This window comes from Emydura macquarii, unplaced genomic scaffold, assembly GCF_026122565.2.
Source record: "Emydura macquarii macquarii isolate MOO-44397 ecotype Brisbane River unplaced genomic scaffold, CSIRO-AGI_Emac_v2 contig_3219, whole genome shotgun sequence".
In the NCBI taxonomy this organism is placed as follows: Eukaryota; Metazoa; Chordata; order Testudines; family Chelidae; genus Emydura; species Emydura macquarii.
In genome coordinates, this window is record NW_027133356.1 from 55,107 (window position 1) to 116,054 (window position 60,948).

General features: G+C 61.2%; 5 protein-coding genes across 11 annotated transcripts; 3 read left to right on the forward strand and 2 right to left on the reverse strand.

Moving 5' to 3' along the window:
- The first annotated feature begins 1,129 nt into the window (after positions 1-1,129).
- On the forward strand, positions 1,130-8,413 carry TYMP (thymidine phosphorylase). 5 transcript variants are annotated; one of them, XM_067531393.1, is made up of 10 exons: positions 1,130-1,680; positions 2,387-2,539; positions 3,157-3,359; positions 3,763-3,861; positions 4,252-4,381; positions 4,933-5,051; positions 5,537-5,699; positions 6,184-6,414; positions 6,769-6,909; positions 7,480-8,413. In XM_067531393.1, the coding sequence occupies exons 1-10, from the start codon at positions 1,512-1,514 to the stop codon at positions 7,692-7,694; spliced, it is 1,623 nt and encodes a 540-aa protein (XP_067387494.1). In that variant the 5' UTR covers positions 1,130-1,511; the 3' UTR covers positions 7,695-8,413. The 5 variants fall into 5 exon arrangements, with proteins under 5 accessions (XP_067387494.1, XP_067387495.1, XP_067387498.1 ...); XM_067531395.1 differs by having other exon boundaries at positions 1,602-1,787; XM_067531396.1 differs by having other exon boundaries at positions 1,603-1,924.
- A 536-nt stretch (positions 8,414-8,949) lies between these two features.
- SCO2 (synthesis of cytochrome C oxidase 2) lies at positions 8,950-10,452 on the forward strand. Its single transcript, XM_067531400.1, has 2 exons — positions 8,950-9,010; positions 9,201-10,452. Exon 2 carries the CDS (start codon positions 9,212-9,214, stop codon positions 9,950-9,952), a length of 741 nt encoding a protein of 246 aa, XP_067387501.1. The 5' UTR covers positions 8,950-9,010; positions 9,201-9,211; the 3' UTR covers positions 9,953-10,452.
- A 151-nt stretch (positions 10,453-10,603) lies between these two features.
- On the reverse strand, positions 10,604-26,958 carry NCAPH2 (non-SMC condensin II complex subunit H2). Its single transcript, XM_067531398.1, has 21 exons — positions 26,812-26,958; positions 25,474-25,593; positions 24,840-24,941; positions 24,294-24,349; positions 22,608-22,689; positions 21,396-21,467; positions 20,820-20,899; positions 19,828-19,982; positions 19,187-19,282; positions 18,688-18,812; positions 18,469-18,540; positions 18,080-18,146; positions 17,249-17,356; positions 15,829-15,882; positions 14,971-15,041; positions 14,535-14,652; positions 13,984-14,049; positions 13,407-13,462; positions 12,656-12,757; positions 12,056-12,205; positions 10,604-11,804 (listed from the first exon to the last, which is right to left on the reverse strand). Exons 2-21 carry the CDS (start codon positions 25,579-25,581, stop codon positions 11,667-11,669), a joined length of 1,878 nt encoding a protein of 625 aa, XP_067387499.1. The 5' UTR covers positions 25,582-25,593; positions 26,812-26,958; the 3' UTR covers positions 10,604-11,666.
- Positions 26,959-27,110: 152 nt separating this feature from the next.
- Positions 27,111-45,150, forward strand: LMF2 (lipase maturation factor 2). Its single transcript, XM_067531412.1, has 14 exons — positions 27,111-27,253; positions 29,426-29,679; positions 32,530-32,558; positions 33,745-33,941; positions 34,408-34,586; positions 35,343-35,481; positions 37,271-37,405; positions 37,836-37,941; positions 39,025-39,121; positions 40,053-40,235; positions 40,753-40,921; positions 41,839-41,950; positions 42,618-42,726; positions 43,077-45,150. The coding sequence occupies exons 1-14, from the start codon at positions 27,157-27,159 to the stop codon at positions 43,428-43,430; spliced, it is 2,160 nt and encodes a 719-aa protein (XP_067387513.1). The 5' UTR covers positions 27,111-27,156; the 3' UTR covers positions 43,431-45,150.
- Positions 45,151-45,186: 36 nt separating this feature from the next.
- On the reverse strand, positions 45,187-56,806 carry MIOX (myo-inositol oxygenase). 3 transcript variants are annotated; one of them, XM_067531414.1, is made up of 10 exons: positions 56,733-56,806; positions 51,140-51,220; positions 50,769-50,849; positions 50,248-50,410; positions 49,959-50,026; positions 49,480-49,589; positions 49,001-49,068; positions 47,787-47,836; positions 47,196-47,308; positions 45,187-46,378 (listed from the first exon to the last, which is right to left on the reverse strand). In XM_067531414.1, the coding sequence occupies exons 1-10, from the start codon at positions 56,748-56,750 to the stop codon at positions 46,270-46,272; spliced, it is 861 nt and encodes a 286-aa protein (XP_067387515.1). In that variant the 5' UTR covers positions 56,751-56,806; the 3' UTR covers positions 45,187-46,269. The 3 variants fall into 3 exon arrangements, with proteins under 3 accessions (XP_067387515.1, XP_067387514.1, XP_067387516.1); XM_067531413.1 differs by lacking the exon at positions 56,733-56,806 and adding an exon at positions 55,129-56,287; XM_067531415.1 differs by lacking the exon at positions 56,733-56,806 and adding an exon at positions 53,858-55,115.
- Between the last annotated feature and the right edge of the window lie 4,142 nt (positions 56,807-60,948).

Here is a 60,948-nt window from a genome sequence, read left to right on the forward strand (position 1 = left end):
AATGTTAAAGGGTTAAAGCAAATCAGATACATACAAATGATTGAAAGTCCACATACATCCAGTTTCTGGGAGAATTGTGGAGTTGCAGCTTGTACAGTTCCTCTGGTTCACATCCAACACCGGGATGGGTCTAAGCCCTTCGGTTCAGTTGCACAATGAATAGACCCAGAGGTAGGTGTGTGTCTGTAGCTGGACAGGAACAAAGACAAGATGGATTCTATGGCTTGGTCTTATCTACCCCCTGGTCCTGGCCATGCTGTCTTGTGGGATGTTACAAGAACTAAAATGGAATCCAGAGTCACATGAGCCAATCCTGGGAACTCTTCAGGTCTGCCTTTAGTTTCTTCCTGCGCCCCTTGCATCTGTAAGAGTCTTAATGAGCCATCGAGCAGGCTATTGTTCTGCCGCCATCCTGTCTGGGGTGTGTCCCAGCCAGCCCAAATTGGCATACAGAAATATCAAACACATCCATAACTTCCATTTCACATATAATACATGAACAGGAGTATTAGTATCTTACTCAGCACGATACATCCCTTCTAACAGTACCTGACATGGTATAGCTCACAGGAATTATCATGATTCTAACATTCTGATGTCACACAATTACTAAATGCCCCCCCACTGATCCAGCCAGCGTGACAGGCCCCAGTTGTCCAGAGCTTGGGAAGGAAGGTCTTCTGGCTAAGGCACTGACTCAGGAGATCTAAGCTGACTTCCTGACTTCTACGGACTCCTTGGATGACCTTGGCCACCTCCTTTTGTCTCCTGGTGCCTCAGTTCCCCGCACTGCTCTCCCTCGCAGGAGCATTGGGGCCATGCATCTGTTCATGACGGTGAGGAGCACAGAGGCTATGGTGACTGGGCTATACAAGTACCTGTATACGTATTTATAAGTGTATAAGGAGAGAGATGGAAGGTCTGCAGCTGAGTGCTGGGGACAGACGGTCCAGGCTGGGGTATTTCTGGCCCACTCAGCACCGCTGATAGTGTTCAGCTTATTTCTATCCTTGCATGCATCAGAGAGGCCCGTGGGCTGCACTGATGGCAGGCGCTGTCCAGATGGGCCCCTCAAGGTGAGTTATGGGTCACCTGACCAGCTTGGAGCCCAGAGAGAGAGAAAAAATTAACTTCTAACGCACCCTTGGACTTCAGACACCGCTCAGCCGACCTCCCGTGCCCAACAAACAAGGACAGCTCCCCTGGGCTGGGCGGGGAGCCAGGAGTCCTGAGTTAACTCACACAGCCACCCTTCCTCCCAAACCGGGCCCACCCACCAGCCGAGAGGGCCCAGCACCTGGCACCATACCAAGGGCAAGGGGCGCTCTGGCCCAGGGCATGTGTGCAAACCAGGCCTCTGACAGAGAGGGTCTCCTTGTGCCCTGGGATTTGAACCAAAGTTGCAAGGGGCCCTGGTGCCCCGGCCCGGTTGTTTTAGGCACTAGCCTTGAACACCGGGCCCTGGCAGTCACCGAGGGAGAGGAATGAGCGCTGCCCTTTAAACCTCCCCAATGACAGGTCTCAGGAGCAGCAAGTCCAGCTCCTCTCCCCTCATCCCCCGGTTGGATCTTTCCCAAGTTGAACCTAAACCCGGATTGGCCGAGCCACATGGGTGTTTCCCAACACACCTCTCCGAGCCACCGAGCACTCCGCTGAGTCGCCGCCGGGCGCCGGGCCACGGTCAGCCAGGGTGAAATCCAGCCGCAGCGGGCAGAGCAGGCCGGTTCCCCGGGAGTCCCGGGGATGGACCATGAGCTGCCCGGGGCAGAGCGCAGAGACCAGCCCCGGTAACAAGCGGGGCTGGAGGGAGAAGAGCGCTGCCCAGCGGGCTGGAGTCCCTTGGGTCCGCTGCTCCTCGGCGGCAGCCTGGCGGTAGAGCCCCGGTGGTTGCCGGAGGGACCGTGCCCGCCGCTGGGGCGCACGGGTGCGCGGGCCGGTGGAGAGGGGCGCACGGGGCTGGTGCAGGGCGGTGGAGAGGGGCGCACGGGGCTGGCGCGGGGGTGCGGTGGGCGAGGGGCGCACGGGGCTGGTGCAGGGCGGTGGAGAGGGGCGCGCGGGGCTGGCGCGGGGGTGCGGTGGAGAGGGGCGCACGGGGCTGGCGCGGGAGGGCGGCGGAGAGGGGCGCACGGGGCTGACTCCGGGTGCTCTGCCGCCTGTGGCCCGGGGCGCTGCGGGAAAGGGCCCGGCGCTGGAGCGGCAGGTAGCCAGGAGCTGCGCCCCTCTCCGGGCTGTGTGTTCCCCGCTCCTTGCCCCACGGAAGGGCGGCGGGCTCCCGGCTGCGGGGAAGGAGCCGCTCCGGGGGGATCTGGGTCGCTGCCCGGGGTCTCTCCAAGGAGCCCGCCGCGGGGCTCTTGCCTGTTCCCAATGCCCGGGTTTGCCCCCGCAGCGCCCGGCCCCATGGACCAGCCCGGCCCCGACTCGGCGAGCAGCTTCCCGGCGCTGATCCGCAAGAAGCGGGACGGGGAGAAGCTGCGGGATGAGGAGATTCGCCGCTTCGTCCGGGCCGTGACCCAGGGGGGCCTCCAGGAGGGCCAGATGGGTGAGATGGGCCGGGCACCCCGAGAGCAGACGGGGGCGGGGGGCGAGCGAGTCCCGGGGGGTGGGGGACCCAGAGGGTAGGTGGGTCTCTGGGGAATGGGGAACTCAGTAGTCAGGGGGTGCGGGGTTAGAGGACCCAGGAGGCAGGAGGGTCTGGAGGGATGGGGGACCAGGGGAGCAGATGGGTCCCCGGCAGATGGGGGTTAGGTCTGGGGGGATGGAGGACGGGGGGGGGGGCACACCGGGCAGTGACACTACCTGCCCTGTTTCCCTGGGAGGTGACAAACTCCCAGGATCTCTGTACGGAGCTGAGAAACGGGTCCCTGGCCGGGCTGGGCATGGATCCTAGGGGAGCCCCTCTGCTTTGGCCCCAACTCAGCTACAAGCTGGTTCTGTCCAGAGTAGGAGGCCCCAGAGTGCCCTGGGTTAATTGCTCCCCACCCCAGGGGCTGCGGCTCCCGCACACACCCGCTGCCCACTCCCAGAGCTGTGGGACCCCGGGCCCCATCACTCCCTGCCCATCAGTGTTGGCTCAGCCTGATCCTGTCCACCCTGTCCCCCATCCTCCCCGAGCTCTGCCTCCATCCCCTGGCACTAACCGCTGGCTCTGTCCCCCAGGGGCCATGCTGATGGCTATCTGGCTGCAGGGCATGGATCCCGACGAGACGCTAACGCTGACCCGGGAGATGGCGGTGTCGGGAAAGGTGCTGGAGTGGCCCGAGAGCTGGCAAAGGCTCCTGGTTGACAAACACTCTACAGGAGGTGTAGGGGACAAGGTCAGCCTGCCCCTGGCCCCAGCCCTGGCTGTCTGCGGCTGTAAGGTGAGTGCCAGGGCCTGGCAATCTCTGCTCCCTGGGCAGAGATCTGAGAGGGGCCTGGGTGTCCACGGCGACCCTAAGCGCCTGCCCAGGTCCCCATAGCCTGGCCGTGTCCGTGCCTGGAAGGGCAGAGATGAAGGCGGGGGGGCTGGGAGTCAGGAGAGGTCGGTATCTCCCCGGCGGGCAGGGCTGGCAGCGTGGTATCAGAACGCCCAGTGCCCTGCAGCCAGCCCAGGTCTCCCATCGCACGGCTGCTGGCAGAGATGTGTGTCCAGGCTGAGTTTCTGCCTGGTGTGTGTGGGTTCACTTTGGCGCCCCAGCTCCCAAGGGGAAGGGCTCGTCCTTCCATAGCCCTCCTGCCTGGCTGCCTCTCACCAGGGCCTGTGGCCTTCTCCTCCCTCACCAGGTGCCCATGATCAGCGGCCACGGGCTGGGCCACACCGGGGGCACGCTGGACAAACTGGAATCTGTCCCGGGGTTCAACGTCTCCCAGAGCCCTGAGCAGGTGAGGGGGCTGCTGCAGGGGCTGGGTCGCTGCCAGGAAAGGGAGAGCCGAGGGCCTGCCCGGGACTGTGCTGGGCCCAATCCGGTGCCAGTGCCCCCTGCCTCTGGGACAAGGGGAGGGGGCACAGAGTGAGCGTCCATACGGCCTCAGCCCATGAAAGCGGCTTCTGATGGAGGCCGGGGGCATCGGCGTAGGGGAGACCTGAGCCGGGGAGTGCCAGTCAGCGAGCTGGGCATCCTGCTTCCAGCGCTGAGGGTGGGCATCCTGGCTTTGCCCACTTCCAGGCAGAGGCCAGCAGCGGCTTCGCACCTGGCTGTTGTCCAGGAAGGCCCTGGCTTGGGGGGGGGGCTCATGGGGTCCTTCGCTGATGGCTTCTCCCCCATGCCGCAGATGAGGCGCATCCTAGAGCGGGTAGGCTGCTGCATCGTGGGGCAGACCGAGGAGCTGGTCCCAGCAGACAAAGTGCTGTATGGCCTGCGGGACGTCACGGCCACGGTTGACAGCCTGCCCCTCATCACAGGTACCCCGGCAGCTCCCCTCGCGCAGACACCTGGCGGGTCCCTCCCCCCCCCCCCCCGGCCTTTGCAGTGGGTGGAGGAAAGTAGGGTAGGAGGCTGGCACCGCTGGGGCAGGCGTCCCTGGGATCTGCACCAAGGCTGCCCCCCAACCGCACCCCACAAGGCGCAGTGGCAGCCTCTGCACCTGGCCAGTGATGTCCGAGATCTGGACGGGGATGGGGAGGGCTGGGAATGGCGAAGACCTTGGGAGACTCACGTTTGGAGAGCAGGAGGCTGACCCCCCTCCCCGAAGTGCCAGCCCCTCCCCTTGAGGCTGGCTCAGAGCAAAGATCCCTCGACGCCTTGGCTCAGCCAGCGGCGTGCGCCAGGGACTCAGGGGGAGGGGAGCATCAGAAATCCAGGCAGGACGTTGCAGCGGTCCCCAGTGCAGCAGGCTCCTAGCCCAGGCCCCAGCCCTGCCCGCAGGAAGGATCCCTCCAACAGGGGCTGAGCCCAGGCCCTGTGCCCGGCTCGCCCCAGGCTGAGCCTGAGCCAGCTCTCCCTGGCTCTGCAGCGTCCATTCTGAGCAAGAAGGCAGCCGAGAAGGTCTCGAACCTGGTGCTGGATGTGAAGTTTGGCAGCGCCGCCCTTTATACCAGCCTGGAGAGCGCCCGGAGCCTGGCCCACAGCCTGGTGAGTGGGGTGGGGGTGAAGCCATCCCCACCCATGCTAATAGTCTGGCCCCTCTTCCAGCAGAGGCCCCCCATCCCTGTGCTGACTGGCCCCTCCTGCCCTCTCCCCATGGGGCTAGGGGCCTCCTGTAGGTCGCTAACCCTGTGCCACCCAGGCGGGCAGCCCTGGTATGAAGGGAGCTGGGACGTGCCTGGGATTCCATGCCACCCCCAGGAGGAAGGTCTGCACCCTTCCCGGGGAGCTGAGTCTGCCACGAGCCCTGTGTGCAGCAGGCTGGCACCCCGTCTCCACAGGAGGAAGCCGGGCTGGAGCGGGCAGGGGGGCGGTGCTGGGACCACGAGCCAGCAGCCCCATCTGCAACCACCGTGAGGTGGTGACGAAGGGCGGGAGCTGCCCCTTGTTCCCTGCCCAGGGGGCTGGGTGGGTGCCGGGCTCCCCTCCCCCAGGCCCAGCTGTCCCCACACTGGCTGCCCCGCTCCCCGCAGGTGTCGGTGGGCAGCCAGCTGGGCATCTGCACGGTGGCCGTGCTCAGCAGGATGGACGGGCCCCTGGGGCAGCGCGTGGGTCACACCCTGGAGGTGCTGGAGGCTCTGCAGTGCCTGGAGGGCCGAGGGCCGTCGGATCTGCGCCAGCTGGTCACCACGCTAGGTGCGGGGAGGCGGGCGGCTTCAGGGGTGGGGGGGGAAGAAAAGGGGGCACGTGCCTGGTTTGCCCACGGCCAAGCGTCAATGCCATCCCTGGAGAGCAGTGAACAGCCACCTCCTAGCGCCAGCTCTTTGTCCCCTCCTACTTCAGCCCAGCTACAGGCGTATTTCCCCTGCCCCCTTGGAGTTGGGGGCGTGAGAAGTGGGGGGCGGTGGCCAGGCCGGGCCGGTAGCTGGGAACAGCGAGTGGCCTTTGGGCTCCCCAGGGTGACCGGGTGGAACAGGGTCCATGGGCAATCCTGGGGGCAGGGCGGTTACCACAGGCCAGGCCTGCTGGGGGTGGGGGCTCCCTGGGCGGGGGCGGTGTTGGGGCCGATGGGCCGGGCAGGAGACCACCTTGGGGCAGACGGGTGGGAGGGGGGGAGCTGCACAGGGGAGGGGGTCTCTGTTTGCAGGAGCGAGCCCCCAGCCCTTCTCTGCCTGCACAGGGGGCTGTCTGCTGTGGCAGTGTGGGGAGGCTGGCTCCGTGGGGCAGGGCGCCGCCCGCATCGCAGCCGCTCTGGACGACGGCTCGGCCCTGGGGAGGTTCCAGGCCATGCTGCAGGCCCAGGGGGTGGCGGCCGGCGTGGCTCAGGCCCTGTGCACAGGAACCGAGGAGCAGCGCGGCCAGGTGCTCAGCCGGGCCCGGGCCCAGGAGGAACTGCCCGCGGTCCAGGACGGTAAGCGGGGGGTGGGGAATGAGGCGGGGGGCAGCCCCAGCCTGCAGCTCCCCAGCCTGCCCCCAGGAGGAGCCGCTCTCTGCCCCTCACCACAATAGGCGCCAAGGTTGCTGGTGCTGGGGAGGGGCACCGAAGGGCCCTGGCCCAGGGGAACGCCCTCGGGCGAGAGGGGAGGCCAGGCCAGGCCAGTGGGGGGTTGGACTGCCACCTGCATCTCAACGTCTCCAGGTTCCCCACCCCACCATCCCCACCTCTGGGCTCCCTGTGACCCCAGCCCCCCTCTGTGGCTACCCCGGCCAGCGGGCGGGTCTGCTGCCTCTGTCATCGCTGGCCCATCTCCGCCCTTCTCCCCAGGCACGGTGCAGGGTGTCGAGGCCCTGCCCATCGCCCAGGTGCTACACAAGCTGGGAGCCGGCCGCACCCAGAAGGGGCAGCCCATCAACCACCGCGTGGGGGCCGAGCTGCTGGTGACGGTGGGGCAGCGCGTGGCTAAAGGTAAGAGCCTAGCGGCCCCCTCTTCCTCCCCCCCGCCGGGGCCGCTGCACGCAGGGGTCTCCGAGCACCCTCCTGCTCTGGGCTGCCTGCCCTGGGGTCTGCTCCAGGGGCCAGGATAAGGGGCAGAGCCAGCCAGTCCCTCAGACCTCCTGCCTCTCTTAGGGTTTTGTTCTGCTGCCCGTCACCGCCGTATCCGACCTGCTCTGGGGCACCCATCCCCCGCTGAGCCCAAGTGCCCTTTGCCGGGAATGATATGGTGACCCCGTGGCTGGCACTGCCAGGTCAGTGCAGAGGCCATATCAGCCCTTGGCTTCCCTTTGCCATTGCACGGGGCACTTCCGGGCTGAGAATCCCCGGGCTGGAATCTGCACGGGAGTGGGGAGGATTAGGAACCAGCTGGTTCTATTTTGGCTCCTGTTTTGATGCCGTCTCCGCCCGGGAACCCAGGCCCGCGCTGCTTGTCCCAGCCGCAGCAGAGCCCCGCTCTCTCTCGCCCCGTGCTGGCCTTCTTCATGCCCCGCTGGGGCAGGGGGGAAGTGTCTCAGCCTCTGTCCCCGCCCGTCTCCGTAGGTTCGCCCTGGATCCGCATTCACCACGAGATGCCGGAGCTGAGCGAGGAGCATAGACGCACCCTGCAAGGAGCGCTGGTCCTGGCGGACTCGGAGCCCTTCGTGCCCAGCTGCAAGATCGCAGAGATCATCCTGCCACGGGGCAGCCGGACCCTGGAGGAGCTGATGGGGGAGCCGGGCTTGGGGGGCAGCCGGGCACTGCTCAGCTCCGCCTGAAGGGAGGGGTCCCCCTGCCAGCTGGCTCCCCACCGTTCCACGCAGAACCTGCCCCCATGGACCCTCTGCTTCCTGGACAATGCAACGTACCACACCAGCCAGCGCTAACGACTGGGCAATAAAGTGTCTCATTTTGCTAGCCCCTCGTGGCAGTTCGGGGTCATAGCCAGCCCCTCGCCCTCTGCTGCACTCTAGCCAGGTGGGGCGAGCTGGGCCGGAGGTGTGGCTCTAGGGGTTCTGCCCCCTAGAGCAACCCAGCCCGCCCGTCCTCTGTCCTTGCTGGCAGGGAGCACGGCATCCCCGGGCCTCTGCCAGGCCGCCGCATTGCAAGCGGGACGCTCACGTCGGGCAGCCGCTCGCTGCCCCAGCCGGGCCCCCCGCCCGCCCCTCGTGGGGACAAAGCCGTTCTGAGCTTCCACGGGCGGCTCTATTTGACGCCTTCCTCTGCCGCCGCCGGCCTCTGCCGGGATGTTCAACCAGCCGCTCCTGGCCAGACAGGGGGCGTGAGCCCCGGGAGGGCCAGCGCCTGGGTCTGCAGGTGCGGCCCTCCCACTGGGGTTCCCACGGTGGGGCTGGGGCCGGATCCCCGCTGCAGACAGTCCCGCTGTGATGGGGACCCTTCTGCTCCGGCGCAGGGAGTCCCGTCCCGCCTGTTCTTCCTGCCCGCAGGACACAGCTGCCTTGGGCGAGGGGCATCCCCAGGGCAGGGCTCTGCAGGGGAGGGGCCCACCCCCAGCGGGGGGGCTATGGGGCAGGAGGGCATCCCCAGTGTGGGGGCTATAGGAGAGGGGGCTGTAGGGGATAGGGGACAACCCCAGCTGGGGGGCTATGGGGGAGGGGAGACACCCCCAGCTGATGTGGGATGGGGACACCCCCGGTGGGGGGGTTCCTTTGGGGGAGGGGGGACACCCCAGCTGATGGGGGAGGGGGACACCCCCGGTGGGGGGGTTCCTTTGGGAGAGGGGGGACACCCCAACTGATGGGGGAGGGGGACACCCCGGGGGGGGGGCTTCCTGCGCTTTAGACGGGGGCCTGGCTCCGCAGTTCCGCCCCGCCGGCAGGTGGCAGCCACGTGCGCACCAGCGCCGAGCGGGGCAGCGCCCGCTGCTGCCGGCAAAGTGGAGAAACCACGCCGCGGGGGCGCAGAGCGCAGGCGCGGAGCCGAGGCGGGGCCGCGCGAGGGCGCCTGCGTGGGGAAGGGGGGGCGGGGCGGGTGTGTGTTTTTTTGCGCGTCGGCGGATTCGTCACTAGCCGCGCTTCCGGGTCCTGGGCGGAGCGTATCTGCTGACGGGAAGAGAGCGCGGCGCCGGCGCCAGGTGAGCAGGTCGGGAGTGAGGGGCTCGGGCGGGGCAGGGGCTGAGCCGGGTGGGGGAGGGGAAGCGCAGGGCTGCGGCCGGGGGGCGTGGCCGGAGGGCGTGGCCGGGTCCATGGGGGCCGCGCGGCGGGGGGGGGAGAAGGTCACTCCATGCCCGGCCCGGCCGCTCAGGCTCCGCTCTCCCCCCGCAGCTGTGCCCGGCATGTTCCCGCCCCGCCTGCTGCGGCGCCTGGCTGCGCTCGCCGGACCGGCCGGCAGCCTGGCCCGGAGGCGGCCGCTCTCCGGCGGCGGCTCGGCCCCCGGCCTCCCGCTGCGGACGCGGCTGCTGGTGGCCGGGCTGGCGGGCGGGGCGGCGCTGGCGGGCTGGCTCTACCTGCGGGCGGAGAAGGGGCGGCGGCGGAGGCTGCAGCGGCTGCAGGAGCTGAGGACGCTGGCCCTCGGGCAGGGCGACTTCCAGCTGCGGGACCACACGGGCCGGCCCCGCGCCAAGGCCGACTTCGGCGGGCAGTGGGTGCTGCTCTACTTCGGCTTCACGCACTGCCCGGACATCTGCCCCGAGGAGCTGGAGAAGATGAGCCGGGCCGTGCGGCTGCTGGACCGGGAGCCGCACCTGCCCCGGGTGCAGCCCGTCTTCGTCTCGGTCGACCCGGCCCGGGACGACGTGGCGGCCGTGGCCAAGTACGTGGCCGAGTTCCACCCCCGGCTGCTGGGCCTGACCGGCACCCCCGAGCAAGTGCGGGAGGCCGGCCGGGCCTACCGCGTCTACTACAGCGCCGGGCCCCCGGACGAGGACGACGACTACGTCGTGGACCACACGGTCATCATCTACCTGCTGGGCCCCGACGGGCTCTTCCTGGACTACTACACCCGGGGCAAGAGCGAGGAGCAGATCGCCCAGAGCGTCAAGAGGCACATGGAGACCTACCGCACGCTGCTGAGCTGAGCAGGGCGCAGCCCAGCGCCTCGCGCAATAAACGCCCCGCTTGTCACCAGGGCAGAGCGCCACGGCCGCCTCCGTCTCAGTCTGTGCGCCGGCCTGGCTGCAGCCACGGGGGATCCTCTCCTAGGCCCCGGGAGCAGGATCCCCCCCTGCCGCTCGCTGTAGGGGCTGGGCCCAGCCTGTCCCCTCAGACCCAGCTGCTGCTTTGCGGCTCCCCTTAACCCTTAGCACGGGCAAGGCCCAGCCCTGCTGCGTCTCCTAGGAACGAGGGTACACGTGGGGCTGGCTCAGCTTGCTGCACCCGGCCGCAGGGACGCTGCCCTGTGCCTTAAGGATTATTCACAGCCATCCCTGTTGGGTACTTAACTGGGGGGACGGGATTTCCCCACCACGGCTCCTGGGAGGAGCTGGCTGGTCTGAGGGGCTCAGCCCAACCCTGGGAGCGGGGGGATTCCTGTTGCTCCCTCCCCCAGCTCCACTTGCATGGATTCTCTGGGGCCCCTTCAACCAGCACAAGGCCGCCAAGGGCTGCAGGTGCCAGGCCAGGCCAGGCCAGGCCAGCAGTTCCCCTATGCAGACAAGGCAGCATATTGCCACCTGCAGGGCTATAGGCACGCGTGGAGCTGGGCCATCACGCATGGAGCTGGGGAGAGGGGTGAGGCAGAGCAGCCTGGGCCATTATAACTCCAGGGTGTGCACAGCCAGGGGCCAGAGGGGACAGCTCTGGTCACCCCATCTCAAAAGCCACAGTAAAAGTGAAAGGGCAACAAATGACAGAACAGCTTCCCTGGGGGAGAGATTAGAAAGACGGGGACAGCAGCCTGGAAGAGATTACAGGAGTGGCAGCGGGGAGGGGGAATGAGGGTCTGTCAAATCACGACTGGGAGGGAGGTGTTATTTACCCCTTCGCATAACACACAAACCCGAGCTCACCCCCTGAAATGAATAGGCAGCAGGGTTAAGACAAACACCAGGCAGTATTTTGTCACCCGGCACCCGGGCAGCTTGTGGGACTTGCTGCCGGGGGCTGTTGTGAAGGCCAGCAGTGTAACTGGGGTCCCAGAGGATAAATCCATTCCTGGAGGATAGATCCATCAACAGGGATTAGCCGGTATAGTCAGGGACACAGCCCCATGCTCTGGGGGTCCCCAGCTTCTGAGTGCTCACAGCTGGGTGTAGATGACAGGAGGATGATCGCTCCATCCCCCACTTCTCTTCATTCCCGCTGAAACAGGCTACAGGGCTCGCCGGACCATGGGTCTGATCCAGTACAGCCACTCATGGCTGCCATGGGGGGGGGAGGGGAGGGCAGGTCCCTGTGGCCCCACGGCTGCCCCTGCTGGCAGCTGAGAGGAAGGAATTGCCTGGGGCTGCTCCAGCAAGGTCTGTTTTGAACAGTTGCACGCCTGGCGGGGAGGGTAGAAAGCTGGGCCCAGCTCCAGGACAGGGAAGACATCGCTCGTTTATACCCCATGGAGCCTGCCCGCCTTGCCTTCCTCCATTCAGAGGGGAAAACCAATTCACACCCTGCACCCATAGTTTATTAGTGCATAGGCTGAGACAGCGGAAAGAGACAGAGCAGAGGGGCCAGCCCCACGCACGGCCGTGGGGGGCACGAGGAGGAAGACAGAGGAGGCAGCCCGAGGGCCGGGCTGTACACTGGGCAGCTACTATATACACGGAGTGGCAGCCCCCGGGAAGGGGTGGGGGGGTGCTGTCAATGAGCGACAGAGGGGGCCGCGTAGGTGCGGAACCGCTCGTGCGCTCGCTCTTGCGTCAGGAGCCGCAGTCTCATGGTGTCCACGGCTTCCTCCAGGCCCGGCTGCTGGTTGATCTCCACGGTGTAGTCGTTGGCCTGCAGGGAGGCGATGGAGGGTTAGGGGCCAGGCTGGTGCTGGGGCACCCCAGGGGGAGGGGACGGGGGTACGAGCAAGGAGATGAGGGAGGGGCAGGTGGGGGGCAGGCAGAGCCCTGGTTAGTCACACAGCTGAGGGCAGCAGCTCCTGAGGGGGAGGGGGGCGCGGCCTGTCCCCCAGTAGGGGGGCTGTGATTGCTGTCAGGGGGGGGCAGGGCACCCCTCCTGGGGTGACCTGAGCCCAGACTCACCAGCTGCAGCGAGGCCAGCATGTAGCGACACACCTCGAAGGCCGGCTTCCCCGCCACCAGGCTGGCGAAGGAGTGCCACTCGCCCAGGCGGCCGCAGCTCGCCGCCAGCTGGTCGCCGTAGCTGTGGATGTCGAAGGTGGCCCGTTCCTCCTGCGGGGGAAAGGGAGTCAGACGCTGCAGGCCAAGCCCCACTCCCTCACAGCCCCGGTACTGCTCTCGGCCCAGGGCTGGGGGGCAGGAGTGAGGGGGGGCAGCAGTGGGGTAGTTCCTCAGGCCTTGGCTCTCACGCCAGTTATGCCACCCTTTGTTCCCTGGGCAGCAGTTAGTCACACCCACGCTCGGCCTGCAGCACCTTTGTCAACGCAGAGAGAGGTGCCCACCGGGGAGCCAGGCCCAGGTGGGGGCTCCCCTGCAGGGGGCCAGGCTGAGAGCTCTGCCAAAGCTGCACGGGGCCGGGAACGTGCCCCTAAGCCGCACCGAGGTCACGTCAGCAACACCCTGCCTGCCCCACTGGCCGGGGCCCAGCCTCTCCCCTCCCTGCAGAGTGCCCGGCCCGTGCACTGCCCAGAAGAGGGACAGGTTCCCCTGCTCTGGCCTCACCTGCTCCTGCAGCTTGGGTCCCATCTTGTCCTCCCAGTCACGGACACGCTGGGACAGCACCGTCTCGCGGGCGTAATTCTGGGAGTTGGCAATGAACAGCTCCTGGGGACGGAGAGATGGGGGGTAGGGGGATCAGGGAAAGGAGGGGACCAGATTCCAGCCCCCCCCAATCCACTTCCCTCCCCAGCTCACTCTCACTCGCCCGCCAGGCTCGGGGCCATTGAAACGGAGACGTGGGCACGGGTGGCTGGTGCCCGCGTTTGCGGACGTGACTGCTCCTCTGGGCTGCTTCCACGCCGGAGGCAGCGCTGGCAGTGGGGCGGCCCCCGGCTGCAACGGGGGTGGTGTTCACCCTTCTGGAGCTCAGGGCCCACCCCCCCAGGCAGCTCCCTCTCTCCGCTGGAGAGCTCGCCCTGGCCCTCGTGGGCTCTAACTGCACGGCCCTGAAACGGGGGAGCGGCCGACAGAGGCCAAGAGAATCCAGCACTCTCCTGGGGCCCGGCTGGCTCGAGGCTTCCCCACCTGCTAACGAGCCCCGCCGGCCGCCCCAGCCTCCCTCCTGTTCCTGGGCGGGGTAGGAATGAACCTCTACAGGCGTCTCTGGAAAGCCACAGCCCTTAGCTAGGGCCTCGGGAGGGGCACGGCTGCCCAGGCAGTGAGACGGGCTGCGGGCAGGGGGCACTGCAGAGCCAGGCTCAGGCAGCGAGGCCCCGCGCTCTGCCCCACGGCGCCCCAGGGGCTGGGTACGTACCACGTTCTTCCTCACCAGGTCCTCGTAGCTCAGCGAGTCGGGGATCTCGCAGGGGCCTGGAAGTGAAGGGGAAGCTGTAGCTGAGAGCACTGCCGTCACAGCCGCCCTCCCGCCCCCTCACAGGGGCCCGACCTCCCCAGCGCTATGGGGCGGGCTGGCCGGCCCCGGGAAGAGCAGGGGCCGTGTTACCCGAGGAGCTGTGTGCGCCCACACGAGTGCACGTTCAGGGGTAGGGACACACGCCGCTGTCCTCACACGGGCGAGGGTGGAGGTTTGGGCAAGACGGCCCTTGCGGCCCCTTCTAATCCTATGGTTCCACACATGACTCTGCAACCCACGGAGACTACATGTCCCAGCATGCAGTGTGGTCCACCTCGCTCTCCACAGAGCACTGCATGCTGGGACCTGTAGTCCATGGGTGCCCAGCTGTGGAAATGGTCCCCATTCTTGCTGTAACCCCCTGGCTCAGGCATGCTGCTGGCATAGGCCCCTCGTGGTGAATGAGGCTGAACCGGTCTGGGACGAGAAGGGGGAGCAGAAAATTTTGCAGGGTGGGGATCTGCCGGGAGTACGTTACCCAGGTCGCCCTCGGCCAGCTGCTCTGGGGCCTCCGGCTGGACATCCTCCTGCTCCAGGAAGTCATCTGTGGGAGAGAGAGAATGCTGGTCAAGGGCTCGTGGGACGCAGAGCCCTGCTGAGTTCCCAAGCGCGGGACCTCCAAGCCAAGGGGGGGCAGGGATTGTGGGGGTCCCAAGAGAGGACAAAGCCATCACACGGCAGCTGCCCTGGGCCAGGAAATCCTGTGCTGTTTCCAAGGGGCAGAGGGCCCTTGGACGAGCGGAGCAGCGAGATGCCCTGCCCACGCAGACGGTGGCAAAGGAGCGGGACGGGCCACAGAGCCTGCCCGTCTAGCTCAGGTGTGGCCCAGAGCAGATACAGCCCGGCAGCTGCAACAGCCCCAGCACAGAGTCTCAGTCCAGTCTGTAGCCGGGTTCACCCATTGTAGCAAATGCCACCCCATGAGGGGAACTAACGGCCGGCTGGCGGAGGGAGGCAGGGGATCCCGTGCCCAGGAGTCGCCCCTGCACCAGCACAGACTGCCCCTGCCTCTGAAGCTTTTGGGAGTACCTGCTCCCCCATCATGGTCCAGGCAGTCATCAATTCGCTCCTCCTCCATGGCATTCAGCTCCTCCTCCGCGTCCTCCCGCAGCTCCTCCTCCGCTACATGCTTCCCCAGCAGCAGCCCCTGGGGATGGGAACAGGCCCGGCCGTCACCACGGGTCTCACTGCGAGCGCCTGCCGGCCACCCGCTCTCCTTGGGATTGACACTGCCACAGCACCCAGAGGCCCTGAGTGGGACACACGGGGTGGGACTGCCCACCTGGTCCCCGCCCCGTGGAGGGTATGCCCAGGAAAGGCCCGCCCCCTGGCCAATCCCTGTCACTGCCCAAGTGCCACCCAGCCGCAGGGCGCAGAACAGGTGCTTAGAGGAACCTGCCCCCTTTCTGCAGGGGGGACCAAGGGCACCTAGAACTGAAAGTCCTGTCCTTCCACATTCACTCACCATTCTCCTCTGCAGCTTCCTCTGCACGGCCATCCGCTCCTTCAGCTGCTTCCAGTACAGGACCTCCAGATCTGCCAAGACACAGGGGGAGCGTAGGCACTGCCCCGCCAGGCAGAGATGGAGGGAGCCAGGTGGTGTGGCATGGACACCCGGCATTGCCCTGGCTTGGCTGCCGCAACAAACGGGTCTCTCCCCGGAGGGGAGGAAGAGCTCCGGGACAGGCACGGCACCAGCGCCCTGGGGCAGGAGCTGCTGCTAACTGGGCATGCAGTTCCCATCCGCCTGCGGTGGGACAGCTGGCCGGGCACCCCGCCCCAACCAGACTGGCCGGGCGCTTCCTGGGGAGGAAGGCCTGTGGCCCCGCCACAGAGAAAGCGCCCCTCCGGGTGGGGAAGAGGTTCAAAGCACATTCTCTCCCTACCCACTCCTCCCCGACCCTGCCAGGATCTCCCACCAGGTGGGAGCCGAAGGCTGGTCCATGCTAGAAAATTAAATCGACCCAGCTACATCACTGGTGGGTGGTGTGTGAGTGGCGCAGTCCCCGTGTAGGCTGGTTCTTCCATCAGCGTAGCTCCCACCTCTCGGGGAGGTGGATTGGCTCTGTCAATGGGAGAACCCCTCCCGCCGGCATAGCTAGCTTCTACACTGCGGCACAGTTCCAGTGTAGACGAGCCCTGAGGAATGCTCCCCCGCTGGGGCAGTGCTGACACTCTGGTTTCACTCCACGTAGCTCTGAAATGCAGGCTCATTTCAGGGGCGTTTGGGTGAGGTGAGGTGGGGTGGGACGTTTAGCACAAGCGGAGTGGGCGGGGAAGGCGGGTCGCCTTGCGCGCACACCACCCTCCAGGTCCTGCTCACCAGCAAACGTGGGCCCTTTCTTCTTCGTCCTCCTGCCGTCGGCTGTGTCATGCTCTGGGGAGACGAGAAACGAGCGATGTTAGACAGCCAGGTTCTGCGGGGACAGCCCTGCGGGACGGGCACCAGCCAGCGGATTACCGGGGGCGGGTGCAGGATTCAGGAGAGATGGCAAGGCTCCAACACTACAGTGATAGGGCCCAGATAAGACAGACAGACACATGGACTCCAGATGGCACTGCTGCCTTCTGAGCTGGCTACTTTCCCAGGCCTGATACCACAGTGCGGTCACAGGGTTAGCAGAACCCGCTCTGGAGAGGCAGGGCTGCTTAGGCCGTGATCTCGAGATCCAGAACAAGTGGGGTAGGAAGGGTCACATCAGATACCTGAGCAAAGGGCCAGGCACTGACATGTCACATTGGGAGCTGAAGAGAGGAAACGCTGCCACCTGCCGTGTAGCAGTGAGCTGAAGGAGCTCAGAAAGATAGAAACCAGAACAACGGAGAGATGTCAGGAAGAACCATCCGCTGCGGCTAGGCCCACGAAGTCTATGCCCCTGGCAGCGGAACGGGGCTCCTGAGACTCAGCTTTCATTTGCAGGAAGTTTGTGGGCAATCAGGTTTACGGAGAAAACCTTAAAAACGTGACCCAAGCGTAACGGAAGTAGCTATATCTGCCTGAATCTGCAAACAGTCTGGACCAAGAGCTCTGCACCATTCCGTCCCCGTTAACTCTGGAGCATAATGAGGACACTTGAAATGTCAGCGCTGTTCACTATTTCACTGCCCCTCTTTTTGACAAGAACAAAACCCCCTTCCCAGGCTCACAAGCCTCCACCAGGCAGTTCTACACGGGGCAATGCAAGAGTCTCTGGTGCGTGCAGACAGACAGACAGATCTCAGACTGGAGGAGGGGACAAATGGAATGTAACCGGCTGGCAGGGGCCACTCTGCCTTTCAACATCCTTCACCCTGCTGGGGAATTCCCAGCCTGCTGCCCCTGGGCATGGCAGAATCCAGGGGACATGGCACAGCTTCGGACCAGCTTGCCGGGCAGCACACCAAGTCCTGCTACGAGCCGTTGTTCTGTTACAGGGTTTCCTGCCCCTTCCTTATGCGGCTGTCACAGGCAGGACGCTGGGCTAGATGGGGCCTGAGGCCACTCCTGTGGTGCACACCAAACAGCCAGCAGGAGACAGGAAGAGCACAAGGGCTGCTGAACGGGGGGGCGGGGTGTGGGGACTGCAGTCCCACGTGACACCGGCAGGATAAGGGGCTCCCCAGGGCAGAGCCCAGACACCACTCGCCGCTGGGCCAGGATGCTGGGGCTGGGGGCGCAGAGAGGCCATGTCTCTCGGCAGAAGAGGCCCTGCCAGGGAGCAGGGTGCAGGATGGGGCAGCAGAGCTGGAGCCAAGATACTCACCGCTTGCAGTGAACCACCTCATGAAGTCCTGCAGCTGGCTGGGCACCCTCCTCTTCCGCTTGCCGCCTGGCACGTCGTCTAGGCTGCGTGGCACTGTGAAGGGTCTGCCTGGAGCCGGGGGCAGGGCACAGAGAAGGGAGTGAGCTGCAGCCACGCCGGGTGGGGGGGAACGGCAGGAGGAAACTCTGCCCCAGCACTGGGCGCAGGTTACAGGGAGACCCCTGGGCAGCTGGCTGGGCGTTAGCAGCCACTGACGCCCGGCCATATGGTGACATGGCTCGGCCCCAGGACAAGGCCTGGAGCATAGTCCCTGCCGGGTCTCCTCCCACATCAGAGGCACCGACGAGCTCTTTGTGGCTCTGGTCCGTTGGAAGAAAAGCTGCTGGGGCCGGACACCTCCCCTCTGCCCAGCACAGAGCAAGCCTGCAAGCGCCTTGGGAGCGGGGCTTGGGGCTGGGCGGGAAGGGCTTTCCAGCGTCACGGTGTCAGAGTGCAGCCCGGGGCCCTCGCCGTCAGCACCTGCGTCATTCCCAGGCAGGCCACGGGGCCCAGCAGGCAACGCGGGCGGGTGCTCCAATCCAGACAGGCTGGGACTGTGCTCTCTGCGGCCCTCAACTCAGGACGTTCGCCTGCAGCCACGTTCGCCCCCACGGCCCTTGCTAGCCACCCCAATCTAGGGGGAAAGGTGGGTTTGCTCCATGGACAGCGGGAGGTGTAAGATAGGGGCTTCCCTGCTCACAGCACAGGCGGTCCCTGCTTCCTGGAGCTGAGCACCAGGCGAGGACCCCCGGAGCAGCCAGGCCGTCACCCGTCAGCGGGCCCCGTCCTTACCTTTCTTAAAAGGCTTGTCCTCCAAGCTGTCAAAGGGGTCGAGGCTTTGCCACGGATCCAGCATCTCCTGCCACAGAACGTGGGCACACGGTGAACACCACAGCGCCACGGCCAGGCTGCTCCGCTCCCACTCGACTCCCCGGGCAGCCTCCCTCCCTGAGCGGGCAGGGAGCAGCCAGCCTCACCCAAAGCACGGCTCAGCCGGCTAGTTCAGGAGCCGCCGCGATTCGCTCTTGGGCTGGTGCCCGCCGGGAGCTGCTCCCTGGCATACGCGGCGCCGTGAGGAAGGGCCCAGGTCACCAGCCTCCACTCGAGTGACTACCCGAGAGTCACGCTCATCCCGAGACTCTGCAGCCTCCCTGAACAGGTCCCTAGAGACCCCCTCTCACCTTGATGCGGGCGTTGGGATCCACGGCAGGGGCCCTTTCCCGCAGCATGTAGCCCTTCCTGTCCTGCGCGCTCTGGCAGGCAAAGAAGAGGGCAGTTAGTTTCCTGATGCATCAGACAGAGGCGAGAGGAATCAGCTGGGTCTGCGGGGACCACGGGCCACCGGACGGGCAGGAGTGCAGCAGCTCCCCCTCCCCACACGACCACGGCCCTGCTCCTACCTTCTGCTGCTGAATGTGCTCGGCAGCGGCCGGGCTGGTCTCCACGTCCCCAGGCAAGAAACCGCCGCCTCCTGCATCATCATCGTCATCATCATCCCCAGCACCCCCCTCTGGTACCGCCGCACCTGCCAAAGAGGGGCACAGTCACTCCCTTTCCATCCACGGGGCCACAACCAGCGCAGGAAGAGCCCTGGAGAGCCGCCCATCCTCTGCCCTCCCTGCTCCCAGGATGGAGCCTCTCCTTCCGTTCTGAAAAGTGACACCTTCCCCCCACACCCCCCGCAGGCTGCAGTTCTTGAGAGAACAAGACATGGCCTCCTTCGTAACACAGGCTCAGACGCCCCCCCCACCCCCCCGCCCTCCCCATGGCCCGTGGCTGCCAGAGCCAGGGAGAATTCAACAGCCCTATCGCCCCCCCGTGGTTGGGAACCAGCCCGCCGGGGCCTAGGCTACGGGTGCCACGCTGGATCTCACACAGCAAACCGGCCGCGCGTCTCACCTTCATTGTCAGAGAAGTTCAGGACTGGGACAGGCATCTCACAGGCACTGACCTCCATGGGGGCATTTCCAGACCCCGGGGCAGTCGTCTGCCCTCCTGGCAGGGATAAGGCAGAATGGGGGCAGGGAGAGACGTGTTAGCAATGTCCCCAAAGCACGACCCCGCTGAGCTCTCAGCTCCTGGCTCCCTGTGGAGCCCGCTGGGATAGCTGCTGGTTCAGTGACCGAGGCTCACTCCAGCCAGCCATAAACCAGGCTGGCTTGTACAGCCAGCTCCCCCCACACCCCGCAGAGCAGCCTCTCCTACGGAGTGCAGGGCTACAGCTGGAGCCTAGGACAGCCCCAAGCCTGCAGGAAGGCGTCGCAGCATCAGCATCTCTCCCCCGCCCAGCCCCTGCTGCAGCAAGCCTCTGTCATTCTGGCCCCACAGCAGCCTGGCTGGAGGCGGCACCCAGCCAACGGAGGGTGCTCCAGGCCCTGCTCAGGAGCAGATGGGGACAGGGATGCTGGAAGGGCAGGAATGAAGAGCCCCTCCAGAGATGTAGGGGGTGGCAGTGAAGAGGACTGGGGCCCTGCCCTCTCTGGGGCTCTTTGGGGTGGCCATGGGAGGGTAAAGTGAGATCCCCCAGCCCAATCCTGCACCTGTAGCGCTGCCGGGGTCCCCGGCCTGGCGTCTCGCTAGGAAGCACTGTGTGGGCGAGTGGCCCGCCAGCTCCAGCATGAAGGCTCCGTTGACGTGGGGGGTGCACGTGTTCATGCGGAAATCCTTCCGGCTGGCCAGGATCTCCCCCTTCCGGCTGAGGGGAGACAGAGCGGCGTTCGAACAGCTCTGAGCCGGCACCGTCGCTGGTTTGCAGGGTGCAGGCAGAGCGTGGGGCAGCAGGAAGAAGGGAAAGAGACCCAGACACGGAAGAGACCCATTTAGCCCAGTCACACCACCAAGCCAGCTTGGAATGGGACTTCCACTGGCTCACATACCAGTGACAGGGGCTACATAAGGGAGACTTAGATCTTGTCTCCAGGATGGTCACCCCCTTCTGGGCAGCACAGACTGGTGTCACATCCCCGGCGGTTAGCAGAGCTCTCGCATCTCTTCCTAAATCTCTCCCTCTGGACCCCGGACGTTGGTTGCTCTCTGTACTCCCCCTATCCCCGCACAGGCACCTCTTTCAGGTATTTTGGGGCCAGAGCCGAGTATCGAATCCCAGCTAGGATCTCCCCAGAGCCAGTCAGAGGGCAGCTATCCCCACCCTGCTCCAGGGCACAAGGCTTCCCTATCAACCCACGTCACGGTGGCCCATCTCACATGGCAACATCACGTCCGACTGGCTTCCTACTCTCACCCCTCCATTCCGGCTGGTCCCTGGCTGCTTCCCAGGCTCATCCCTCCCATTGATTGCTCGTGAGAGACGCAACGGGGGGGAGAGCAATCTCATGTGATGTCTGGCCCACATCCCTCTGGATTATTTCCCTCCCCTGCCATTTCAGTAGGAAGTGCTGTTCTTCCCTCTCTAGCTCATTCAAAAAAATGTTCAGCCAGGCCAGCCCTACCACCACCGGGGAGGAAATCCAAGAGACAGAAAGCAGATGGCAGGAGAGGAGTGACTGAAAGGCGCTCCAAGGGCAGCCTTTACCTGAATAGGGGGTTGTCCCTCTTTTCCGCCTCCTCCGGGGGTACCAGGGCCATCGGCGTCAAGGGGACGATGTTCACAGTCTGCAAAGATACGCCAGCATGATCCCAGCTGCTCATCGTGGGAACAGAGGGGCCCAGCTGCACTCCAGAGACAGGGGCCTTGCAGCTGGGAAGAGGGGTCCACGCATATGGAAAGCTTTTTCATCTGCTTCTCAGGACACTGGGCCGGGCAAGCTGGGCAGCGGGCAGGACAGGGCAGGGCGCAAACGCCAGCTCCCACCAGCCAGATGGCAGCTGCCCGCAAGGGGCTCAGAGGTACCCGCTGTGTGTCACAGCTTGCTGCTGCTGCTGGGGAGGTTTCCGGCTGCAGGACAGGCTGGAGATTCACCCTCACTGGCAGAGGCCTGCCAGCACTGCGCAGTTAGAGGGTGAGGCTAGGGTGCTGGGGTTGGCAAGCTGGTACACAGGACGCGGCAGACACCTTTTGGATTCAACTCTAGTCTCAGAAACGCCCTGACCAGGAGGCAGAAGGGACATAAGAGGGGCAGGGAGGAAGGGCAGGGACCACCTCACGTACGTTAGGGGGGTGATCCTTCCTCATGTCCACGCTCACCACGCTGGTGTCCTTGATGTCATCCAAGGAGAGGAACTGCAGGGAGAGAGCAGTACCGCTGAGCATGTCGCACAGAGGGCTCTGTCTCACCGGCGTGCTGTACCGATGCGCTATGCTGATCCCCCACAGTGCCCCGGAAGGCAGGTCGGGATCTCTAAGCCACTTCCACAGATGGGCCATTGGGGAGGGAAGGGAGGTGTCCAAGGTCACAAAGGGGGTCGTGGATCCTTGCCCCGGGATCGGTCCCCCCCACTCCAATGCTGTCCCCCGATCCAAACGAGAAGAGCTCTGCAGATCCACATCTGAACCGGGGAGCGAGGAGAGGAGGCAGAGCCAAGAGCCAGCTGGAGCTCTCCCAGTGGTGTAAATGGGCCACGGGCCGGGCCCTTGGTGGCAAACTCCACCAAAGCAAGCTGGCCTCTCCGCAGAAATGCCTTACAGACACCACAGGGCAGCCACTGCTCCCCTGCGGGCGGCACACGAGGCTTCCCCAGGCAGCGCCGCTCCTGACCCATGACAGCTGTATTGTTCACCAGCTAAAGCTCTCCCAGCCCTCAGCGTGGCCAGGCAAGCAAGCACACACCTCTTCAGAGGAGAGCCCTCTGGCCCAGGAGACAGAGAGAGCCATGGAGGCCAAGCCTTTAATCTCTGGGGCGGAGCTCCCATGTCCACACTGCTGTTTTTAGCAGTGCAGCGTCCCGCTGCCTCCCCCCTGCCAGAGCCTTTCCCCACCGCGGTGAAAGGCTCTGCCAGCGGGGAAAAGCTCCAGCAGCTCCCTGCCGCCTCCCCACTGCCAGAGCCTTACACTGCAGCGTGTGGCTACATGCCTGCCTGTACTCTGCTCGTCCCCATAAGCGTAGACCTAGTTCTAGGGACCAAACCCTCCGGCCCAGGGTGTTGGGGCAGCGGCGGAAGGAGGAGTGTGCTGCGGAAGCTAAAGACCCTCTAGCAGGAGAAGAGCAGTTCGGGAGTGGCCGGCTGGCAACTGATCATAGCAACTAATCAGGCCTGGCACAATTAGACCTGCAGCCTGAGGTACCCACCCCCATTTCACCTGCCAGTCAAGTGCCCGGCTCTGCAGGTGGGGCACACGGCTGGAATACCGTCTGCACTCCCCCTGCTGGCGCACAGAGGGACCGCGCACGGGGAGAACACGTCCCACACCTGTCGTCTTACCTCTTCCTCCTCCCTCCGGGGCTCAGCGCTCACATCAGCATCAGTGCCATCCTCCCCCACAGACGTAGGCTGCCTGTCCCGCCTGGGGCAGGGAGGGAAAACACAAGAGGGCACCAGAGTTTTTTTTTTAAAACCATGATTATCAGCTGGGAAGTTCCACGGGACAGAGCCCAGGATGTCCGAGTCATTGGTAGGGTGTGTCCTGGGGCCAGGGTTACTCTGACAAAGACTCAGGGAAAGTAACATGTCTCCTCCAGCCCAGGAGTGGGCAGCGGATAAAGCGACCGGGACCTCTTGTCCTTGTGAAGTGCTAAAGAAGGGCCCAATGTTCAAGGGCCCAGGAGGGAGACAGCCACAGCAGTAAATTATTCTTCTGACGGGGCCAGCTAAAGTGCACTTGATTCCTACCTGCGGGCAGCGCTCAGAGCAGGATGGGAGTGCAAGCGGCCCAGAGGAAACGGGCTTGGCCACAGTAGGGAGAGGGGGTTTAGGCCTGGCCAGCAAGTCTTGTTGGTTAAGTCGATTCCATTTCCATCAGGAAGCACAAAACGGGAAAGGGCAGGGCACGTTTCAGGGCAAGGCAGCCAGCAAGCAGCTTGGATCGCTGCTTAACACATTCCATTTCTAGCAGGCCCAGCTCACTGTAACACAGGCAGCTCCCTCCCTGCTGGCTCCGTTCCCTCCCTCACCGCATCAACAAGGCTCCGGCAAAGCCCAGCGAGTGCCCCTTGTGAGCCAGGCCCCTGGCAGAGAGAAAGGAGGGGCCTGAAATCAATTCCATTGGGGAAGTCCATTTGCCTGGCTGAAGCCAAGTGCCTGTCTGAAGTCAGAGCCTCACCCGTCCAGGGCATTTCTGTGACAGAACAGATGCTGCTGCCCCCCCTACACAGATCTCTCCTCTCTTAACTGAAGACCTGCTCTGAGCACAGGCCAGTTAGAACAGGGGATAGATCGGAAAGTTTCCCAAGAGGCAACATGGAACATTTGATAACTGCTACCACATCCCAGGCCTGTTCAACCAACCTGCCTAGATCCTCTTTCTATGTAATACCTCCACGCACTGGGCGGCACTGCGTGTTTTGTTACAGTCATTAAGTTGTGCACTGAGACTGCTAGTGAAGCCTTTTGGGATAAAACAATCAGACCAGCTAAGGCCCCAGCCCTGCAACTGGATTCCCACCAGAGACACCTGCCCCCACATCTCCCCCTCTTGCCTGCACAGAGACCCACTGACTTCAAAGTTATCCTAGGGGGATTCTTTTGCAGGATTGGAGCCTAACATTAAAACAAGCAAAAAATAACCAAGGAGGTGGTCCCGGAGGACAACAGTTTAAAACCAGATAAAGCGCGAACGTGCTTTATGATCGGAGCAGGGAGTCAGGACTCATGGGTCTATTCCTCGCTCTGCCAGTGACTTCTGTTGCAGACATGGGCAAGTCACTTCACTTCCCACCTGCAAAACAGGGATAATTTACCTATATCGAAGGAACAGGGGTGTTCGAAGGATTAGTTGGTATTCACAATTACAAGTCCCTTGCTTGGAAGAGACTAGGGAAGGGCAAAGGATTGTGACAGTGATAAAAGGGACAGGAGCTGCAGGCCAGAAAGATACGCATTAGCCTGCCGACTGAGCCCAGACAGACTTTGCAAGAGGCAGTCTCCCAGAGAAGGAAAATCTTTACTTACTTTTTGTTGGAGATGAAGTCAAGGGCCTGGTAAACTAGAGAGTAGAGATATTCCACCTGCCAAAATAAGGCCAGAGGGTTAGAGGCTGAGATGCAAGGACCCCAGGGAGACTGCCTCTATTAGGGGCTGGGATGGACTAGGGTCCCTGAAGAGACTCCAATGTTTGTTTTTCAGAACTTCAATGTTCCCACCAGGTCTTGAGTACTCAAGTCATCAGAAGGTACTTGCAGCCTTAACTCCCGCTTGGGGAGCATTTTGCTTGAGGAACAAAGTCCTATATGGCAAGGCTTGTAGTTTCTGCAGGCTGCACGTCCACGTACACAGAGACAGGAGTAGCCAGAGTGGGGGCTGGGTTTCGGCAACCAGTGATGTATGTAGTTTCAGGGCTACGTTTAATAAGTCAGCACACATGCAGGGGCCCCAATATTTTCAGAGTCAAGCAAAAATCCCCCAAGCACCCGCTGTGCAAGTCTCAAGCTTGCAAACGCTCCTCCCAGTCTTGCAGGGGCTGTCAGAGTGAGTCCCGGCACTTCTTGGCTGCCCCACCTTCTTGCTGTAGATGCAGGCAGAACCCTGGATCAGCAGAGCTGCCTCTATGAAGTTCATGGTGGTTCTGCCGCCATCGAAGGAAATGCAGATCTGGTCCAGCTACAGAACACACAAATGGGAAGACATAAGCTGATTTTACAGACTGGGTTTGAGAGAGAACACAGCAGGAAGAGACCCTTTGGAGGGGACAAAGCCCTGGAGCCACAGCAAACCTGCAGGGGCATGTGGGAGAGGAGAGGAGATGGGTAAATGGAGAAAGCAGGACTGCTCCCATCTCATTCTCTTGTAACCTTTGAGGCTAGAGCTCTTCCGTAGGTGGAACTGGTTCTCCAAGGAGCAGGTCTGTGCTGTGCAGAGCGTCATTTCTAAAACGCATGGGGATACAGGAGCACTTTACAGGGAGGGCAGGGAGCAAAAAGTAACACAGGCCCTAGGACCAGGGCTTGATATTTAGAGTCTAAGACCAGTGACAACGTAGCAGTGCTGGCCTGAGGGACAGGAACATTAGGGATCCAAACGAGCGCCGCATGCTAAGAATTCCAGCTGCGTGGCCACAGGCCACACGGTAGCACTCTGATAACAACACTCCTCCCTGCCACCCAGGTCTAGGTGAATGGAAAGAACACCTTACCTCCTCCAAATACTCCCCCAGCTGGGCTGCCACATCCACCTCCCAGTTCTTTGTAAGATCCCGGATGGGCTGCAGAAGGTGCAAGAAGCGTGACTCCACATCCTCCATGGTAGCAGATCCCTAGAAGTGCAACAAGTTACATTTCATCCAGGAGCTAGGCAGACAAGCCCACAACGAGGAGGGCACAGAACGAGAACACAGGTTCATCAGTGTGCGGACAACGCTGTCATCTGTGGTAATCTAATGGGATGCGGTCAGCTCAGAGCCGGCTCCAATTTTGTTTTTATAAAAAGCGGGCCTCAGGTTTTACAAAAGCGAAAAGCAAGGTTTTAATTCAACGAAAAACAGGCATAAACATTCCCTGCGCTGTCACAACCCAGGGGAACATAAGACTAGCGGCAAAGAATCTACAAATGATATTTATCTGATTTTAGCCCTATAGAAATGTTTCTAAATAAACAAACCTGACCATGCAACTGACTAGAAATCCCAGTGAAACTGACCAAGCCAAGCCTAGAGAAAGAAAGTGAAGCAAACAACATAAATCACTGATTCTATTATTTATACAGCAGAGGCACATGGGGACCCAGGTCAGAATCACGGCCTTGTTGTGCTGGGTACTCTGCAAACCTGAGCGCCACTTCTGCAAACAGTTAAGCACCTGTAAGACCTCACCCCCGGGGACCCACTTTAGGACCCAATCCGGTACCTACCCAGATGTGGGCTCACTCACCGCCAGGCTTCCCTGAACCTGGGCATCGTTTTACACCTAGGATCCGCTCACAGCAGAGGGAAAAGGAGCTGCCAAACCGGCCCATCCCCGGCCCTCTCCTGCCCTCCCACACCATGGACAGCGAGTGCCTCCCCAGCCTCACACCCCACCCCCCTCTGTTAGCCAGGGCCAGCAGTGGGCTGGGTGCCTCAGTGTCCCCCTGTCTGAGAGGGACCTCGGGGTCAGACGCAGCTGTGCCCCCCACCCCCCAGTGCTTCCTCCACTGCCAGCGCCGCCCCCCCACCCCCCAGCTCCACCCCCCATTCCCTCAAGCACCCCTCAGCGCCGCCCCCCAGGCACCCCCCAGCACTGCCCCCCATTACTCCAGGCACCCCCCAGCTCTGCCCCCCAGCACCGCCCCCCATTCCCCCAGGCCCCCCCCCCCAGCGCTGCCCCCGCCCCCCAGGAACCCCCCAGCGCTGCTCCCAATCCCCCCAGCTCTGCCCCCCACCCCACGGTGCCAGCGCCCCCCCGTCTCCACAGCGCCCCCACCCCACAGCGCCCTCCACCCAGTCCAGTCCCGCCCCATAGCCCGGCCCGGGGGCGCCGGAGTGTCCGGACCGTACCACGGGCGCGGGAGGGCCGCACGCTCCCGCCGGAGAAAGGTCCGGCCCGGAACGTACCACCCGCACCCCGCGGCGGGGCAGGAGAAGATCGCGCCGCTTCGGAATCAGCCTCAGCCGCCCCCGCCGCCGGCCTCCATTTTGTTTTTCCCGCTCGAGCCGACGTCAGCCAGCGCGCGTGACGTCGGCGGGCGGGTAGAGGGGTAAGGGGGCGTGTCTCCCCGTTGCCCCGCCCTCCCGTCCTCGCCCGGCCCGGGGCGGGTACTTGGCGGGGGGAGCGCGCGCGCAGGCCGCCCTCGGACTGGGAGACGTGTCGGCGTCGCGCGCAGCTCGGTGCCCGCTCGCGCCATGGGGGAACCGCCGCGCCTGGCCCGGCAGCTGCTGCTGGGCGGCCTGGCCGCCGCCTACGTCGCCGCCTTCGCCTCGCTCTACCTGCAGATACCGGGTACGGGCCGGGCCGGGCCGGGCCGGGCTGAGGGGCGCTGGGCGGCGGGGGGGGGCTCCGGGCTGAGGGGCGGCGGCGAGCGGGCCCCGCGGCGGCCCGGGACTCGCCCTGAGGCGCGCGGGGCGGGGCGGGGCCGGGCTCCAGGCGGGAGTCAGCGGCTCCTTCCCCCGCCCCGGCCGCTGGCTGAGGCCCCGGGAGAGCGGCGGGGCCGGGGTAGGCCGGAGACAGGCTGAACCCGAGTCAGGGCAGGTGCGGGCTGGAGGGAGCCCAGGAGGTGTCCAGTCCTGCCCCTGCTCAGAGCGGGACCAGCCCCAAGTAAACCGTCCCAGCCGGGGCTTGGCCAGGCCGGGCCTTAAAGACCCCCCCAGGTAACCCATTCCAGTGCTGCACCACCCGCCTAGTGACAAACCTTTTCCTAATGTCCGACCTAGACCTGCCCCACTGCAACTGGAGACCGTTGCTCCTTGTTCTGTCACCTGCCACCACCGAGAACAGCCTAGCCCCATCCTCCCTGGAACCCCCTTTCAGGTAGTTAAAGGCTGCTATCAAATCCTCCCTCATTCTTCTCTTCTGCAGACTAAACAAGCCCAGTTCCCTCAGCCTCTCCTCATAAGTCTTGTGCTCCAGCCCCCTCATCATTTTTGTTGCCCTCTGCTGGACTCTCTCCAACTTCTCCACATCCTTTTTGTAGTGGGGGGCCCAAAACTGGACACAATACTCCAAATGCGGCCTCACCAATGCTGAATAGAGGGGAATGATCACTTCCCTCCATCTGCTGGCAATGCTCCTACTAATGCAGCCCAATATGCTGTTAACCTTCTTGACAACCAGGGCACACCCTGTCAGTTAGGACAGACCATGGGGGCTGCAAACACATCTCTAGTGTCTCTGTCATGCAGTCGGGTGCTCTGGCTGCAGGTTCTGAAGATCCTGGTGTCTGCGTTGCTTGCAAACGGAATATAACAACTGGCGGATGATGGTATAAAAAATGGGCCCTCTTTGTCAGTGAGGTCCCAGCTGCTCTGAACCTGTGTATCCCATTGGCAGCTTACCAGTGGGCCACTCTATGGGTGTGAGCTGGAGCCCTTGCTGCCCCATACTGGGGTAAGGTGTCCTTATCCCACCATTTACGCTGCTGTGGCATCTCTGTGCCTGTGGCTGCAGCCTGTGCTCGGGCCCAGGTGCGGTGTCTGTGCCACTCCCTTGGGTAGCGGTTCCTCCCGCTGCTGCCTTCTTCCTGGGGACTCAGAGGAAGCTGCTGCTGCTGCTGCTCTGGTCAGCTGGACCCTCCCTTTGCCCAATGCCTCCAGCCTCTGCTCAACCACTTTTATTTGAGAGCCTTTTCTCTGTTTCCTCCTGTTTTCTGTTTCCTGCCAACTGCTGGCCAGGAGCCAGGCAAGCGGCCAAGTGCTCAGCTGCTCCAAACAGGGCTTTTAATCTCCTTAACTAAAGCCTGTGCTGGGGGAGGGAGGAGTCTTCTCATGTTGGTACCTCTAAATCTGGAGTGGCCCCTAAAATCCACAGGGGGAGGGGATTCCTCCCCCAAGTGAGTCCAGAGCTGTGCGGGGGAGCTGCCACGCTGATCTGGAGAGTGAAAGAAGATGGCTGGGGCACAGTTTGGACCTCTGCCCTTGAAACAGTCATGTCCTGGAAGTCCCCTGCAGGCTGGGAAAGGAGGGGCCACTTTCTCTGCAGAAACTAAGAGGTTTCAAGTCTGTTTAAGGCCTTGAGCACTTCATGGTCTTGACCATGCTGAGTACAGTATGCCTGGGGCCGTACAATAAGTGTAGCCCTCCCCTAGTCCAGGCTGCTATAACCTTGCGTGCTGCTGGTCCCACCAGCATGGCATGTGTCTGACTGCTCTCCTTCAGCTGCTCGGTCTGGGAGCTCCAGATGGATGTTTCCCATGGTATGTTTATGCCCTTTTCCAGCCTCTCCTGGTCCCAGTGCTGCAGTGGGGGGCGGGGATTGAATGTTGCTGTTGCATTTCTGGACCTAGCCATATTCCTCTGATCCTGGGGAGGGTGGAACTCAGTGGGTCTTCCTCGCAGGGCAAACTTTCTCCCCACAAGAACTGGGTGTCCCTTGGACTGCATGTTTCTAGGGGATGGATAGTTACCTGGGGAGGGCGTTGCTGGATGTTAACTTCCTTTCCTGTCCCCTCCCCCCCAGGTCTTTATGGGAAAGATGGCATCCTGCCAGCCCGCAAGATGCTGCGTATCACTGGGAAGGGCTTCTGGGAGCAGCTGCGGGACTCCCCAACACTGCTGTGGCTTGGCCCACGCCTGGGGCTGGACACGGAACTGGGCATGGAGCTGCTGTGCCTACTGGGCGTGCTGATCTCCTTTGGCGCCCTGGTGCTGGAGCCACTGCGGGACAGCCTCGTCTTCCTGCTGCTCTGGGTGCTCTACCTCTCGCTCTACCAGGTATGTGGGTGCTGGGGGTGCATGGGTAGGGGTAGAGACAGTCCCCTGGAGTATGGGGGCAGAGACAGACTTTCCATCTGGGAGGCAAAAAGCTCTGACAGGCACATGGTGGAGTGCTCCTTGGTGCTCTGTTTCTGCCCGTAGCATAGATCCTAATAGAACAAGGGGTTAGCAGAATCCCTGCTCAGGGCAGGGATGTCTCACCTGATCCTCTTCCATACCTTCCCTGCTGTTCTTTAGCTTCTCGCTCTTGAAGACAGCCCAGCTCTCCTGCAAATCTTCTTCCTTCACCACTGCCCAGGGGGATGGGATGGGTGATTGCTGTTCTCTGTAGCAGCTGTTGGTCTTGTCCTGTCAGGTTGAATTCAAATCTCTGTCGCTGTTCCTGGTGGCTCCGTAATGCCCTCCAGTTCCTTCCGGGGCTGAGATTCCCCATATTTGGTCGGTGACCAGTGAGAGAGCTTTGGAGTGGACTCTTGGGAAGTGTGTGTCACATTGTCTCACCTGCTCTGAGTAGGATTTTTACTCCAAACTTAAATGACTTGGGCTAGAAACTGAAATTACACTTGACTTTAAAAAAAAAACAAAAAACGCTTTGGCTTTGATCTCCAAAGCAAGCCAGGTTTGTAGAGAATCACTTCATGGAGCATGCCACCACTAAAGTCAGGATTTTGCACCCAAGCGTAGTGCTGTCTGACTCTTCTAGCATGTTCAGGGTATCTTAATCTGTTGGTGGTGCTTCCAGGCTGTCTGGGCCCAATAGCTCCAGATTGAGAAACGTGAGACGTGAGTCAGGGATGCTGGCAGCTTGTAAGTGTGGTTTCTCTTCCTTTTTACACCAGGGGAATTAAATACAAACTGCTGCACTTGTTGTGTTGCATACCATGAAACCCCGGACACAGGCAGCATGGCTGAGCTAACCCTGTCTGTAACCTTAGCTTTCAGAACGTCCTGGCTATTGAGTGTTTGATATTTTGGCATTAATTAATTACTGCATTAATACTAGTATGTTTCATTTAATTGCTGCTGCTGCTCTCTCTGATCAGAACAGAACTTCTCCCAGCTGCTGAAAGACAGGAGTCATTTCGCAGTCAGAAGTGACTCCTGCAGCGTGGGGTGGGGCAGAGGAGAGCTAGTTGAGTCAGTTTGGGACACTAAGCAGGCCAGCCAGTCAGAATCACTGCATCACAGTTGCGCTTCCTGAATCTGTGCACCCGTAGCAGTCTGGTATCCCCTTGTGCATTAGGCAGTGGGTGCTGACGGCCGGCTGTAGCATTAATGCTGCGCTGTTGTTGTTATAACTTTGCCCCCATGTTGGGCTGTCTAGTCCTGTGCCAGCCTGCTCCCCATTGAGAGCCTCCTGGGCGTGGGGTGGTTCTGCCTGTCCAAAGAGCCCAACTCCAATTCGGCTCCATCTGACCCAAGTCCTCTAATGCCAGCAGCAGCCTTGCCAAACCATCCACCGCTCACAGCAGGACTGCCAGTTGTTGCGGTGGTAGATGCGGAAAGGGGGCCAGTTGGGGAGTCTGTACAGGGGCTGTGAGTCTGCTGCCCCCAGCTGTGCAGAGGGAGTGAAGCCCCCAGGCTGTTGTTTTGTAGCCAGGAAGAGCAAAGGTAAATGGGTGGCCCTCTTTGCTGGGACGATGCAGCCACCTCTGTCTTTGGAACAGCGGCTGCTCCCTTGAAGGAGGGCCTAGGGGAGGGGCTCTCTTGATGGAGTTCTGTCCGCTGGATACAACATCTCAGAGACCCTTTCTGTCCCCGGTGCAGCGACCCCTGGGCTGGGCCAAGCCTTGGGAGGACCATACTCTGTCTGTGCTGGGAGTATTTCCTTCTCCCGCAAGCCCTTCCCTGCACCCGGAACCGAGCCAGCGCCTTTTGTGTGTTGTGCTGCTCTCTGGAGTACGACGCAATCCACAGCTCTCCTCTCCTGGCTTTGGGGATGTTCCACTTGCTGCCTCTTCCCTTTTAAGGGGACATTGGAGAGAAATGCCATTCCTCTTGTGGGAGCCTGCCGGGCTCCTCCCCCTGGAGCAGTGCTCTCAGAGCCTGGTGCTAATCAAGCCCCCTGCATTTCTCGTATAGTGTGGGCATGGCCACAGCTGTGAGTGAGTCAGGAGCTGGCCTCTGGAGTCAGCCCGTTGCACTGTCAGTAGAGATCCTCCTGCCCTGATCCCTAAGCATGCTCAAAGTGTGTGTTGGCGGGCGTGAAAGGCTCATAGCACCAGGACTACAGGCTGCCACAGTGCTGGCTTGCATGGAGCAATTCTCACCTACAAATGCCCTTCAATCCTGACTCGCACCCCCCTGCTATCCCAGCCCTGGGCTCCCGCCAGTTCTGCTGATGCCCCTCAATCCCAGCCTGCAGCCCCCTTGTCCTTTGAGTCTTTGAATCATCATCTGGGTGCCAGGCTTGACCCATACAACTCATCCCACTAGAACTAAATCAGGCCTGAGGCAGAGTCTCCTGAGATGAGGCTGGTGCAGTAGTTCCCATCTTTACCCAGCCTTGCTAGTGTACCTGACCTAGGCATGTCCTTCCTCCCTGCCCCCTCTGACTTTACCCCCTCTCCCCCAGGTGTTGTGCTGGGACTCCTGGCTATGTCACAGTGCCTGGTCTCGGTGCCTGGGGTTGGATTGGGGCCTGTTGCCACAAGGGACCTGGCATTGCTACCTTCATCGTGCCCAGAAGGTGTTTTCTTCACATTAGCCTTTGCACTCTTCTCCCCTCCTGTCTGGTGGGATGGGGAGGACTAGAATGAGAGAGTCGTGATCAGAGCCTCTTTGTGCCTGTCACTCTGTAACACACCCCGGGTCGCCTGATGACACCCTTGTGCTCCCTCTCCACAGGTGGGGCAGGTGTTCCTGTACTTCCAGTGGTAAGTGACTCTGCCCCCTCGCCCTTCTCCCTCCTCTCCCCCTTCCACCTCCCCGATCTGTTCGGGGACACTGCTGTTTGGACATTCAGCCCTCTCCTAGCAGAGCTTGGGAAGGATGGGCCCCAGGTGAGCGGGCTGTGGAAGACCCATCCACATCTGCAGGTGTCCCCGTGCCTTCTCGTGTGGCTGCAGGGTAGCTCTGTAGGGGTTCAGAGAGGCAGGTTTTGTGCTGTGCTGGATCGGTCCAGGGAAGCTTTGCTGAAGCGCAGATAGATCCCTGCTGCCTGGGTAAGGTCATCCTAACTAGATGCACTGGGGGGAGGTGGGGAGGCTATTGTTCTGGGTGTTCCTGGGAACTAGCCAACATGTAAATCATGCTTGGTCAGGTGTGACGGGAACTGGTTCTGGCTGTTACCGCCTGGCCTGTGCTCCTGGGGTGGAGGCAGGCAGCCCTTCTCTTTCGAGGTGGCTGCTGTGTCTAGGTTTGTGGAACTCCTGTTTCCCCATGAGTGCTTGCGGGGGCCATTTAAACAGTTATTGTGGGGAGGGGGCCACAGTTTGTCCTTTTTAAACAAAAAAACAAAACAAAAAACCCATACTCGTAGCATGCTAAAGGCAGGGGAAAGACACTGACTGCACAGTGATACCCGAGACCATTGACGTGGTACAGGAGATCACCTCCCCTCAGGGGCGCGTGGGTGGGGAGGGGTCAGCAGCGAAGCCTGGAGAGGCTGCCCTAGCGCTGGCCACTGCTAGATGCTCCAGAAGGACTCCAGTTTCTGTAGGCTGTTGTGCAGTGGTGGTGGTGCGTGGGGTTGGGTCCCATCGCAGGGACAGTTCACCGCTGGCTGTTCATGGGCAGAGATTGCAGCTCAGCTGTATTGTGCCCGGTGTTGCCTCGGGGGCCTTGGTTGCCATGCAGCCCTGTCTAGTGCCTGGCTGACCCCTGATATGGGTGCTCTGCAGAAGAGGTCTAGGCGGTCTGAGCTCTTGTGCATCCACGGCCGTCCTCAGGCAGGTGGCTAGAAACACTTTGCACCCAGGTGAAGCAGCCTGATCGTGGCCTTTCAGACCTGCCATCTTGGAGGCTGCCAGCCGAAGAGGCATGTTGAGGGAATGTCGGTATGTAGCGTCCACGGGGCTCTGGTCCCTTTGTCTCACGCCTTGTGTGGTGTGCTCCCTGCAGGGACAGCCTCCTGCTGGAGACCGGCTTCTTGGCCGTGCTGGTGGCCCCCCTGCACTTGCTGAAGTGGCGCTCCACGGCCTGGCGTCCCCACGACAGCATCACCTTCTGGCTGATGCGCTGGCTGCTCTTCCGCCTCATGTTCGCCTCAGGGGTGGTGAAGCTGACCAGCCGCTGCCCCACGTGGTGGGGGCTCACAGGTGAGGGGCCGGGTGTGACCACAAGGGTCTGGGCCAACACCCTTGTGGCTGCTGTCACAGCCACGGCCCTTGGAAACACTCTCCTTCCTAGCACTGTCACTTTTCTCCTGAGTGGGTGGGCCAGCCTTAGAGCCTGGATGTGAAAGGGGTTCCTGGCTCCTAGGCCTGTGCTCAGCCCACTCGGCCATGCTGCCTTTCCGAAACACTAGCAGGGTTTCCTCTCCCTGGCCCCAGGCATCATGGCTAATACACTGCTATGCAGCCCCAGTGACCCCTGCGGGCCGCGCTTAATATTGTGAGTGTGTTCCTCTGGTGTCTCTGCACATGCTTTGCTGTACTGTCCATGCACAGCTGTCCCTGTGTGGGCTCCACCCCATGTGGTCCTGGCCTCATCCACGCCCTGATCCACACCCAGTTGTCACCCTACGCTTGCCCCATCTTCTCTGCCCCCTCTCTTTCCCCTCAGCCCTGACTTATCACTACGAGACCCAGTGCATCCCCACGCCGGCCGCCTGGTTCGCCCACCAGCTCCCCGTGTGGTTCCAGAAATTCAGTGTGGTGACCACGTACTTCATCGAGATCGCCGTGCCCCTGCTGTTCTTCTCCCCCATCCGCCGCCTCCGCCTCTTCGCCTTCTACTGCCAGGTACGTCCACAGCCAGCAGGAACTGGAAGTCTCTGCATGGGCCCCTTGGGATAGGAGCAGGATAGAGACTTCAGTGGCCCAGTGCTTGTCCTGTGGGCTGCCCGCTGGGAGGCGTAAGCCCAAATCTCGCTCTTGGGTGTAAGACGTGGGGGACAAGTTAAACGGCGTGTGATGGGAGTGACATCCCAGAGTCTGCTCCCATCATGCATTGCAGGCTCACATGGTCAAGGGCCAGTGACCTTGGACCCTTCAGGGTCTGCCTCCAGAAGGTCTGTTCCTGCCTGGCTCACTGGAGGGGAAGGGCAGCAGAGCCTCCGGGGGAGGGGTGCAGCTTACAAGCAAGATGGGTTCCCTCCCCTTGCAAGGCAGGCAGGGAGGGTCCCCATCATCTCTCCCTTGGACACCTGCCTCTTGAGCCATGATCCTGCCCCTTTAGCTGCTGGTCAGGCTGCTGTTACTCCTCTGGAGTCTCCAAGCCACCTCCTAGGCTGAGTGGCTTGTAGTGCCAATTATTGGGAGCAGGACCCCTTAGTGGAGGCTGTTGAGAGTACAGGCCTTTTTGTACAGGAGCCTCTGCACCTTCCAGTGCAAGGGAGGGGATGTTGGGTGTTTCTCTTGGTGCTTTGGCGCCCCCCCTCCCCCCCCGCACCCCCTCGGGCTCAGGAAGGGAGGTGCTAGGATGCCAGGCCTGCGCTGCATCCTGTGCTGGGGGTGGGGAGGCTAGCTGTGGCTCTGAGTTCCTGCCCTCCCCTGCAGGTCCTGCTCCAGCTGCTGATCCTCATCACTGGCAACTACAACTTCTTCAACCTGCTCACGATCGTCCTGTGCTTCTCGCTGCTGGATGACGAGCACGTGGGGCGATGGCTGGGGCGCAGCAAGAGGAGACCCGCCAGCGGTGAGTCCGTGTGAGTTAGGGCTCCGCTGGGGTCTCCGCTCACGTGGGCTCAAGCTGCGCCACAGAGCGCAGGGTGAGGCAGGTCCCACTCAGGGGGGATGGGGGTGGAGACAGGTCCTGGGGCTGACGCAGGAGTGGCGGAAGGGGAGCCCTTGGCAGGGTTCTCGGTGATCTGTGCCGTGTGCTGTGCCGGGAGCCTGGCCTGATCCCTGTAGCGAGGTGCAGCGCCTTGGTGCAGACAGGAAACCCCGCAGCAGGCTCACCTAGGCTTTTTTAAACTGTCCCGTACTCAACTTTCAGTGGGCTGCAGGTCTAATAGACACGGCTGCATTGTGAAAATATGGGGTGCTGCTGCTGCTGCAGCGCGAGGAGGGATTGTGTGAGAAACACATCGGCTGCGTGAATTTGATAAAAGGCTGGTGAGAGACCAGGTGGGTGAGGTAATGTCTCGTTCACCAACTGAAGTTGGTTCAATAAAAGACAAGCATTTGAGCCCCCCAGAGCACTTTGGGTTAGGAAAGGTGCTCAAGCCTGGACCACAGCGGGAACTTGTACTGGCATAGCTGTGTCTCTCAGGCATATAGAAAAGTCCATACCCCTGAGAAACCTGGCTCCCTCGAGTTAGGTCAACAGGAGAATTCTGCCCGTTGGCATAGGTAGAGTGTGCCCATGCTGCTACAGCAGCGCAGTTTGCGCAGTATTTGTGTAGATATACCCAGGGTTACAAGTAAATACAAGGTGCAACAGATGGTAGCATAAGGGGTTAACTCCTTTGTAAGAGACTAAGGTGCAGTGGCCTGTTAACAGCTGGAGTCCTAGGACAAAGGAGTGTTCATGTGTTACACATCATTGTAATGAGACCTAAAACCAGTGTATCTATTGAGTCCAGGATTTTTAGTGTTGGCAGAGTTTGAATTTAAGCTCCAGGCTAGTCTGTTGAAGGCGTTGTACAGGTTTCCTTTGAGGACAAAGACTGAGAGGTCAGATATGGTGTGATCGCTTTGTGAAACACGTTCGCTGTGGGTGATGGGATGGTCTTGTCGTTTTTTCCTGTGGGAGTTCATTCAAGGACATGGTGATTGTGTTTGTGGCAGTTGATGCCCTGGATGAGGTACGCTGCATGTTGTGATAGGCATATGTAGGACCTTGCGAGGGCAGGGGGGAGTATTGTTCATTGTAGCAGTGAAGATCTGGCTGCAGGTTTTGTATTGGTGGTTCGGGCAGGGACTGGTGCCACTTTGAGTTGGTGCCCTGATCTCTGGGAAACTTACTTCTGTTGATGAGGTTGGTGGCATGTTGGAAGGCTAGAAGAGGGGTTGGGGAAAGGTTTCTTTCGCGATGGGGTTGCCATCCAGTCAGGGTAGTAGTTATTTGATGCCCCGCATGGGTTCCAGTGCAGGGTGTTAGGTGTGTGGTCAGTGGGCTTTTTTCTGGACTGAAGCAGATTATCGTGGGGTATCTGGGTGGCTCGTTTCATGATGTGATCTGCTCCTGTGGTGGAGAGTCCTTGCTTGGTGAAGGCAGTTTTAAGCAGTGTACCCGATTCCTTGGTGTGCCTGGAGTGGCCGCTGGATCTGTGGAGGTGCCTGTTGAAGGATGGGAAGCGTTAACAATGCCAGTCAAACTACCATCACTGGGTTCACAGCTAACAGTTAATTGTGCCATGGCAGCCTGTTGGCTTTTTCCTCGGTGCTATTGTTTCAGGCTCTCATCAGACTCTGGCAGATGGCATTGTGTATCAGTTCCACTCCGTCCTTGTAACATCGCTTGTTTCCCGTCTGCCCTGCAGCCTGGCCTCCCAGCCTGCTGTCTGTCCTCTCCACACTGCTGGAGCTGACTGTCTACGGGTTATTCATCTACTGGAGCATTCAGGACTTCGGCCTGCAGTTCAACTGGGAGAAGAAGCTCATTGAATCCAAAACAGGTGGGGTGCTTCCTCCGCTCACTGCACCGCCCACAGCCGGGTGTCGATGTGCCCTTTGGCTGGCCTCCCAGCTCTTCTGATTCCCCTCTGGGCTTTGCAGCTCAACCAGGAGAGTGACACTGGCAGGACACAGCCTTGAGCTGCTCCTGACCCAGCCAGCATCCTGGCAAGGGCCCCCCTCAGGTCAGGTTCTACTTGGCTGCCCGCCCCTCTTACTCTGCCTGATGGCAGAGGTTGGCCCGTGTCCTGGGGAGTGACTCAGAACGAGCCACCTTGTTGCCAATGGCAGGTTACAACTGCTTGGTGACACTGCTCAGTGCCTCTGGGTCACATGACCTACACTGGTTCCTGGAGGAAGGGGGTGATGTGTGTGGTGCCCCCGCCCCGCCCAGGCACTACTGACTCCTGTGCATTTACCCCTCCTCTCTAGCTTTCACTTACCACGACTTCATCCAGTGGCTGAAGACGGTGACTCTCCCTCTAGTGGGGCTGGGCCTCCTCTCACTGGTCTGGGAGATCCTCTCTGCCATGTACAGGTGAGCAGCTCTTCCCAGGAGAGCCAGGATCGCTGGCCGGGGCAGTCTGCGGCTTGCTGTGGCTTAGAGCCAGGAGGTGGGGGGTTTTGGCAAGTATCGGGTCTCTGCTCTATCTTCCCCTCCTGAAGCCAGGGGAACTGCCCTGAAGATTCAGCGCTGGTGTATTGAGGGGTAGAGCGACGCTGCCAATCCATGCACAGCAATGGTGGCCCAAGAGTATTGGGGGTCTGAGGGAATTGGCACCCCTCAGGTCAGTGGGGCAGACTGTCTGCCAGGGGATCCCTGGATCCCCGGAGCGTGGTCTGCAGCATCACTGCATCCAGGCCAGGAGCCTATTGCTGTAGCCACTGGCTGTCCTGGGAGGGTCCTGCCAGCCTGGCTCATGGGGTAATGAGGCACTGCTGTGCCTGACCCTTCACCCACAGCCTCATGGGCCATATAGGGTCTGTCATCACTGCAGCATGAGCTCGAGTTGTCTGCATTCGACTGGCTCGAGCGAAAGTGGCCACGCTGCAATAGGACATCCGATACTGTTTGCTGTGCCCTGGCCCCGCACATGAGTGCAGGCTTCTGGAGCACTTCCCAGGGTTCCCAGCGCTGTGGTAAGCTGTGCAGCTCTGAAGCGTCTTGCAGGGTATTGTGAGGGCACACGGGGGGCAGGTACTTGAGGGGGAGCTGCACACGAGGAGAGCTAGCCTGCAACACGCTACAGAAGGGTTGTGCTGGCAGTTGGCGAGTCGCGGTAGCTGGAATTTTAGCCTGTACCCCCTGACGGGCCAGCAACTCGAGTGCACAGCCGCAGCACCAGGGGGCTAAGGGCTCTGGGGGTTGGGACTGAAGCTAAACGCCAATTGCGATGACGACAGGCTCTTCGACTCCACTCCAGCGCAGAGCTACGGCTGGCTGCTGGCAAACCCTGGGCTGTCTGGGGCCTGGCTCACCCCAGGTGGGGCAGGGTCTGCAGCCCCTCCCCCAGCTCCGCTCTTCAGTTTGTGCTTCGCTTCCAGGTGTGTGGCAAGTGAGGGTCATAGACCCATCTGCTGACTGACCTGCCCCTCTCCTCCCTCCCTCCCTCCCTCCCAGGTGTGCCTGCATCCGGGGCCATCTCTGGATGCTCTGGGCTACTCTCCAGTGGGCTGTCTTCGCTGCCGCAGCAGCAGGGATGTTTGCCGTCAGCCTGGTAAGCGGGTGGGGTGGGTGTGGGGCAGGGGCCTGTCAGGCCTGCGTGGCCTGGGAAGGGGGGTTAGCTAGTCACTCCCCTTCCATACCTCGGACAGGCCGGGTGGGGTGGTGCCTCCTTGCTGCAGCCCCCCGCTAGGTCGGAAGCCCAGGCTGGTAGAGGACAAGCAGGTGCAGGTTGCTGGGGGCACTTCAGGAAAGGAAAAGGCAGATGAAGACTGATCACCAGCCCCCCAATGTGGAGTGACGCTCTGCCTTGAAGCGCTGGAGCCTTCTGGATCAGCGGCGATGCATTGCGGGGTGTGGGGACGGGGAGACAAGTGTGGTTGGAGCCCTCGGTAATTGGCTTATGCTACTTCACTTGTGAAGCTCTCGCTTCGTTGCAGTCTCAGGCTCTGACTACCGGGCCCAAACCCACCCCCTGAGGCACAAGAGAGGGCAGTGCCAGCTGCCGGGGGGCCGAGTGCACTGGCGATGCAGCAGGGCAGGATGACCTGCACTGGGAACGAAGCTGTGAGCGCTGCCAAGGCTGCAGCCTGGCGGCACTCCCTGCTGGTGAAGCTTGTCTCGAAGGCAGCCTCAAATCCTGGAAGGGCTGCAGGTACTGGAGGGGTGGCTTGGGTCTCAGGAAATGCCACGTCCCATAGCGTGTGGCCAGCCAGGGGCAGCCCCACCCTGGGCAACAGGGAGTCTGGCCAGGTAACATTTTCTGCACGTTGGCTGGCATTCTCCTCTCTGCAGCACTGACCTCACGTGGCTTGGGCTGGGGAAGCGTTGGGCACTGACGGCTGTGGACACCGGCCGGGGTTGCTTTGTGGTCTGAGCTGGGCCGGACCAGAAGCCAGTCTGCTGTGTCCCTGCTGCTGCGTTGCCCCCTCCCCGGTGCCCACTGCAAGGGGTGATGGAGCTGACTGTTCTCTGCTGCCTCCCAGGTGCCCTTCACCTACCTGGAGTACGAGACGAACGGGAAGCTCTGGCCCGGCATCCACCAGATGTTCAGTGCGGTGGACCGCTACCAGGTGGTGAACTCGTACGGGCTCTTCCGCAGGATGACCGGGGTCGGGGGCCGCCCAGAGGTGGTTGTGGAAGGAAGTTACGACAAGGAGAAATGGACGGTAATCCACTGCCGCGCCCTGCAAGTTGCTTCATACCGCTGCTCCAGCTTCTGGCCTGGGGGGATAAGTTGGGGGGGGGGGTCACAGCGACACGCAGGCTGGAGACTGGACTTGTCAGCCCCTTGCAGAGCCAGCCGGCCTTGTTTCTCTGCGGAGGAGCTGGCCGTCCCCAGATCCCAGAGTCTGAGGGGTTTTTCTGGAGTGATGTGCTCTGGAGGTGCAGCTGGGACAGATGGACCAGCTGCTGTCTCCAGTCCTGGCCCCACAGATCCTGAAGGGTTGGCAGTATCCTTTCTTCCTGGGGTCCGGAGATGGGCACTCCTGCTGCAGGCGGAGCGAGGTGCTGTGGGCGCACTGGCTCAGTGCTAGGGGTGCTCTACCGGGTGAGATGTAAAACCCACTCGCTGACCACTTGTGCTTTGAGGCACTGTTGATCCAGAGTGTTCCAGCCCCGTGGTGTGTGGGGTAAGGTAGCAGTTCAGAGGCGCCTTTGCCCCATTCTCCTCTGTCCCTGCAGGAGATAGAGTTCATGTACAAGCCGGGGAACGTCAGCGCTATGCCACCTATGGTAGCCCCACACCAGCCCCGCCTCGACTGGCAGATGTGGTTTGCAGCCCTGGGCCACCACAGTCAGAGCCCCTGGTTCACCAGCTTCGTCTATCGCCTGCTGCAGGGCAAAAAAGAAGGTGAGGGGCCACGCGTGCCCAGCCGCCCTATGTCCCAGGCTGAGCTTGGGGTGGGTGCGCTCCACGCTGCCTGCTCCCCTTCAGAAACCCCCTGTGATCAGCCACCCAGTAAATTCTCAGGGTGCCTGTGGGCAGAGAGCATTACTCTGCCTTGTCGACAGCTAGTCCTGTGAGTGGGCTGCAGGTTGGGTTTCAGGGGCACCGGCAGAGCTGTGTGGGATGGGGAGGAGAGAGCCCCGGCCGGGAGAGCAGAGGGGCTATGGGTTGGGGTTGAAGGGCACCGGCAGAGCTGGGGCTAGGAAGCCCTGGGCTGGGAAAACGGGGGGCTGTGGGTTGGGATTGAGGGACATAGAGCTGTGGGGGTGGAGGGGAAGGAAGCCCAGGGCTGGGAGAGCAGGGACTGAGGGACGTGAGCAGACACCACTCCCTGCATGCCTCAGATGGGCCAGCTCTGAGTCCCTGGCTGCTTTCCTGCCCCCAGTGCCATGCAGTGCTGCCGGAGCATGATGTGCTGAGGCAGGCCCAGCCCTGGGCGTGCCCAAACCTGGAAAGCCACGCTCCACCGCATGGCGGCAAGGGGCCTCCCAGTGCGAGCCCAGTAGCTGGGTTGTGGTGGTGGGGCGTGCTGCGCTCTTCCTCCTACTGGGGTCCCCACAGCAACAGGGCAGGGATAACTGTCCCATGCATCTTGCGGGGAGGTCACGCCCGTTGGCGTGCTTGGCTCAGGCTGAAGTAGATGCTGCTGCATTGGCGGCTCTGGAGCCATGGCCTTCAAGCTTCTCTCTGCAGCCCGGAGGGCTGAGCCCTAATGTGAGAGCCCATGGCCCTGGTGCCCGGCGGTAGTGCAGCGGGGCAAGCGGACCAGCCTGCGGGAGGGGCGTGCCAGGGCCCTGTGCTAACACCTCTGTTCCTGGCAGTGATCCACCTGGTACAGGTTGATGAGACTAAATACCCATTCAGCTCGCAGCCGCCTGCCTACATCCGAGCCCAGCTCTACAAGTACTGGTTCACGGAGAGCACCAAGGACGGGTGAGTGACGCCAGCCACCTTTGCCGCCCGCCTCCATCGGACACAGGGGAGCGGGCATGAGTCACTGTCCCCTGGGCTCGCTGGGAGCTGTGTACCCTGCGTACTCCCATGGTGTTAACATAGTGATCTGGATAGAGGGTGAGCCATGGGGAAGCAGAGCTTGCGGACGCACTGTTCTTTAGGTTAGTCAGGACCGGTGAGGACTGTGAGGATCTCTAGAGACCCAGCCAAGCCAGGGGAACCGACAAGACAAGAGCCAGTGAAATTCAGTGTTAAATGCCAAGTGAATGCGCGCTGGAGGGAAACGTTTAACCCCTTAACGATCAGACCCTGAGACGGAGCTGGTGACAGCGTCTATGCAGGGCAGCTGCGGTCAGAGAAGCTGTTAGGACGTGTGAGGAATGGGGTGTGACTAATACAGAGCTGGGCAAATACTGACACCCCTCCTGTGTGGAGCGGGGAGAGACTCCTAGCCACTCTGACTGCATAGCCTCCCAGCCCAGCTTCTGCTGGAGGAAATAGCCTGGTCCTGACCCGTTAACCCCGCAGTTCAGGGCAGGGCCTGCTGTGCTGTAAGAGCAGCTCTGAAAGGGTGGGAGTGCGGACCGTGCCTTCTGCTCCACCTGGCTGATCTGAGCAACTCCTGCCTCTTCTCCCTTCCCTGCAGGGGCTTCCCGCGCCAGTGGTGGCGGCGGCAGCAGGTGGAGGAGTTCTACCCCACGGTGTTCCTGGGAGATCCCAATCTGGAGGCCCTGCTCAGTCAGCACGGGTTGAAGGTAGGACTGGGCTGTGGGCCATGCGGGGCCTTGTCTGCATCCTGGATGTTTCCAGTGGGAACCACACCGCAGCCCTCCCTGTTCTGGGGTTGAATTGCAACATCGTCCCCCCCCCCCCGACACTCCCCTTGTACGTCTGCCATGGGAGCTCCTCTGAGCAGCATAGCCCCACGTGGGGACGGGGTATTTCGTGGCCCTGTGCTGAGACCCAGCACTCTGCACTGCACCTCATCGAAGTGGTGATGGAGGAATTGATTCCACAGAGGTTTGTCTGGAGGGGGAGGATGCCCAGGACTCAGTCAGCCCAGCTCTGTGACTGCATCTGTGCTCATCTCTTCCTCTCCCTGCAGGATAAGGCGCCCCTGAAGCGTCCTGCGGATGGCTTCCTGCCCGCAGCCCTGCGGCTCATCCGGGAACTGAGCCTCCCCTACACGGGCCCTGTTGTGGTGTGGTCACTCTACATCACCGCGGCCACTATCTGCCTCCTGCGGGCACTGGGCAGCAGGACGCCAGGCAGCGCCCCCAGCAGCCGGCACAAAGGCCCCAAGCGGCCTGAGGTGGCAGAGGGAGACGGGGACCACGCAGGCAGCGAGAAGAACGGACAGGTGAGGAAGAAGGAGGCCGAGGAGAAGGCCGAGGGCAGAGGCCGAGGGGCCGGCGATGTCCCTGCCGACAGCTTCCGGAGTGCCAAGAAGAAGAAGTAGCCCCTGGAGGTGCCAGCCCTAGAGCCCCTGTCTTCCAGGCACTGACTGATACCATCTCCGCTCTGAACTGTCTCTGGGTTTGCCGCTCTCGCCTTGCCTGGCTCCCAGCGCTCCTGTCACCATAGCCAGTGGCAAATGGATCTTGTCTCTGCTCTGGCCACAGATATCATGGGGGGGGGGGGCCTTGGTTATCAGCCCCCACCCCCTTTGGCTCCATGTTGGGCTGGGTTTTCTCCCCCCAGGATCTGAGCTGCCTGCTCCCCCCTCCCCAGCTCAGGACAGGCATGGCATGTTGCTCATGCCCCCAATCTGCCCAAGGAGAGGCCATGCCCTGGCCTTCCCCTCCTCCGCCGGGGGGGCAACAGCCATCATCCTTTCCCCTTAGGGCTGCAGTCTCTGGACACTGACGTGCTCAGTCCCCTTCCTTCCCTGCTGCCTGCTCCTGGCCCCTCGTTCCCCCCCCCTCCCCCCCCCCCCGAGTGCCATGACTCCTGAAAGCGGCTACTGCTGCTGAACATTGGCCTTGTGCCCACAAAGCCGGCCCTGCTGCTGAGAAGAGGGCAGGGGTTGGGCTGCTAGGGGCAGGAGTCCCTGCAGCAGCCCTGGGCCAAGAAGCCCCACCATCTCCTCTGTGGCCAGTGGCTCTTGGGACTGAATTGCCACCGACCTGGCAGCTCTCCAGCTCCTAGGGGGGCCAGGAAACGGGGCAGGGTGGGAATCCTGGATCTCGTCACAGCGCTGCCTGTAGGGAAGGAGCCCTGGCCCAGCTTGTGGGAGCTGCAGGCTCACGCCAGCCCTTCTCCTCATGCTGAGGGACAGCAGTGACATGCTCATGGGGCGCTCTGCCTCCTGTACGCAAACTGCATCCTGTCCTTTCACTGCTGCCTTAACTCTGCCCCCTCCTGTCCCAGCCTCCTAGGGGCCAGAGCTGCGGCGCTTGCCCTGGCTTGCTGGGGGATCCCACAGCCGTGCGCGGCGCAGTCGGGATCAGGTGCTCTTGCTTTCCCTGGCCCTCCCTTGGGGGCCAGGCCTGGATGGAACCTGCTTCCTGGCACCTGTTAGTGGAGCGGAGACGTTTCCTGTAACTTTCTAAATAAAGCCTTTGACATTCCAGCCCCGTGTCCCGTCCTGGGCAGGGGAGGGGTTAGCCCATGTTGGGAGGCAGGTAGGGCAGGGCTGCCGATTCCTGCCAGGCTGTAAGACTAAACCCCAAGAGCCGTGGGGTGTGCATGCTTCCCTCCCCTCTTCTGATCCTGGGGGTGCTGCAGCGAGGGTGCCCGGCTCAGGCTGGTCTGTGCTGCGAGCTGGGGCAGCAGCATTTCTGTCTCCGACACCCCTCCACCGCACGCCGGCCCGGCAGAGCTGCCTGCCGGTTAGTGCGAGGGCTGGAGTCAGCTCAGCTTTTGTGACCCCTGCTGGTCTGAGGCTGATCCCCCTCTGGGGCAGTAGCTGTGCCATGAACCTGCTGCCCCTTCCAGCCCAGAATCTCTTATCCCAGAGCTTCATTGCCCTGTGGCTGTAGGGTCTGTTCTATCGGTGTCTGTCAGGCCCAAATCCTACTGTCTGCCTCCTCAGGCCTGCTTGTAGTGCCGGGGAAGGGGCTGGGTGCCTTTTTCTGCAGCCAAGCCACCAGGGCTAGCTGCTTGCATGCCGTTGGGGGGCCCGGCTCCTGGCCAGCTGCAGTTCACTGCCACCGCACCAAGCCAAGCTCTGTGTGCAATGCCCCTGGGAGAGAACAAAGGAGCGTGGGTGCAGGCTGTGGAGCCGGTGCAGTCTGTGGGGCAAGCGGCACAAGGCCCAAGCAGAGAGGGTGGGGGGGAATAAAGGAGCAGAAGGGTCTGGAGTGGATGGTAAAGGCAAGAGGGAGCCTGTGGCTGCAGGCAGAAGCTGGGGCAAGCGGGTTTCATGCACGGGGCGCAGGGGATGAAAAGGGTGCAGCAAACACAGGTGCCTCCTTGCTGTGGGAGTGACAGTAGCTGGCAGGGCAGGCAGGGCCCTCCTGCAGCCTGTTACCCAGCTCAGAGCAGGTCAGCCTGGGCCCTGGGGTGCTGCGTTGGAGCTGGGCGCCCCGGTGCTGGTGAAGGCGGAAGGCTTGGGCCGGCGGTTGGGTGCTGAGACCAAGAGGCAAAGGCAGTGGTAACACCCCAGGAGGAGCCGGAGCACCAGGGCAGCGGGGCCAGGTGGCGCAGGCACAATGCCTGAGACGCCCCTGCCCTGGTTTGTGGGGAGAAGACAAGGCCCCCCTGTGCCTGCCTCAGCTCAGTTCCCCCCCTTGCTGTGGGGCTAGTTCTGCTGGGCTCCGCCGCACGCGTGGGACAGAACCACCGCCAGCCCCGCAGCCCCCAACAACCCATTTATTGACGTCTGGGCGGGAGCCGCCCCCAGCCCAGCGGCACACAGCCAGAGGCTGAATTCACTGCTGCCAGGAGGTGCTGGAAGCTCCGAGCTGGGCCCCAGGCTGCCGGCTGTGGGGGGACGGTGGGCTGGAGTAAGGGGCAAGTGGGAAGGCAGCTTTATTATGGGAGCCGCATCTCTCTCCCGGGGCAGAATGATCTTTGCCCCCATGGCACGTCGTGGCTGAAGCACCTGGGCCTCAGCGAGCTGGAGGGAGCAACAGCGTGAGAAACGTCTCCGTGCGCCTGCGGCAGGGCTGCTGGCTCATCTCGCAGCCGGGCCGGCTCCAGCACCCCCAGGCTGCCTGCCGGGCCGGCCCAGGGGGCGGCTGTTGGCTGGGGGCTGGAGACTGTCTTCTGTTGTGCTCAGGTATCGAGCTCGTCCGGCTGGGGCAGGGGCTGGCTGGGGTTGTTGCTGTGGAGGCAGGCGGGCGCTGGCGGGACAGTCACCAGCACAGCTGGCCCGGGCAGTACTTGTCAATCAGGGCCTGGTAATAGGGCTTGAGCCGCGCCACGTCGGGCCGCTCCTCGCACTTGGTGTATAGGTCAAACTTGCTGCGGGGGACAGAAAGCGACGGCTGAACCAGGCTGCCCTCTCCCCCTTCCCCCCCTGACCCTTTGCCTGCCAGCAGCAGGAGGACCAGGGCCGCTCCCCCCTTTGTCCCCTCTCCTCCCCCCCCCCCCATCATCACCTGCTCCGCTGCAACTGGACAAACCTCCCGTGCAGACAACACTAACCCATCCCCGTGTCGGTCTCTGACGGCTGGAGCTGGGGGACCGATACCTCCCCCCATCTGCAGCTGTGTTTGCTCTCTCCAGGGCTTCTCGGGGGTGCAGGGGCTGGTTCCACACCCACCCTCTAGCTCGAGCCCTTCCCCAAACGTTGCCCTTCAGAGAACAGCCTCAGCCAGACACAGCTAGGGCCAGGCTGGAGCGGCCCAGCCCCAGATCCTGTCCCACAATGGAGAGAACCAGCTGTGTGCCAGGAAGGTGCAAACTCCCTGTGATAGCAGATGGGGGCACGGGAGGACCCCGCACTAGGTCCCCTCCTGGTCTCTAATATTTGGAGCTCAGCTCCTGCCCGGCAGCAGGAGGCTTAATGCCACTGCTGAGATGAGTTGGCGTTAATCACTACGCGTAGGCTTAGTCTCCACCTCAAGTGTCCACTGCCTTGGAGAAGCTTAAAACGTTGGGCTCACCGACTTCCTGTGGCAGTGAGTTCCACAGGTTACAGTGCTCTGTGGTTGTGGGGAGGAGTATTTCCTGTTATATGCGTGCATTGTCTGTCTGTGGTTCCCCAGATGTGATGCCTGGCCCTGCTACCCTGCCCCCACCCCACCCTACCCGCCCCCCCCAGGGCTGGGGCACGCACTTGAACTCTTGGACCCAGGGCAACATGCGCAGGTCTTCCTCGCTACACAGGTGCATGTAGTCCCCGCCCGTGTGCCAGGGGTAGAAGGAGTGGAAGCGGATCATGTAGAAAGCCTGCAACAGGAGAAAAGGGGTTAGCGGGGCAGCCTGTGTCCACCCATCTCACCCGCCCCGCAACCAGCACAGCACCGTGGGCAGCTGTTCCTGCGCTCCAGGACCCGAGAGCCAAATCTCCCAGCGGTGTTCCCAGGACCCCTGCATTGGCTTTTGGGGCCTCGTCCACGGAGCCTTCAGGCAGGCGGGTATCAGCACCGTGACGACGAGCATCCAGGAGCAGGCGGACACAGAGGGCCCAGCCTAGGCTGGCTTCCTACATATGCAGGGGGCAGCATAACCCAGCCGGACAGCAGGGAGAAGGGACGGGGCAAGGCCCAGCGTGCTGTCCCGGGGCCAGGGGGCGGCAGGAGCCAGTCCCGAGGGGGCTTGGCTCAGCTGGGGTATGGGCATCAATCGGTTCTCAAAGCCAGATTCACCCCCTCCCCCTAAAAAACCCAAACAAGCGGTTGGGGGGGGACGAACCCAAGCCACTTACCTCCTGAGGGAGGGAGACGTCGTTGAATTTCATGACTCTGTACATGTACTCTGGGGAGAGAGACCAGTGTCATCCCACCGGCCTGGAAACCCAGACTGGCTCCAGTGCCCTGTCCCAGCCTTTCCGCTGGCGCGTGGTGTCTGGGGGGACAGTGGCAGTCGCCGGCCAGAAATGATACTGCAGTAAGGAGCCCCCCGCCCTGTCCCTCCCCCCAGCTCACCCGCAGCTGCGGGCGCCCGTCTGAAAACCAGGCCCCAGGATCACCGCCTGCCTCTGACAACCTTCGCTCCAGGGGCGGGCCCGTGCCAGGCGCAGCACAGAGCCGTCGACGGCGGGGGGGTGACGAGGGCCAGGAGCCGGCAAATCAGGGCAGGCGGGTAGCCTGGGGGATGGGCGAGGGCCGAGCGCCTGGGTCCCGTTGCTGGCTCTGCCAGGGGTTTGCAATGGGAGCCGGGGCAAGTCGGTGCCTCTGTTTCCCCAACTGCGAATGGGGCTAATGGCACCAAAATGGTCCTTCGTGTCATGGGCTGCGAGCGTCAAACAGGCGCGGCCGCCTCTTCCCGGGGGCTAAGTGTTACTGGGCCGGCTCCCGCTGCAGCCCCGGGTCATGTGCTACCTACCAGAGCATCTCCCTTCCCTGAGCTGGAAGCAGCAGTAGGCTGTTCTCCTCTGGGGCCCAGCTGCAATGCTTTGCTAGGGTGCTCTGTGGCCGTGCCCTCAGCCCCGTGGGCAGGTAAGGGCTGGTGCGGGGAAGGCCCCAGTTGCCCTCAGTGGGCGGAGGGGGCGTTATGCACCCGGAGAGCGGCCCCAGCACAGCGTTTTGTTCCTCTGCTACCCAGCTCTTTGGCGCCAGCTGTCGGGGGCTGGCCAGGGAGGCAGGGCCCGACCCGCAGGCGGGGGGGAGGGGGCGGGAACGAGGCGGCAGGAGAGGGCTGTGGGTTTGGGAGCTGTTGGCGGGAAGGGGGCGTGGCGGTGGCCTCGGGGGGGGCGAGTGCGAATGACGCCCTTTGGGGACACTGATCGCAAGGGCGTGGGGGAGGGCCCCCGAGGAGCGAGAGGAAGGCGGGGGCGGCCGAGAGCTGCGGGTGCAGGGATCTGCTCCCATGGGGACATTGACCTGCAACCTGGCCGGGCCCCGGAAGCACATCCCCACGCGCGGCTCCAAGGGACTTCCGGAGCCAGGATCCCCCTTCCCCCGCCAGGCACACCCTTACCGTCATGGCCCCAGGACATGAGCACGTTGGCCAGGCCGCAGTGGGGCTGGTAGATCCCGTACCGCGTGCTGAGCCAGAGAGAGAGCCAGTGAGTGCCCCAGCCCCCGCCCAGCCCCTCTCCCTGGGGGAGCGCCCCACAGGGCCCCAGGGCGCAAGCGCTGGCTCAGGGCGGGCAGGGGAGGTGCCTGCAGGCCAGTGCAGGACATGGGCCGAGGTAGCAAACGTCCGACTCAGACCCCCTTCGGGGGGACAGGACCCGGACCCACCCACGAGGGCGGCTTCAGGGACGCGGGAGTCCAGCCCTACCAGTGGGGGGTGGGATTATGCTTCACCCGCCCCAGGCCCAGCTCTCAGCCTGCAGGCTGTAGGGCGGCCGTGGGGGGCAGAGCCAACCCCGTGGGAAGCTGCCCGGTAGGGTGTGGTGAGCCTAGAGGGCTGGGGCCTGGGGCGCGCGCGCGCTGGCGGGGGGCAGAACTCACGTGTACAGGGGGTTTTTTGTGTCGGGGTTGTCATGGAAGGTGGAGTCACTGAAGACGACGGACTCCTGGACCCTGCAGCCCACGGGGAACGTGTCGCCCACCACGGCCCACTGCAGAGAGAGCACGGGAGCGAAGGGCTCGCCGGACAGTGGCCCCTTCGGTGGGTGGTCGGGGGGGGAATCTGCCCCCGCACTGGGCCCCAGCCTGGGCCCTTGTAGCCAGAGCTCAGCGGGTCCTGGAGACGCACGGCTGATGCGCTGGTCCAGGCGACAGGCCGCTGCAAAGGGCTCTGATACGTTCTCTGGCAAGTGGCCGGCATGCAAACCAGCCACGTAGGGCACAGCCCCCCCCTTGGTCCGCCTCCCCTGGCTGAGTCCCAGGAGTCGCCCGGGGGTAACCAGGTGCCTGGCGCTGTGGTGCTGGGTGGATTCGACCCACCCGCTCAGCCCGGCTCCCGCGCTGCCTCCGCGGTTACTCACCTGAGGCTCCCCGGCCAGGGCCAGGATTTTGCCCATGTCATGCAACAGCCCGACGAGCTGGAACCAGTCTGCGCAGGAGAGAGCGGAGAGGGGTCAGCTGGGGGCTGGCACGTGGGGGGCTGGCAGGGCCATTCAGCAGCAGAAAAACCCCTGCTGGTTTCTTGGCTGCACCCCCCCCAGGCGCTGCTAACGCAGCAGGAAGGGAGGTCGGTCCCAGCCTATCCGGCTCGGCGGAGGCCCCAGCTGGGATCCCGCGCCCCGGCCCAATGCAGAGAGGGGCTGGCCCTACCTTTGTCCGGGTGGGCCTGGCGGATGCCCTCGGCGGTCTGGTATGCGTGGTACGAGTTAGGAAAGTCCACGTCCGGGTCCGATTCGTCCACCACGTTATCCAGCAAATCCAAGGCCTCCATGACGCTCATTCTGCGCTGAGCGCAGGCCCCGTACTCGGCGCTCTGGGGAGAGGCGAGCTGGTGAGGCCCCGCGCCAAGCACAGGGGTCGTTTGCCAGCTGCTGGGGCCAGAAACAGGGCTGGAGGGGCAGGACGGGGAAAAGTCTGCAACAGCCTCACTCCCCTGGCCAGGCTTCCCAGGGACAGTCCAGGGGAGCCGCGTTCTCTAAGGGGGTCTGAGCTGGGGCCGGGTGGGGAGGGGGCTCCCCTGGGAGCCGGGCTGGGAGACACACAGCCAACTGGTGATTTCACAGTCCCCACTCCGGAAGGCGCTGTCTGCAGCGTCTCAGGGGGGCTGGATCTGCCATGCAGCGGGGGGACGGACACAGGTGGGGGCTCAGTGATTCCCCGGGGGAACGTACCTTCCTCCGGACAAAGTCCACGGTCTGGTGCGTGTGCATCAGCAGGTAGGTGTTATACACGCGATCCAGCAGCGGCCCGGCCTGGAACAACACACCCGTGGCTCAGACGAGGGCTTGGGCCTGCTGCGCCAGCCTCTCCCCGCTGGCGGGAGATACGGCGCGCCGGCTGCGGGAGATGGGGCAGGGGAGCTGGCCGGCTGGGAGTTCACAGCTACTGCAGTTCCAGCCTCTCCACGCAGGGGGCACTGCGGGGAGGCGGGGTGGGAGCCCGGGCTAGTGGGGGGGGCTGGGACCCGTCTCTGCCCAGAGGTTGGGGACTGATGCCCCTTTCCCACGGGGCAGGTCCCAGGCAGCTAGTGGCGGGCACTCACCGTGTAATTCCTGTAGTCTCTTCTCAGCTTGCCGTGTTCGGCCCCCGCCTCCGGCCGGAAAACTTCCGAGGGGTCCGCGTCCTGGGGCGAGGGAAGGCATGAGGGATTGGCGCGCGCCGTGCCTCCCTGGACCTCTCCCTGCCACCCGCCCCCACCTGGCCGCACAGCCATGCCAGCGGCTACTGCATCCACAGGTCAAGCTGTGCGTCCAGCCATGTGGCCGTACATCCACCTGTGTGCGCTGGGGCGGTCTGTCCAACTGTACGTTCGTCCATCACTCCACCTGGGCAGGTGTTTCCAGCAGAACGGGCCAGGATACGGACTCCCGTTGGACCGACTGGTGCGGGGAGCCCTGGACTCGCCCAGCTGAGCGCCAGGTGGGCTGCCACAGAGCCGGGAGGTTCATGCACAGGCAGGTCGCCCATGGAGCCACCTGGCTCCTGCAAAGGTTTCGTTGCAATCGACGCATTCCCACAGAACAGTCGGATTTTAACAACATGGCATTTTCTGAGGGCGTTGGGGCCCGTTGGCAAATTCCCAGCCAGCTCTCCTGCCTGGGTCATTAGTTTCCATGCCCCTCCCACCACCCCCACCCCCTGGCTATTATAATCCACAATCAGACTCCAGCATTAGCCTGCGTGACCCTCCTTTTTGTCCAACGAGTTGGCCATACGGCCCTGGAAGTCCCTCCAGGGACAGGGGCAGATCAGGAGAAACAGAAGATGGCTCCTGAGCCCCACCGTGGTTTGAGGCTCTGAAACTCAATCAAGAGACCCCCCAACCCCCCAAAATAATTCAGCCGGCAGGATGGAAGAGCTGAGTCACACACAGAAGTTATTTTGGGGCGGGTCTCTGGCCTGTGTCATGCAGATCAGACTAGATGGTGGCAGGGGTCCCTTTCCAGCCTTGGTATCCATGGATCTATGCAGTGCACGTAGGAATGTTTAAGACATGGGAGCACAAGGCGTGGTAGGGGGGAGAAACGCAGGCTTAACTGGCTAGAGCAGTTGGTTTGCCCCCCAAAAGAGCTCTGGAGCAAGACCAGCCTGAGGCACATTTTTTGTAAAGGCTGGAGAAGCCTCTTGACACGACCTGTAAAGGTTTTAAAGCACGGTGAGAAACCCAAACTGGAACCTGACGTGTGTTTCGTGGTTTAAATCGTTCAGCAGCTGAGCATGGTTTCTTCAGAACCCTTGAAGTATCCGGACTCCCCACCCCCGTCTCTGAAGGCACAAGTGGGCTGGAGCCGGCCCGCTTTTGCCAGACCTGGGCCAGATGCTCAGCAGAGCTGAGAGAGAAGGGGCTGGTCGTTCTGCAGCTCGGTTCTAAATCTAACTTCCAGATTCCTTCCTCAAAGCTGGATCCAATGAAGGTGTTTGTGGCCGGTTCAGGATTTTTAATTTCTTTTTGGTATTTTGCGAAATGGGTCAAAGAAGACAATAATGCGACAATCCCGCCTACTAAAACATTTCAGCGGCGTTGAATCTCCCGGAGAATGTTTCGTGTGCAACGCTCGCCTCCCAAATATTAGACTCTGGGTCTCCCTAAGGCTGCGTCGTTGTTGCTTTTTCATGTATTAAATCCAAGTTTTATCGTGCGTAGGAATATCCATCCCCTGCAGGCCCTGGGAAGAGTTACTTAGGAACATGGGCATCGGTTGTGGAAAGAAAAGTAAAACGTGTTATGCCCTGTTATACATAGCATAAGAATAGTTTAAACGAGACCTGCACTTTGCCTCCTGCACGGGTGTGGTAACTGATTTCCCACACTCAGATTTCCTTTAAGTTAGGTTGTGGGTGTTGTCATGCTGGGTCACAGGTGTGCTGTATAAAACGGTGCTGAAAAATCTGTGTGAGTGTGTGAGTGTGCACTGCAGTGGACTGTTGTGCATGGCTTGTGTGCACAGCGGGTGGCGTGTACAGGTACGTCTGTGCAGTGGGATTGCCTGGTTTTTATGCTTGATTTCTCTGTTATAGACCCCCCATGACCATGTGCAGGCAGCACGCCTGGGTATCTGAGCGTGGCTTTGGGTGGTCTTCTGCATAGGCCCGTGTTTCGATGTGCATGCACTTGTGCCGCACACACTTGCTGTCCACATGGGCCTGGCGTGTACTGGTTTCTAAAGTTCTCACTTGTTCTTACGCTGGAGGGTTGCAGAACTGGGAAAGCCTTTGTGCTCTGAAGGGCTGCCTGTATATTAGACATTATCTTTACAGCGCCGACAAATCCAGGAGCTCAAAAATCCTGAGCCAGACCCCCAAAAATCACCAGATTGGCCCAAAAATCATGACATTTTTAAAAAAGATTCGAGTGTGTTTTTTAGCTCAGGCTCTTGATGTTTGACTTCCCCCTGCCCATCCCCTGGTGTGCGCATGGGACAATGAGTGTCGCCCACGCTCCCACACGTGCAGGAGAAAGGGGATTTTGGCCCCTGCTGCGGGAGTTCTCACCCCCACATCTGCCCGTCTCCTGCCCAGCAATTAATCCTATCCCCCAACCCCCCAGCAGTTCTGTCCCCACCCAACTCCCCTCACGTCAGCTCCCCCAACATCACCACCCCATCAGTTCACCCTCCCAGCACTCACCCCACTGCTCAGAACCCACCACCCCATCCGCCTCACTTCAGCCCCCAGGCCGTACTTCAGCCCTCCCAGCCTCTTCACCCCCCCCGGCCTAGGGGGCTGCAGTGGGGTCCCCTCTCCCACTTTCCAGACTCACGATCATCTCCGGATAGAGCTCTCAGCCGTGGCTGAAGGAAAAAATCCTGACATTTGAGAGGTCTATCCTGAGATCATGAGTCAGGCTTAATTTTACTTAGACATCTGACCGCAGGGCTGACTTTAGCACGCCGGCGTCTCAAGTACCAGGGGGTGTTTATCCTTTCCGAGCCGTGGGGAGAGAGGAATAGGGGAGGGGAGAAGGCGGATCCCACAGGACCTGCAGAGCTTTGTTTCAGTGCTTCAGAAAGTAACTGACACCTGTTCTCTGTCTCTATACAATGAGCTGCCTGTGTTATCTAGGGACACAATTGACAAAACTGCCATGAAGATTTCAAAGAAAATGGCTTGTTTCCTCCTGGTGCTTTGCTCAGGAGTATGGCAGAGTTTAAACAAGGTCTCGCTACAGTTCGGCTTTAATTTGTTAAATAGCAGCCGCAACTGAGTGCGTGGTGTGTGCACGCAAGTGCTTGAGTCTGGGCGAGTATTTAACTGCATTAGAATTGTACTAACTGCTTAAAAGAATATTGCTCTCTAGAAAGGAGGGAAATGCATGACATAGATCGAAATTAATGCTTCTTTTTGCAAGTGTTTAAGTGGTTTAGAATTGAACTAATGATATAAATGCAGATTTTTATCTAAAATAAAGGAAAATGCATCAGATAGATAGATAGATAGATCGATTAGATGGGGTTCAGGGGGTGGATAGATAGATGGCTAGATCGATAGATAGATAGTTGGATGGGGGTCGGGGTGGATAGATGGATGGATAGATGGATAGATAGATAGATGTTAGATAGATAGATATTTCTCTGTTATTAGGTCTTCTGCATGTATTTATTGAGAATTTTGCCAGCGGTCTTGTACAATTATTGTATTTCTATTCATATTTTCTTCTAAAGACGAGGGAAAGGCATGTATTTAGTCTGCATTTAGTCATTGTTTTTTAGGGATTCCAGAAGGATACATTAACTAACTTTTTTTTTTTTAAATCTCATTTTTTTTCCCAACAGGGCCCACGACACCATAAACGTGCACATGGCCAGAAAGAAACCCTAGGGGCCCTGGAAAGAGAGGAAATGGTCGGAGGAACTTCCAGAACCATACAGTCAACTCATTGGATCGAAAGAGGGTGAAATAAAAGGAGGGACGTGCAGTCTAATGCTGGAGTCTATTCGGGACAATACTGGGGTGGGGGTTGGAAACCTGTCAAAAATAGATGCTGAGGAAAGGTACAGAGATATCACTACTTCTGCATAAGAACAGCCATACTAGGTCAGACCAATGGTCCATTTAGCCCAGTGTCCTGTCTTCTGCCAGTGGCCAGTGCCAGGTGCTGCAGAGGGAATGAACAGACCAGGGCAATTATTGAGTGATCCATCCCCTGTCATCCAGTCCCAGCTTCTGGCAGTCAGAGGTTTAGAGACACCCAGCGCATAGGGTAGCGTCCCTGACCATCTTGGCTAATAGCCATTGATGGACCTGTTCTCCAGGAACTTATCTAGTTTTTTTTTTTAACCCAAAGCCATGTATACTTTTGGCCTTCACAACATCCCCTGGCAAGGAGTTCCACAGGTTGACTGTGCATCGTGTGAAGAAATACTGCCTTGTGTTTGTTTTAAACCTGCTGCCTATTCATTTCACTGGGTGACCCCTGGTTCTTGTGTTACGTGAAGGGGTAAATAACACGTCCCTATTCACACCCCATTCATAATTGTACAGATTTCTTGCATGTCCCCACTTAGTCAGCTCGTCTAAGCTGAACAGTCCCAGTCTTTTTAATCTCCTTGTATGGAAGTTTGTTGCCCTTCTCTGCACCTTTTCCAATTCTAATATATCTTTTTTGAGATGGGGTGAGTAGAGCTGCCTGCAGTGTTCAAGGTGTGGGCATCCTATGGATTTATATAGTGGCCTTGTGATGTTTTCTGTCTTAGTATCTATTCTTTTCCTGATAGTTCCTACCTGTCTGTCTGTCTGTGGCTACGTCCTACTGTTGGTTACGTGGCTCACTATTTTAGTTAGAGCTGAAATTCTGTCTTGACCTATAGCGCGGGAGGAGTGTGGGGACCCATGTCCCCCTGTCCTCTAGCACACTCTTGTAGGGCCCAGAGCAAGAGGGCGACCGGTGGGCTAATATGCCTGGCACCGCTGTGATTTGGGTAGGGCTCTGAGATCAAGGAGAAGTGGCTGAGCCCCGAGTCTCCCCTAGCATCTGGCACAGAAGACCCAGCAGATCTGTACACGTGGATCCCGCTGGGGCAGGCAGGATCCTGTATGTCTAGGATCTACCAGGAGGATCTGCACACTCTGGGGATCCTGCAGGGTCTGTGTGTGCAGGGTACCCGATGGCGCATGGCGGGGTCTGCACTGAGTATCGGACGGGGGACAGTAGGGGCTGTGCAAAGGGGATCTGCGGCAAGATCTCTGCGTGTGGGATCCAGTGGGGCCAGTGGGTCCTGCACTCACCCAGGGTCCGGTGGATCCAATGGAATCTGTGCCCAGGGGGATCCGGTAGAAGATGCAGGCTCTGCCTGTGGGGGCGGAGGGGATACACGGAGGATCCAGGGGGAGATGCAACTGGCAGATGTAGGACCAAACCCAGCAAAGGAGAACAGAGGAATGGCAGGAAAACCTTCCCGCCAGCCGGGCCAGGGCTGGGCTGGTGAGTCCTGTCCCCAGGAGACTGAGTGGGAGCCTTATCTCTTGGGACACCGAAAACTAGACAGGACTGAGCCCTGGCAAATAGCTGCTGGGCACAGTCCGGACCTGTGGGGCGGGGAGGGGGCTTGGCTGGGCAGAACGGGAGTGACCCCATAGCTTTTCCTCTGCTGTCTCTAGGACTCAGATCCCCAGCCAGTCTGCCTCTGCCTACTCACCATGCGCACGACCTTCATCCTGGCAGCCCCCGGAGGAGGACGGCGTCTGAGGATGGGAGCTCTGCAGTCTCTGGGGAGAGGGCAGACCTCAGGCTGGGCTTATAAAACCCCCGGCGTTACGCAAGGAGGGCCAAGGACTGGCCAGAACCTGCCTGAAGCGGTGCTGACCCCGGGCGCAATGAGTCACCAGTTAACTCGCCCCGGGCCAAACTCTCATTGCTCGGAAGCGGCCTCGGGGGAAGCGATTAATGTGTGAGCCTTTGACAGCTGGGGGGGTGGGAGGGGGGAGGAAGAATCTCGTTACCAGTCCAGGGAATCCTTAACCTTTAACTGCGTCCCTGAGCGGCACAAACACGCAGCGTGTCCTGTGCCTCGGGCAGGGGGTGACTCGGCCAGCCCCCCGCTCTGGGACAGGTGGGAGGTGAACCCAGCCGAGCGCCCCGCTCAGCCCTCCGCTTCGGACGCAGCAGCTCTGCGATCCGGCCTTTCCTGCCCGCCCGGCCGCCCGGCCCAACCGCTCACCGCCCCGCTCGCTGCACCAGCCTTCTCCCTGGCCGGGACAAACGCAGCCTGGCCCCGCTCGCATCCAGCCTGAATGTGGCTGAAAAGGTCATTTTCCTGCTGGCCCCGTGGCCCCTCCGTGTGCCCCTCTGCCCCGGCTTCTCTTGTCTTCCTCTCCGAGGCCCTTCATGGCCTGTCTGCATCCCCCGGAGCATCCCTCAGGCCTTGTCTGCAGGAGAACGTCCGATCGCTTTCACAACACTGGGAAAATCCAACCAGTAGGAACCGCTAGTGCAGGAGCCTTTATATTGCGAGAAGGGGCTGTTATACCAACAGAGCCGTCCCCACGTGGGGAGGGCAGTCACAGTTCCAGTGCACAGCACGGCTGTCACCGGGCCCCCGCGACTGATCTGGTTTAGCATTGTTAGCGTTATTTGTAACTCGGAGCATCTCACTCACAGCTGCGAGACGGATGCAGCTAATGTGTTTGCTGGGGAGGTAATGGGCAAATCATGCCCAATGCCAGCCCAGTGGTGCTATAAAACGCCCCTTCCCTGCGTTATCCTGCCCCCGGGGTTTGCTCCGTTCAGGGGCGCCAGAAGGACGGCAAAAGGTGGCGGGGGGGGAGTGGTCAAGCACCAGGTCGCAGCACCACTCCCTCAGATTTATCCAGCCACCCTCTGTCAGGCAGCCAGGCCAAATTTACCCTTGGCCACACACACACACACCCGCCCCGAAAGTTTGACAGGGGTGCGCTCTCCTGGTTGAGAACCGCTGCCTTATTAGGTTGTCAGCTGTTTGGGGCAGGGCCCAGCTTTTTGTGCTGTGTACGTACAGCGCCTAGCGCAGCGAGGTCTTTGCCTTGAGCTGCTAGGCACTGCGCTCGCACTGTTGTGAGCAGGTTGGAGCCTTGCCATGGGTCGTGTTCAAAACCCCACTGGAGACAGAAAGTGTGTGAACACGCCCGGGAGCTTTTGGCTGCATGTTGTTTTGGGTAGGGCTGTGTGTGGGGTGGCGGAGCAGAAAAACCTGGGCAAAACACACGCGCACACACAGACACCCCGAGCCTAAAGGAAGAACGGCACAGGGAAGAACCCTGGACAGAAGGTTTCGGGGTCAGGGGGTGGGCTTGAGATGAGAGCCGTTGGTGCTGTGAGCAAAAGAAACTGTCCCCTGGGGTTTGATTCCTTCTGCTGTCTGAGGCACCGCGCTCTCGCCATTCTTGGTAAACAAACGAAACTGCGCCCAAGAAAATCCCAGACCCCATCCGCTGCCAGCTGGACTGACCAGCCGCTGAGCTCAGACAGGGACACAATACAAATCATAACCGGGAACGGTAACGGGCTGGCGTCGGACTCTCAAGTGGTCAGGAACCAGGGGTCGTGGGGTGAGAGGTTGGGGCCGTCGTGGATCCGACGCTGCCAGAGAGGCAGCAACAAAGAGTAGGAATAAATGGTTCATTTTCATCAAGGCCAAAGGGGCGGGGTGCGGGCCGTGGGATCCACCCACGGGTGCGCTGGTACTCTGTGCTGTGGATAAAGAGGGAACTCGCTCTCCAGGACTTCGCGTCTAGCACTGACTTCAGCCCTGACTCTGGCCCTGGGCTAAAGTGCAGAAGCTTCTGGGGTAAATTCCCTTTCCAAAGCTCACCACGAACCAAAGCGTCGATCTGATCGAGCCGTTCTCCCTTCCCTCTGCCTCTGTAGCCAGCCAAGCAGCCCTCGCCAGCTCCCTACCCGCCCAGCCGTCTCCTGGTCTATGAACGCTCGCGAGCCAGCTGACAGTGTCTGGGATTTTAATAGCCTGCCCTGCGCATCGCTGGGCGTTTGAGCCCTTCACAGGCTCGGCTGGTTAGCCGAAAGCAGGGACCAGCCACCCTTCTGGTTTGAAACTGCAGCTGGCTGGCATGTGTTTGTTCTAAGGTTTCCTTCTCCAGATTGTTTTGTTCCTTGCCCAGGGACGAGGGAAGCCTGGCTGTGAGCTGGCCCCCGGCGCTCCGGGGAGGGGGAGACGAGGCCGTTGTTGTTGATGTGCCTTTATACAGCTTTGGAAACATTTCTTTAGCAGCACAAGCTGCGGCCGGGGGGGTTTCTGTGTCCCAGGCTTCCTGCCTTCACAGATGGGGAATAGCTGGAATGTTTCGGATGTTTGATGCTAGAAACTTTCCCTTCCCCGTGGCAGCCAGCCCAGTAGAGACAAGGGGCAGTGGGGCAGGAATGAATCGGACATGGAGACAACACACTGTTTTTGAGGCTAGGAAAGCGATCCGTTACGGCTACAACCCCAAGCATATGGACAGGCCGAGGAGAGACACAAGCTCTGCCTAGATCAGGGAGAGGGGTACCTGCCCCGGAGGAGCCGGCTGATCAGAGCTGCCCAGCTTGCGTTCCTGACCCAGTTTTTTTTCTCTGATGGTTATTTCTAACCTGGGTTATATATTTTCCTGTATGCAAGAAAATGCTTTACAGGCATGGACCTCAGCATATCCCCCCCCCCCCCCCTTCCATTCTGTTCGATTCCACCCAGAGGTGCTAACGATGTCTCGGTTGATAAGGGTGCCTGACGTTTCCCACTGTAAGACTTTCTTTGCAGTTGCTTGTGACTTCACCAAACTTTAACGGCTTGGGCTGAAATTTCCCACGCTGGGTGTCTGCATAAGGCCTTTTTTTTGGTAAACATTTCATCTGACTTGGTTCCACCATTTCTGAGACTAGGATGAGGGGGAAATACATTGTTCTGCCCATGTTCCATTTTTTATTGTTTTTTTAACAGCCATTTTGCTGAGGAGCCCTGGCACCCCCCCCCCCCCCCCAACCCCCCTGCGTGGGAGCAGGGCCTTCCGATTTGGCAGGTGTGCTGCCCTTTGCCGCCCCCCCCCGTGAGCTCTGCCCACATGTGCACACAGTCACGCGAGACTTGTTAGCGTTCGGTAGCTAAGTTCCCCGAAGGTTGCCGCTGCAGGGAGCACGCTCCATCGCCGCACACGCAGCTAGATCGCACGCGGCGCCGGACCCTGCACCGTTCCAGGGCTACGGGGAACTTTCCCTTGCAATCGGCTGCCAGGAGACAAAGTGGGGGGGCCGGGTACCAGAACGGAGAGCAGGGAGCCTGTCTCACCTGCGCTCTCAGTGACCCTGCTTCTGGGCCCGGGCAGCACAGGGGAGAAAGAGGAAGTAGCCGGCCACGCCGGCATGCAGCGGGACGGAGGGTTGCTCCTCTTTCAAATGTTAGGTTTTTTTTTTTAAATGTAGAAAGTCCCATTGAAAAAAAACCTGTGTTGAAGAGCGCGAAGGTTACTAAGCCTGGCCCTCAAAAGTTGGGAAATGCCAGAATTAAGGGAGCTTGGGGCACCCTTAAATTACCCCCTCGCCCCACAGGGACATCGGGAGGATAAATACATTCCTGTCGGTGAAGCTCCCGTGGTGGGAGCACCATCCATAGGCCAGGAGAAAATGAATAACCTGCTGCTCAGGGCAGGGTTTGGCTGGTGTGGGGTAAATAAGCCCTGGGGCTACGCACCAAGTGTGGAGGACACAGAGATGGCGAATAACTAGCCGGGAAAACCCCGCATGCGCACGTAACTAAAGGCTGTCCCGTAATGCAGACGCACACAGGGGCTGAATGAAGGCCACACAGACACCCCGAGACCTGGCGTTTCCTGGCTTCTGAGTGCTTGACTTTGCAGCGGAATGGGCTTGCGACGCCGGTGTTACGT

Coding starts and splice junctions, on each gene's coding strand:
- LMF2 (XM_067531412.1), top strand. CDS start 27,157: ATGGGGGAACCGCCGCGCCTGGCCCGGCAGCTGCTGCTGGGCGGCCTG. Junction 39,122..40,052: donor GGATGTTTGCCGTCAGCCTG/GTAAGCGGGTGG, acceptor GCTGCCTCCCAG/GTGCCCTTCACCTACCTGGA. Junction 42,727..43,076: donor TCAGTCAGCACGGGTTGAAG/GTAGGACTGGGC, acceptor CTCTCCCTGCAG/GATAAGGCGCCCCTGAAGCG.
- NCAPH2 (XM_067531398.1), bottom strand. CDS start 25,581: ATGGAGGATGTGGAGTCACGCTTCTTGCACCTTCTGCAGCCCATCCGG. Junction 20,900..21,395: donor GGAAGGATCACCCCCCTAAC/GTACGTGAGGTG, acceptor GTATCTTTGCAG/ACTGTGAACATCGTCCCCTT. Junction 18,813..19,186: donor GAACTTCTCTGACAATGAAG/GTGAGACGCGCG, acceptor CCTCTTTGGCAG/GTGCGGCGGTACCAGAGGGG.
- SCO2 (XM_067531400.1), top strand. CDS start 9,212: ATGTTCCCGCCCCGCCTGCTGCGGCGCCTGGCTGCGCTCGCCGGACCG.
- TYMP (XM_067531393.1), top strand. CDS start 1,512: ATGACAGGTCTCAGGAGCAGCAAGTCCAGCTCCTCTCCCCTCATCCCC. Junction 1,681..2,386: donor CCGCCGGGCGCCGGGCCACG/GTCAGCCAGGGT, acceptor TTGCCCCCGCAG/CGCCCGGCCCCATGGACCAG. Junction 3,862..4,251: donor TCTCCCAGAGCCCTGAGCAG/GTGAGGGGGCTG, acceptor CCCATGCCGCAG/ATGAGGCGCATCCTAGAGCG.
- MIOX (XM_067531413.1), bottom strand. CDS start 55,149: ATGGACCATTGGTCTGACCTA. Junction 50,027..50,247: donor CCAGGCCCACCCGGACAAAG/GTAGGGCCAGCC, acceptor TCTCCTGCGCAG/ACTGGTTCCAGCTCGTCGGG. Junction 47,837..49,000: donor CATGTCCTGGGGCCATGACG/GTAAGGGTGTGC, acceptor CTCTCTCCCCAG/AGTACATGTACAGAGTCATG.